General features: G+C 45.1%; 1 protein-coding gene across 1 annotated transcript; it reads right to left on the bottom strand.

Moving 5' to 3' along the window:
* Nucleotides 1-32,794: 32,794 nt before the first annotated feature.
* LOC138521596 (keratin, type I cytoskeletal 17-like) lies at nucleotides 32,795-62,657 on the bottom strand. The gene is made up of 8 exons (XM_069634544.1): nucleotides 61,993-62,657; nucleotides 58,684-58,766; nucleotides 52,335-52,491; nucleotides 51,181-51,339; nucleotides 50,429-50,554; nucleotides 40,498-40,715; nucleotides 38,137-38,168; nucleotides 32,795-33,049 (listed from the first exon to the last, which is right to left on the bottom strand). Exons 1-8 carry the CDS (start codon nucleotides 62,581-62,583, stop codon nucleotides 32,952-32,954), a joined length of 1,464 nt encoding a protein of 487 aa, XP_069490645.1. The 5' UTR covers nucleotides 62,584-62,657; the 3' UTR covers nucleotides 32,795-32,951.
* Between the last annotated feature and the right edge of the window lie 9,432 nt (nucleotides 62,658-72,089).

Below are 72,089 nucleotides of genomic sequence, written 5' to 3'. Positions count from 1 at the left end.
CGACTGCCAGGAACCCCCAGAACTGTATTGGCAGTAGCAAACATTAACCTCTGAAGGATGACAAGCAGAGTCTGCGCATGGCTGCTTGTTATTGAGGCTGCCACAGAATTACTAAGGTGCATGGCTACCCTAAGCTCATGCAATTACCCAATTCAACTGTACCTTTCGTTCTCAACTTCAGAAGGATGACGTCAGAGTTGTCCCTCCCCATATTTAAACCTTCGGCCAGCAGGTTACAAACTTAGGTCTGCAGCAGGTGAATTATCATCGTAAGGTGACTTACTGAAACATGTATTATGCTTAGAATGTGAATAGCGTTCTCAGATGGCAAACACCCGGGTTCATCTTGCAACAGCCTTACCTAGCCTCACTGCACCCCTCAGATATATGCACACATTCCGGCTGAATCCAGCCAAAGCAGCCAATGCTTCTGAATTTCCCAGGCAAATGCACCACTCTCGAGGAGATTCTTGTAGATGTAGACACAAAAACAAGTTTACAGGAACACAAAAACAACCTGAATCTCACATGGACACTTCTCTGAGCATACAAATTACAGTTCGATAGGTTTGCCCAGGCCTATTGCTGGCACCAGTATATAAAAACAGACATGTAAGTCAAATTGTAAAATATATTTTGCAAAACAAATGGTTATGTATATTTTTAAATAGCCTCTGTCCCAATATATGTTGTTGTGTCTTTGCACTATGCTGTTAAATAAGCCTACTCATCTTCCATCCATACAATTCAGCATTGTAATGAAAAAGTTTGTCAAACCCCCTTGCTTGACCTGAGACTAAGTCATTAATGTTTTAGTGCACACAGGAGATTAAGGGGTACCGTTGGACTCAACTCACTCAGTTGTGGCTGGAGATTGTTTTAATTGGAGGGGAGCCAATATTCCCCAAAAATATGGCAGAGGGGGTGAGCATAGCCAGGAAGGCCAAAACAACCAATGGATGTTGTGAGGGTTACCACTTAAACACGATATTGAATAATGGGTTAAATTGGTGTACTATGAGGCACAATCTCTGTGAAAAATGGGGTAAAAGGCCTAAGCATTTGCAATGGTTTTAGAGGATAACTCCAATCCAAAAATACTATAAGTGCAAGTCACCAACGGTGCACATGAGCATTTCCAAACTTATTTTAATGATGCCTTTGCCCACAAATGACAGTACAAAACATGTTCATGCTGCTTATGGCCATACATTTCCATGCTGGCTGCACCAATATATGCCCACATGCCAGTATCACTATAGAAGAACATACTATTGTGTGCTATGCACTTAATGGCAGTAATAAGAAAACATGTCCATGCTGGCTCTGCCAATAATTGGCAGTATCCCCACGAAAGAACATACTCATGTTGGCTTTGCCTTTAAAAATGCCATGCCACAATAAGAAACATGTCAAAACTGGCTGCACAATGTAGGCCAATCTACGGCATGTAATAATACTTATTGTAATGATATTTCCCTTGATGCCCAGTAAGAAATGAAATGCCACAATAAGGAATGGCTGCATCAAAATGCCAGTCTAGCCATGTAATAACACAAATCATGCTTGTTTTTATCATAGAGGTCAGAATAAAATACCATGCCACAGTAAGAAATAGCTAAACTGGCTTGACTAACATGCCCATCTAGCCAAATAATAACAAATACTATGTCTGCTTGATCAAAGATGCACTGGAAATAATGGCATGCCAAAGTACAAAATGGTTTGTCTGGCTGTCTCAAAATGCTGGTCTAGCCACAAAATAACATGCTTGCTTTATCATAGATTCCCAGACACATATTGCATGCCACAGTAAGGAAAAGCTAGACTGGCTGCCCCAAAATGCTCAGTAAATCGATAGATGCCCAGTAAAAAATGCTGATGTTTCTGTGCCTCCCAGCACCCCGTCCGTCACCCACAAAAGTCATCTACTCTACTCAGCACAAAAGACACATGCACACACATTCACACACCATTTACTTTCTCATTTTCACACATTCACTCACTCACTCACTCACTCACTCACTCACTCACTCACTCACTCACTCACTCACTGACTCACTCACTCACTCACTCACTCACTCACATGTACACCCATACATCATGCACTCACTCATGCACACACACACATTACATTACATTATCACAATACATTAACAGAAAACAATCTTAACTGCATGCAGCTCTGGGCCAGGCTCAGGTCTGCTGCAACCTCCAGAAAACCCTTCGCATCCAGTGCAGCATGAACAGGAACCAGGGAGCAAAGTCCTTCCTGGCTCCTGCATGCAGGAGCCATAGCCCTTCTGACCCATCACCCCAATCGGTTTGCATGTGTGGGTAGGTGCAGCAAATCACCCTCATACATACAAATGTGCAGTTAACCATCCTCATCCGCAATGTGCCATGCAAGGCAAGGGAAGCAAAATGCCCCAGTCTTGCATGGCCCATTGCCAATGCACAATGGAGAACTTAACTGTGAAAGGGAAACCATATTTCCCTTTAACAGTTTACACCAGCCCAGGAGCACTCATTCAGCTGCAACAAGAGTTGGCGTGGCTTGTCCATGATGGGTAAGGGTTCAGGTGGGTCAGTGCCCCCTCATACATTATGGACTGGTCGCCCCTCATCTTACATTTCTCAATGAGATTGCCAGTGTCCAACAATGCACCAAGGCTTTTTTGGTAGTCATAGCATTTACGATCATGCAGTAGGTCTTCACATCATGATGACCATGACCTCAAGCAAAAACCACTGAACTTTGTCAAGGAAAGTGTGAGGTAGTTGTACTTACATTTTCCTTTTTTCTTCAAATGGGCCATAAAATATGGCATTGCCTTGTGAAAGAAGATATTCGATAACCATGCAGGTAAGCCTGCAGGTGTGCCTGCAGGGCTGTAACCCCATGAATAGTATGAAGGTAGAGGTTTTTGTGAGGAAACATGAAGTTCCTGTCAATGTAGAGATGAATGGATTTGGTGTCGGGTACACGAGGCGGGGTGTTACTTTCTGGCACCATCTTCGAGAGCAAGGTTTGTACTGACATGACTGATGCTCTTAGTGATGAGAATTAATTCTGTTTTGATGGGGTCCGATTTGAGGTGAGTGATACACATCCGAGACTTTATAGGGGCGAATGAAGATCTTATTCTTATTCTATTCTTTAAGTTAGAGTTGAGTTTTATCTGCATACCAGCGGTTCTTGTTAACTTGGTTAGATAGGTTAATCCACATGCCAGGGAAGCAGGGAGGAGGTTTAGAGTCTTGAGGGTTTCAACTAATCCAGAATCCTATGTGATGACTACTGCTCCGCGGGAATACAGGGATGAACAAACATAAAACTCCTACTTAGCCCCACACTACTACTAAAACAGCAGTGATCTCAAGCATAACAAGGACATTTGCACAGCCCGCCAGGTATACCTTCTTTGCAACTTTAAAGTAGCAGTGCACCGGGGGCAGGCCATAATCTTCAGACATGATCCGAGCTAGCAAAAAGCCTGGCCGAACAACAATCGTACTGTGGTACCAAAATGTAAGAATGTCCAACCAAGCTTCTATGAAAACAGAATAGTTTTGTTAAATTTGCAATGAAAACATGGTAATCAAAAACACTATTACCCACACTTGTAAAGGAAAACTCAGAGAATGCAGATTTAGGAACAAAAGGGGCCCTCTGGGATTGAAGACAGCAGGATATAGGCAATCACTTCAGAAGTAGTGCCAATTTACTACAATTTACTAAAGACTGCTTTAGAAAAGCTAAAGAGTGTGGGCTTACAAGACACTCTGATCCTTGAGGACATGCCAGGGGACAGGACCACGTCAAATACCTCTAAATGCTGGTTTTGGGCTTCAATAGTGTCGAGACATGTTTCTAGGCATTTTAGCTTGGACAACATTTTTTGACTTGATGATTCCCACTTGATTGCGGATTTTAGATGGACGAGTAGGCTTGAGATGCTTCAAAGATGTGGTGCGGTCCTGTGGCAGTGGTCGCCTTATATCGGGTGAAGAAACCAGGTGTTGATGGATCGAGTTGGTGTCTCTAAGTGGTCAAGTAAACTTGAAAAGGGTACACAATGCGATGCAGTTGTTCAATAGTGATTGGCTCGAAAACAGTGGAGTGCAGCCAGGTGATGGCCCTGCCAGCAGCTCAACAGGTTCACAACAGATTGGAAAAGCATCAACTGTCAAAAGCAACTTCGATGTTTTCAGAGGCAAGAAAAGCATGTCAAAGCACTTGACGCTGGATTGAAATCTGATGAAAACTGTAAAACAGCACTCGTTGTTGGTACTTGCCTTTTGGGTGCTCGGGTACCATGTCTGCAGTCTCTATGGACAAGTTAAGAGCTTTCCTCTACATCTCCTAACCAGAAACATTTGCACTTGTAGAGTTCTGCCTCATCCAGTGAGTAGGTTCTCGGGAACCTGTGGTTTCAGCTGCAGTAGGCCTTTTCCAGCCAGCAGGTCACTGCAAATATTCCCTTGGGGTGGTTATGGGGAAGAGCTAGACTGCTTTTCTGACATCTTAGTCTTCACCTCTGTTTAAGAGCAGACTTTTCTCAAAATCAGGTTCCAGATGATTTCTTCTTCTTCATATGTCCAAAGATCAATCAACTAAGGGGTTGTGCTTACCCCCTTAAATAGGCACTTCTGTATAATGGATTGGTTCCTTTCTAGTCTGCTGTAAGTCAATCCTGACTGGTAGTTTAGAATCGTCTGCTTAGTGATGTCCTACCACAAGCGCTTTGTCTGCAGGAAGTAGAGCAGGGGTACAGGAAGTTTGGGATGGCAGCACCCTTCTCTTACTGGAAAGTTCTCTTCTGAGCTACTCTACTTTGCACTGTCCTCTGTCTGCCTACATCAAAGAGTCTCTAATAATTACCAATCAGTTGTGATTTCCTTTGGTGTTGCATAGCCTGCCCTTTGAAGCACTGACCCTCTCCCTGTTCCTTGGGGGAGTTCCTTTCTTCCTAAGAGTTGACAACCCTTTCCCAGGGAAGATAATGACTTCTGCTGGGGCACAGTCCAAATGGTCTGTTGTGGATAAAACAGGCAGTGAATACACAGGGGGCCTTGATGACAGGAAAGTCACATTATACCAAATTGACAATAAAACGACACAAAAAATGTTTTGGGCAATATATTTGTGGAGTCAAAGAGACCACCATGTCATAACCAGATCTTGAGGCCCACAATTGTGCATTGCAATTTATATGAAATATTGTCCATGGTTAAAGCCAGATATTGGCTGCTGGAGATTTGGCCCAAAAAGCTGCTAGCAGAATTGTACATGGCGCCACATGACTGCCATGTTTCTAAGCCACAAAGATGCTGGTGAGGGTGTCAGTAGATAGACACAGCAGATGCACACTAGGCTTTTTGCATGAAAGGGATGGGGGAAGATTAGCAGACCTCAATTTCTAAGAGAGTTACCTGAATCATTCCATTACTACATATCAGAAAAACACAGACTGTTCCACCCACACAAATGGCTTTGTGTCACAATCTCCCAGAACATGCTTGAAGAAAGTATTCAGAAAAATGCTTGGGAATTGTTTTGAAACATACTAATTTACATAGCTCAAGAAAGTGGCAGATATCAATGCCATACAACATTCTGAATGCAGCATTGTCCACTTGGATGGAGGCTTTGTCCACTTGGATGGAGGCTGTTCATATTTTACATATTGTTTAAGCGTTGGATCATGTCTGCTCTATCAAGTACTTTCAAATGAGTTGGGAGTGAATGATGCACGTGTAGTTGCTTAATTTATCGTTGTTAACAAAGCAACATGTTTGACTGTTTATTGAGGAAGGACAGGGGCTTTGGAGAAGGTGTCAATGAGATCAAGGGTGGGCTTCAAGGCTTCATTGTAGATAATCTGATTATAGGTGTTTGGAATATGCTGTCCATGTTGTACCAAGACTGAATTCAGCATGTCCACCAATTAAATACAGAACTACCATAATGACTTCTAAAGGTAAGGATCTGAGAGAGCCATCCATGTCTAATCTCCTATGCATCTTTTGCAGATCTAATCACTTTTTCATATGTCTAATAATTATTTTTTTGGAGCCGCAAATAATGCTTATCTGACTGTGACACACACAAGTCCACACCCAGTGATTACATGAGGACTGGCCCACTTCCAAGAACATTCAAATCACGGATTCAGGGCGTGTTGTACCTTCTGGGTAATTAACTTGTCAGAATGTTTTTTGGTGGCACTGCCCAGTTTAAGTGTTTATAAAAGTGTGCCTGCCTGTCTTAATAAATCATTGGTGGTGTGAAATGAGATCCTGTCTGACAAATTACAATATCACAGCCCACGCACAGATGCTATTCTCTGGTGTCATGTTTGCTACCTGATCTTACCGGTACGGGTCTAGGCTAGACTCCAAAGTGAACAATACATTTCCTAATAGAATCTGCTTTCTATAAAACTCTATCCCCTCCTCCTTTCATATCTCAACGTACCAGATCTATGGTCTGATCCTCTTTCTATAGATGATCCTACAAGTGTCTTCCACCGCTCCGATATCCATATCTTAGCATATTTGTAACCCCTCATTACTCATCAATGCCATATCCTGCTGATGGTCTCCCACTGCTTACACACAAAGGCCTCCTCCTGTTAGAAGCATTCATTCCTCACCTAGCAGTACCTCATTATAATGACAGCCCATCATAACCCCCACATCTATACCTCTTGCCACTGAAAGACTCCCATTGATATCCCATTTCAATCACATTCTTCTGGCAGCCTCTCACAGACCCTCTGTTGATATATTATAATTTTTCTTACAGACCTCCATGCTCCACCCTCCAAATTCCGTGCTATTGATAGCCTCCTGCACTCCTTCAAAGATATTTCATCCTACTGGTGGGCACTCACTGTTCCTCCTTTGCTACCTCATCCTATTAGGATCTTCCCTCTGGTCTTCAAGACACTACTGGGAGCCTACTACCACTTCGTCGTCAATTCCTCCTTCTGGGAGGCTGAAACGACATATACATGCTGGCTGTGCTATACAAATGCCAATAACTTAACATAACAGCATGAGCCTGTATGTGCCATTAAAACAAACTCCCGTACCTTCCTTTTGGACAGTGCCCTACAGTATCACTGAAAGCCTTCATCCAATGTTTGTAGATTTGAAGTTTTTGTTGGTTTAACCTTAACTCTTTTGTAAAAAATGTTTCATTCATATATATATATATATATATATATATATATATATATTGCAAAGTTTTGTAAGGATTCGTCCAGGGGGAGCAAAGTTATAAGCCACCCAAAAAGTGCTTTTCCTATGGGTTGAGAAAATGAACCATAACTACAGGGCCTCTACTGCAGGCCCTGTAATGTATATATATGTATATTACAGTGTCTGCCGTAATGGCTATGTAGTTATGGTTAAGTTGTTCAACTCATAGAAAGAGCACTTTTTGGGCGGCTTATAATTTTGCCCCTCCTGGACGAATCCTCACCAGCCTATGCAAAAAAGTATAAGATCCCCTGGAATGATTTTGTGAAGTTCGGTGTGGTTTCGTCGAGGGGGCCAAAGTTATGGGAGGCCTCCCAACATTTATGAAAACCTCATAGATGAAATGTAAAAATAAATTTTCTCGCGCCTACAGCCCAAACCGATGGACAGATTTTCACCAAACTTGTGCCAGGAGTGGCGGTTTGGTCCCGAAAGCATGCTTTTGTAAATTTGGTGTAAATTCGTCCAGTGGTTTTTGAAGAAATTGGCAAAATGTAGGTAAACAAAAATGTGTGATATCTGAGCCCGGTCCATGGTCTTATTACCTGATTTCTAGTCCGCAGACGCCTCTGGACCAATCAGAGAGCAGTGGGACATTCACAGACATCGTGCACACTCGCTGATTGGTCAATTAAAATTGTGAGGTGCGTCAAAACCAGGACTGACCCTGCTTAGCTTCAAAGTGGGACTGACCCTGCTTAGCTTCAAAGCAAGGAAAGGGCTGGGCCAATTCTCTAAGTGGTCTTGTAACTTTGGCTCATTTATCGGGCAGCAGGCCAGAGGAAACTTGCTCCTTCCTCACTTTGAAGCTATGCATGGTCTGTCCTGTTTACTGCATGGATGGGAGACCTGGGTGGGATTCGTGTCACTGGTATTGGCCAGAGGTTTTCACTCCTGACATCACTGAACTACTCATACCCATGGCTATCCGTAGTCCTTTATAGCCTTAAATAAAGCTGTGAATATCGTAAAAACAGCAGAAAGAAAATGTTTTCTCACCAAGTGCCCCCCTGATCTGTTTAGTAACTACTGCATGGAGAAACCCCAAACCAAGCATGGATTGCCAGTTAACACTTTGTGGCCAAGTTGTTTTGGACCTGGTTCAAATCCATCCAGCGGTTTGGTCTGTGCGGTTTGGCAAAATTTGACCTTCTTTATCTATGGGAAAATGATGAATGGGCAGTAGGCCGCAACTTTGGAAAAATAATGATTTTATCTTCTTAATAACTATATATATATATATATATATATATATATATATATATATATATATATATATATATATATATATATATTTACATGCAAAACATGTGCAATACCAATCTTAAAATATTCAAATAAATTAGGTAACTTGGTACATCATATTTATATGTTGATCTCTGTGGCACCATGTAGAGGTATGCCTATCACCACAGTCAATCCATTCCTCCACACAAGCTCAAAATCATATTGCAAAGTGCAGAGAAATGCGTGGAAAATCTTACCATCTCATATAGAGAACCGGAGAATAATGGAGCTTTTTCTTCCTTGCATCTGAATGATTTGACGATTCCCAATAAGGTTCTGATGTGTGTGACCCTTCTGCTGTGTCACATTTTTGACGGCCCTTTCATTTCATTTCCTTTTTGCCTGGCAGCAGCATTGACCTTTCTACACGATTACGATATGAGAGGGGCATTCTTAGCACTTTCCTAGTACTGTACCACCTTTTTGGTAAGTTTTAGTTTGCTCTATGATTGTTTTCCCATTAGAATTCATTCATGTGACATGACTAGTTTATTACATTTTTTTTAATAAAAAGCCAAAAGGTAGATACAAATAAATTACTAATATCTGTTTCCGGTCTGCAGACTCACTTCCCGATTTGGTCCGTGGACAACCCCCTTGACCAATCAGGGTCCAGCGTGATGTCCGCGAACATCCGATGCACCCGTTGACTGGATGGTGAAAAGTGTGAGGTGCGTCATATTTTTCTGAACGGTCGCCATGTTGGATCTGCAGACAGCGGCCGTCGTCTGCGGAAAGTACAGTGGGGAAAAATCTGGAAAACACATTTGGGATTATTTGGTGGTCAAAAGAGGGGCTGGAAATGGTGGGGGCGTGGAATAAAGATGATTTGGACCTGTTTTTTAGGTGAAAAATGTTGTAATGAAGATGATATGTAGTTGAGTTTTGTTATTTGAAGGTGTATTGTACGTGCCCTCAAATACCCTTAAACATCTGGCCACTGGCAACACATGGGGCCTCATTACGGGTTTTGGCGGTGGCAATGCCGCTATTGGCGGCATGGCTGCCTCCAAATCCTGGTCCGGGTTCCCTGAATGGGGAATTACCGGGCCATTCTGAGTTCCGAGGGCCCGGTAATTCCTCTCTCAGGGAACCCGGGCCCGGACCTTCCCCATTCCCATTCGAGCCCCCATAGGATGCAATGGGATGGGTGAGGGAGATAACAATGGGCCGATTACGACCAGCTCATTGTTAGCTCCCTGGTCCCCTCGCGGGACCCGGTAAAGAGGCCTGGTTTTACCAGGAGTCCTTCCTGGGTCCCGCGAGGGGACCTTGTAATCAGGCAGAATGGGAATAACGGGTCTGCACCCATTAGCGGACCCCGTTAACCCATTCCGCCTGACTTGTAATGAGGCCATAGTATAGTAATATGTGTATTACTATACTTTTATACTTTTACTGTTCCTTACTTTTCCCCAGAATCTCAACGTCTCTAGAGCCCTGGTCCTCTGTAGGCTGAACTACTTCAACAGCCTCTTCCTTAACCTGCCTCTTTGTTGTATATGCCCCCTTAGGCTAATCTAGAATAGTGCTGCAAAAATTATCCTTGGCCTCAAGCCCAGGGATGGTATCACTGCAGCCCTAAAATGTGTACATCGGCTCCTTCTAATTGCAAGGACTACAATATGTCCAACTTTGTTTCCCTAAATACTGCCCTGCTACAGCCCTCCGCTGCTGCAACTCCAATACTACAACAGAGAGTTGGAAGCATGTCTCCGTCTTGGTCCAGTGCCTCTCTTTGGAACAACTTTCCTGCTCCTTCTGTACTTGAGCTGGACTAGTTTAAATTCTGAAAACCTCTGAAAACTCTGCTTTTGTGTTACTGTTTTACTTAATCCCTTCCCTACTAACTGATACCACTGCCACTGAGACTGGTGGCCTGGTCCCACATAAACCTCACAGGTTTCAGGCCCTATAGATAGTCAACACCAGTACACCACTGCACCCTTCAGCACTACCCTTGCAGGTGTACCGCCTGGCAGCCGTGCACTACAACCTTCGGACTCCTTCGCCCAAGCAGGTAGTTTGTGGCCTTCCACTTAGGCATGTCTTGGCACTTTCCTTCTGAGCTTCTATGAGCACTTGCTAATCCCTACTCCTCTTTGCATTCATGCTCTTCTTTTACTGCACAATGCATATGTGCATTTATAGCAGGAGTGTGTAAACATTTTTTGGATAAGCAAGGGAAGTGCATATGGAAACCATCTGTACAACATTTTTAAGTGGCAGCTGTATGGAAGTTTAATGTGTTAATAGGGTGATCTGTAGAGTTTTTTTTAACTGAGTGGTGGATATTTGTGTGACTGTTTCAAATCAGGCAATCAGGGAGTGCTACAAACAGACCAGTAAAACAGGTAGAAGGGCTGTCGTGTGCAATGGTGTGCAGGTGCAATCTGGGTTTTTTCATAAAGCATGGCCTAGGAAGTGGTCTGCCGAGACCGCGGATAGTCATGAAGGGCCATGGATTATGGACAGAATTTTTTTCTGTGCTTTTTTCTTTTTTTTTCTAATATACAATTGTCTATTATTTCCATTAGCATAGTAGAAAATGCGAATGGTAATGTGGGAGATTCTAATGGAGTCTAACTACTTTACAGAAAAATGTAAAGCAGTTGGAGTCTATAAGGTTAATTTTTGTACTTCTATATTGTAACTGTGAAAGGTGGATCCGAAAGGAACGTTTTTTGTAGGAGAGGCCAGGTAGTAAAGTGGGGAGGGAATTAAGGGAAGGGGCAGCAAGCACAGATGCGGAGGGGCAGGTGAATAGGCGAAGAGGTTGTGCGTCCATGCAATCTAAGGTAGGGGGCAGTGTTTCTCATGCTCTTTGATTGCAGCCTTGAAAGCACTTCAAAACTGCTCCCCCTGCAGAGTGTCGTGTTGCAGTATATACAGAGTACAGATGTCTTTTTAAAAATATGGATCAATAGCCTCTTGTGGTGACAGTATTGGTTGAAGAAGATGAGGTGGAGGAAGACAGCTTACTACTTCCTGAGAAAGGAACAGCCTTTCTCAGAGTATCCCATGGTTGGATTTGGTGAGGTGGCGCATGGAGGTGGTTCAGTAGATGAACTGTCCAGGTTGTCTGCGACTGTGTAAAATGTTGCACTCAGTGCATTATACTTTGGTACATCCCCAATGGTGGTAAAGAACTGCCACACCCATGATTCTCTATGGATGCTAGAGGTAGGCATTTCCTCTACCTCAACATCCTGATCCTCTTGATTGTTTTCAGAATGATTGCGCTTGATCCGTTGTCTCGCCCCTGCAGCTGGTGGTGGTGGTGGCTCCTAGGGAGGAGGGATGGCACTAGCTGATGCCTTTTCTGAAGATAGTTTTGACAATATGCTTCCAAGCATGTGCTGTGTCCTAGATTGTAAAAGGATTATCAGTAACAATAGGTGTAGGAGCTGTGTTTGGCTACATTTTCAGCTTAAAACTTCCGAGATCAGCTGAACCTGCAGTTTTAAACTGTTCGCAAAGCACAGACCCATTTGCGAGGTGCAGACGCTTTCGTGAACACGTCATCATGCCGCACACGCAAGGTCACGTGACACAGTCCAAAAAGTCTTCTGTGACATCAGATGTTCGCGAACATCGGCGAACACAAAAACTGTGGAAAAAGTTGCAAAAAGTGTATAGAAGTCTCACAATATGTTGCTAGGAGGTGGGGAATGGCACAGTTTTAATTAAAAACATTCTACATCAGTCGAAAATGCAGCTATATTGGGGGTATGATATTAGGAAGATCTAGCAAATTAGTGTGCACTGGGAAAAACCCACTCATAAAAACCTATGCAATTCAGTGAAAAAATCTTTGTTAAAGGAACATTATGTTAAGTTGCACTAATAAAAACCTAGAAAATTCAGTGAAAAAACGTTGTTAAAGGGACGTTATGGTTACATGTAAAACCGAACAACCCCAGAATTCGGCAGTTATGGTAAGATACGCAACCATAACTAGCACCACCACGGTGCACTGCTAAGCCTAACACCCAGGACATCAACGATGACAGCACAAATGTTATTGATGACATCCCTGATGACATCACAAATTTAGGCCACTTGTTTTTGTTCACTGACATATCTATACCTGATTTTTATTTCCTTGACAGTCAGAATATGTCAATTCAAAAGGTACTATATATCTAGACATTAACCTTTTCATATGTTCTTAAATTAGCTTGCTTAGCATTTCGTCTTAGCTGATGGTGTACACGGAGCAATGAGCAGGCCTCACACACACAATTTGTTTGAATACTTGAAGATCAACTTTAATGTTATTGACATTTTCTGATGATGTTGTTTGTTTCTTCCTTACTTTAGTTTCCCTGTATGTCCCTCTGATGTGTAAGCATTGTGAGTCTTTATATGTATTGTTTGTAGTAACACATGTGTGTAGTAAGTCTTGAATTATTAGCAATTTATTCCATGTTTAACAATACTCATAACTCTAAGGTAGCATTCATTATTTTACTAGACAAATTTACCATATTAAAAATATTGTACTTCTATGGTGCATGCTGCAGCCCTTGCCCATGTGCATGTATGATGATGTTTCGGTATTAATAACAACACTTCAATATAATACTTTCTTTAGATGAGTTCATTCTTTAATAGATAAAATACTTTATGATAGGTCTTCTAATCACCTCTGACATCAGTGAGTTTTGTGATGTCATCTATCTTTGATGTCCTTGGTGTTAGTGTTAGCAGTGCACGTGGGTGGCGGGAGTTATGGTTGCTTAGCTTACCATAACTGGCACAGTCCCTTTAACAACGTTTTTTCACAGAATTTCCTGTTTTCTTTTTAGTGCAACTTAACAATAACGTTCATTTAACAACGTTTTTTCATTGAATTTCATAGGTTTATATTAGTGCAACTTAACCATAACGTCTCTTTTATAAAGTTTTTTCAGTGAATATACACATATATTCAAGGTGCAGTTGAGTTGTGCCGATATAATGCAAAACAAACCTTAAAATTCAACAGTTTTTTTTTAGTAAAATGTGCACAACTTAACTGCACCTTAACTAAGGATTTTCTTCAGTGAATTGCAAGGGTTTTGTTACACCATAGTTGTGTAAAGGCCACTAGCCATGGCCTTCGGGAAACCTATTGGAGCAATATGTAGAGCAGCCACGACTGAAGGCCTAGGCTAGAGAGACTGGAAAGAAAACTATTGGAGCAAACTGTAAAGGGGCCACAGCTGAAGACCGGGGCCACTGGTCTTGGGTGAAGGCCATGGCTAGTGAGCAGGAAAGAAAGGTCATGTTTTCAAAGATACAGTGGGCATGGGCCACAGGCCTTGACTACTGAGCCCGAAAGACATGTATAGTAGCCACGGCCTTTGGCTGTGGCCACCTAGTGGGCCCAAAAGATCCATATTGAGGGAACGTATACAGTGGACAAGGTCGAAGGCCATGGCCAGTCATGGCGAGTGGCCCGTAAAAAAAAAACGATGGTATAACAAAACCCTTGGAATTCACTGAAAAGAACTTTAGTTAAGGTGCAGTTAAGTTGCATAGATTTAATGCCACAAAACCCTTAAAATTCAGCGGATGTGGGAAGTCATGAACAGCTTAACTCAGAACGTTCCTGTTGCAAAGACCATGAGCACATCCATATTTTAAGAGAAGGGATTCACAATGACAGACAAAATGGCAGTATGGGGGACATAGCATTATGGGGGACATCAACGGGAGGGCGCCTAGTTAATCTGCGCAACTTAACTGCACCTTAAATAAGTTTCTTTCAGTGAATATATATATATATATATATATATATATATATATGCATGCCTTGTTGTCATAGCAAGCAGTGTTCGATAGCCAAACTTACCATTTTCAATGTTGGCTATTCTGAAGGCCAGAACTGCGTGGTTATCATCCCGCACACCTAGGCGCAGTCACATTATTAGCTGAAATATGATTGCTGTAATAAATCCAGAAATTAGATACCAACCACTATACAAATTAAAAATGAGGATATCAACAAATAAAATGTTAAGGACACTCATCATACTATCCAGTTCCAAAGTTATTATACACTGTGTTGTAAGAATGGATGCATATTATTCTTGGGGAATTTCGAAATGATATAAGACATTTAAGAAACGACCAATAGAGTGTATATTGGCCCTTAAGAAACGCACAAGGCATGCTAACAAAGGAATCTATCATCTTTATTTAAATTAACCAATAGCTCATGAGTATTAAGAAGAATTGTGTGAAGATGATTGTGGTGTTTTCTGATTCTACTTTTAAATGTGTGTAGTTGAAACCAGGGCATACTGTAGGCTGACTTTACTTTCTATGTTGGTGCTTGTAGTCGACAATACAGTAACATATGCTTTTCATGCATATTTATATATTTGTTAGTTTGATTTATAATGTGCTATTTGTACTTTTGAAGTCATAACAATAAAACACAATAATGTTAAAGCTATAGGGCCTCATTACATCCCTGGCGTTAAGGGGTTAACGGCGCCGTAAAAGGCTGTTGCGCCGTTAAACCCTTAACGCCAGATTCCCACTTTAACGCTTGCTTTTTGCAGGCGTTAAAGTCCAAGGCGCTAAGCGACCTTGGTGCTAATGACGGCACCGTAATTTACGGTGCCGTAATTAGCGCCTTCCCCATCCCCATTGAACCCTATGGGGCAAAAATGGGAATGGGGAAGGGGCCATGGTGAATGGGGATTTACCGCCCTGCCAACCTTGGAATGGGGCGGTAAATCCGCCATCCACCATGGCGGAATCCGGCATGGACCATGGTGCTAATAGCACCATGGTCTTACGCCAGGGTTGTAATGAGGCCCATAGAGTAACATCAGATAGAGCACAGACGATCTGTGGTCAAGTGAAACTTGGACTCAGATCTTAGCTTCGCCTCTTATGAAGAGTTTATGATCCTGGGCAAATCATTATGAGGCAAAACTCCAGGGTATGCAGTGATATTATCGAATTATGAAACAAAGAACGCATTTTGAACGAAACCCAAAACATCTATAAAAAAAATTATGATTTTAAAAAATTAGATTTATGTGGTTGGGAATGGGAATAGTAGTTTTTGGGGTGGTGGTGAGAATTAACAAAGAAGAAAGCAGGGCATGGGGGAACCCCCCAAAAACATTGGATTACAAATGTGTTATTTTTTTATATATGTTTTGGGATCATTCAAAATGGATTCTTTGTTTCATAATTCGATACAATCACATGTGACCACACACCAGGTATGAGTTTGCTGTTATGGGGTGAGTGGTGCAGAGTCAGTATGGTTGGTATAGGTCTTGTGTGGCAAAGGGTAGGGTGGCAGAATAGCAGGTATGGGATTTGCGTTCTAGGGGCTGGAGACACATATGCCAGGATTGTTTTTTGTGTTGGCAGGACACCAAATATGAGACCTGTGTTGTGGGGGGTTGGGAGAGAGGTCAGCGAGTATGGTTCTTTTTTATAATGTATTCATTTATTAATATGCTACATTTTCACAGTGTGCACAGCCCATGGGGATCTTTTGCTGTATCGCCTCGTTTTTGTTTCTTATAGCCAGGCCACACCCACTGGCTATCTCTGGCTCGGCTCTAACCCCGGGTGAGTTGGCTCGCATGCCTCTTGATTGGCTTGGAAGAGCACATGTATCAATTCGATTGTGTTATTCATGTTCAGCAGAGGGAGAGCTTGTCTCATTAGATGGAGCTGGGAGTGAGCAGTGCGAGTAAAGCTGTTCATAGTGGGTGTATGTAGGGCTGGCTTTTATAAATGATCCCCATGTATTTCTCTGTCGGTGATGGGCTGGGGGCCTTTCTAGGTGGGTAGACTCACAGAAGGATCACATTGTAAAGGAGGGGTGCTTACATAATAACAATAATAACAATAATATTAATAATAATAATAATAATAATAATAATAATAATAATAATAATAATAATAATAATAATAATCAGTTATTTATATAGAGCTTTCACCAAAATGCTTCACATAGGAGATGTGTATATACAAATATGAATTCCCAACCAAAATTGCTACACCTAGTTATTGACAGCGGAAGGATGAACGGCTAGGTCGGCCTTGTTGGAATTCAAGCCATAATTAAAAATTAAGATCTCAGTCTTATCGCTATTAAAACAAAAGCTGTTATTTGCCATCACACTCAGATGTCTAAAAGTCAGCAGGCACCTCTTTGTAAGTTCAAGGTTGCATGTTTGAGTCCAAAATAGTGTTTTAAGTCTCTCATTCTTCTGAAGTGAGAAGAGTGGGTAGTGTTGTCAGCTAGCAGTTGTACCTCTCATTGTGGTGCTGGGATCCAGCCTCCTGTGGGTCCCGCCCACCTCTTTCATCCATGACAAAGTATTGCTAAATATACCCACAACACATGCCAATATGTGGTCTTCTCACTCAAGTTACTCCAGCTCACCCCACTTATCCTGAAAGGGGTCTAGCCAGTCTCACTGCTGAAATATCCATCTATGCAGCACATGTATTCCATGCACCGGGAACTGACTAGAAAGAAAAGTCCTATAGGCTTTGTCAGAGATAACGGACCCGAGAGTCTCCGAAATTGTGAAGCCCGAGTCTTTTTTTCTCACATATTCTTCAAATGAATGACCATCAGTGCTCTCCACACCAGTACTTTTTAATAAAAGCCCTTATTGCTTATCCATTTGCCAAGTATTTTATCAAACAGCGTCAAGCTCCTAGATCACATTTCTTTCCATTTAGCCTCTGGGTCCACCCCACACTTCTACTGTGAACTGCAGGGACAGACATACTGACAGAGTTCCATTCCGCAGCACCCTTTGCAAAGCAACAATGTCAATGAAAGTTCCTTCAATTCAGAACTGGCCCACTTGTTCGAGTCCTGCCTCGAACCATGCTTGAAACCGGAAGACATGTGGTAGCTTTGCTACAAAGAGGGGAGCCCAAATACAGCTTAAAGGAAGAAAGAAATCTTCCTTTACAGCTACTTGGTGGGTGACTGCATGTTCCAGATCCACCCTTCGCCTTCCTGTCCTATTTCTCACATGGTCTGAAAGTGCTCTCAACTAAGCCATGGTGAAGTTTTCCTCCACATCAAGAAAACCCACTCCTCCCTTTGAAAACAATGAACTGAGAGGACATCAGTACCTAGTACCCCTGCACAGAGACAGGGATCCTGAGAAGCACCCATTCACCATAATTTAGGCTTTCAGGTCAGTCTATATAGCACGTACACAAATTAAGCAATCCCCACTAAACACAAATGCCTGGCGTATACCCTCGAGAAATCCACCAGCTCACCTGATCACATGCCTTTTCTCCACCCAGCAAAAAGAGGATCAGTTTAGTTTGAAATCACCTTTGTGTGTTAATAAGATCTGTGATCTTGCAGCGATTAATGGACTCATGGCCCTCCCTTACAAACCCAACCACCTGTTCTGAGTGATATAATACCCAGTGACATTGAAATAATCTAGATGCCAAGACTTTAGACAGGATTTGAACATCGATATTTAATAGGGACATTGGCCTATAAAGGCACATTTCTAAAAGTCTTTGCCACAATTGTTTGCAATTAAAATTGAAGCTTCCAGGAAGGGAGGAATGTCTGCTCCCCTAGAATTCTGTTGAAAACGTTCTCAGTTTAGGGGCTAGTATGCTTTCAAATCTCTTATAGCCTTCTTTGTCAGGAATTGACCTAATGTCATTGCTCTAATCACCAATTTAACTTCCCTTATTAGAAGGAGAACACTTATTCGCTGTTAGAGGATCTTATAATGCAAGCATATGTCTGTAGAGTTTATATATTAAATGGTATTGTGAGAAAATATTTCCTTATTCAAAGCTAAATTCAGACAACAGTTACTTCCCTTTCCAACATGGAGAAGGAGTAGCTGCTGGTGATGTCATGGAACTCCCATAACGTCCCTAACCGCCTTTCATCTACTAATCTGGACAGTTCATTTCACGTAAAGGGATCCTCAGTCATTAGGCCTCTGTTACAACATCTACCCAAAGAAGAAGTTGACTGCACCTTCTCTTTTGGGAACAGGTTCCAGAGTCCTTTCACGAGGCACCTGGAAGCTTAGATGTAGCTTTTACAGGATGACCCACCTGCTTGCTGCACTCTGACACTCAAATGCCTTTCACAGCACATTGCCATATCTGCATCTGCTTTTGTTAGTGATCGTCTGCGGAGGTAGAGTCTCTCTTTCATAGTGGTGTGAAATCACTGGCACACTTGTTTCCGGACCGGCAAACTACATGTATGCCTGGCATGGCCGCTGCCTGACAGGTTTGACCCTGCTGGGCGATGTGGGCATGGTAGGCAGACCGTTCACAGAAGCACTGGCACCGTTTGCAATGGTGCCAGTGTTTCCGAGTCCCTTCTCCCCTCTAAGGGAATGGGGACTTACATTTTACTGGTCCTGACTTCTCGGGCTATCGGACTCGTTATAGCCCGGTGGCACTGGGAAGTCAGGCGTCGGTAAAACATTACGAGTCTAGCGGAAACCCGCGGTAGCACTGGTAGGGTTACCGCCGGACTCACATTGAGGCCCAAATGATGGTCAATGAAAAGATCATGGGTCATGTACGTTTTGTTGCACAGAGAGTGTGCAATTGAAACAGAAACTGAGACCGAAGCGGAGAGAGAACTAGAAATAGGTGGACACAGAGGATTAGGTTCCGAAAGCCAGAGGAAGACAATGAAGGACAGAAGGAAAGGGATGAATTGGAATGCAGGGAGTCAAGATATGCAAAGCACTGAATGGAATGAAAAGAACATGGGAACACAATTGAAAACTGCGACATGTCGACTGATAATACACATGTTTGCTCAAGGATTCAATGCAAAGGCACATGTATTCGGGTTTACTAACAGAGAGCCAGGACAAAACAAACATTTTTTTTAAAAAAAAGACCTTGGGGCTAATAACTGTGGAGAAGAGACTTTGGATAAGCAGATATCATGTAAAAAAAAAGGTCTTAAAAATTAAACCTTTGCAAGTGCCGAAGACAAGTCCAGTCCAAGTCCCAGCTCTAGGACACCTGGCCAGAGGAGTCATATGAGAGACAGCAGTATCCAGGGTTATATGTGATTTTACCAACCACAATTACAGAGTGCTACATTTCATCACGGGCAAAACACTGCTGTTTTTTTACCCTTACAACACCACCCTAACCCCATTCTGACCAATTTTAAGCCCTTTACCCCACTACCTTTTTATTTATTTAATTAATGTTTGCAGCGTTTTACTGTGTTATTGTCTGCACTGTTATGTACCACTCTGTAATGTTTGCGATACAATGACTGGCTACTGGTATCCAGATGTGAAAAAAGCAAGGGGAACTGGACTTTGGCCAGAGATATGACTAGGATAATGCAGGGTTGGCCTTAGCGGTGGCAGCATCCCGGGCAGCAAAACAAAAATGGTAATGCAAGAGGGAGGTGGGGCACCGAAAATTTCAATAGGTGCTGATGAAAAAGCATCAGCTCCCTATTGAGCGTGGTGCATTTTATTTCAATAAGGTGCCTGCAACGCCTTCTCCCACCATGCCAGCTCAGGCGCGACCTTGTAAGACCGGCCCTGGGGTAACGGGGAGCTGAGAAGGGAGATGCCAACAAAACGCCAATGCATCCAGGACCGGTGGGGATGGTCATGGTCCAGGAGCCTGAGACTGGTGATAAGAAGCCATCAAAAAAGAGTGATGGGCCAGAGGCAGAATATCAGCTCCCAAAGGCCTGAAGATAGAGAGTGGGGTAGCGTGCAAATGCTGCAAGGAAGAGGCACTTTGGTGCTGCACTCACTCGTGCGTTGTGTTCTCTTTCAGCTGCTTCTGCTCAGCCGCTCCACACAGCGTCAAGCATTTTGCTGGTGGAAGCCACCAAACCTACAGTACAGCAGTTCAATAATGTGGTGCTATCGCGTCGGGAACGGAATCACCACCTCATTGCGGCTGTATTTTTCTGCACCGCCGTACTCGTAATGAGGCCTAAGGTAGTCCGATTTGAAACGTTAACATATCAGTATGGTGTAGTCGCAGAAATAGCCACATGTTTCCTACTAAACACACGTCACCTACTATAAATTCTGTGAAGGATCTCTGCATGTGGCGGATGAGAACAACGGCCGCTAGTGGGCATGTAGCCACACTGCACACCCGGCTCCATGCATTGCCCCTGGCTTTGCGGTTTTCCTGCACTTTCCCCAGTGATGGAAGAAGATGAAACAACTGTCATGGGATGTTCAAAGCCAGGGTGGGAAAGGAGGTTGTAAAGAAAATGGATGAGGTCCCTGCAGGAAATTGCCATCGGCGCTGTACTAACGACAAGTTTAGACAAAACTGCTCGGATAGTAACAAGTTATTGCTAATTGTTTTGGGATTATGCGATTCCTGTTCTGTTTTAATTGTAATTGCAAGAGCCTGTCTTCATTTTTGGCGTTTGATCTTGCCCCGGATTCCAGGAATTGCAGGACGTCCTCCAACAAAACGTTCAGAGTCTATTCATTTTAACGGATGAGTGATTGTGAGAAACTGGATGTGGCGATAACAATTTCTAGAACTGCAGATTCATTTTTCAAATATTTATTATGCAATTGTGCGCAGCCAGGCAGATGATTATTTCTGAGATGTACCCAAATGAAAACAAAAAACACCATCATTTTAAATGGAGCAGAGCGGGCAATTGGGACGTGAATGCGAGGCGTAATTTATTTATGCCGCCATTGGCAAGGTTTCGTGCTGACGCAAGGAGGAGAGATAAAAGGCCTGATTTATGGAATGTTTTCCAATGGGATTGCGCCATTATAAAAAAACGTCCATGATTCAGGCCCGAAATCTCTGCTGTGTACGCATTAAGAGAATGGATAGCTTTGGAAGCCGCCTTGGTTTTCCATCTGGTAAAAATCAGGTGGATTGCACTGGGATCCATTAGTAATGCCTGTGCCAAGCATATTTGCAGGAAGTGTTTACTTTTTCACGAGACAAAGGCGAAAATAAAACGAGTAAAAGCTAAGTTTGGTAGTCGCTTGCATGCAATTTACATTTTGTACACAATGATGCTGAATGTGGCCTGACAGCAGGGGCGGCACTTTTGACCTCCCTGCCACCCTGTACAGCTGTGCCCCTCCTCTCTTCCCCTCTGTATCCTACCAGACACTGTGTATCTGTTCTGTTGTTACCTCTGGAAAGTGCTCTGTTATGCATCTGCACCGTTGTATACCTCTGTAAAGCGCTGTGTTGCTTCTCGGAGCTAGGTCCGAACTTAATAAATATAATAATAATAATAATAATAACAATAATAATAATAATAATAATAATAATAATAATAATACTATTGACCTGCTACTACTGGTTATCTGCACCTCGTACCCTTGTGTCCTGGGCATCAGGCAAGTTTACAGATGGTGAGACCCACGGTTGTTAAGCTTCCCCGGCTGGTGGAAATAAGGAAACTCGTAAGGCTGGCCTTCAAGATGTTGGTGATAACCTTCGGCACATCCACCACTGCAAAACCTCCCTTAGTACAGATGTTAGAACTGATATAATATTGTTTCGTCCTCATCGTATATGTTGGCCTATGCCCAGTCGCTTTGCAAGGAAATCCGTATTACAAGGTCGTGACCTCAAGTGAATCAAGCCTCCATTTTAGGTTAGAACCGCCATTTTGGGGTTTTGTACAAAGTCACCCTGTAATCTAAAATGGCTGTCTCGTGTGCTCTTGTTCTTGCCCTAACCTCTTCAACCTCTGTAGGAGCGTTAATGTCCAACCTGCCTTCAGGCTACATGTTAAGGTCATGTAGACCTTGTCCTTTGTTGACCTCGGGAGCAGGGGATTACTTGAATCAGCAATGTTAAACTACAAGCATACAAGAACAGTAATGCTATCCAAATACGATATGCAAAACATTTGTTTGGTCTGTATTAAAACAGTATGTAAAGAGTGTAACGTTAAATTAAAGAATAATAGAGTGTCGCTGGAGAAATTCCTGCACATTACGTATCACAGTTTGTCCACGTCCCGTTTTCAAGACAGGAACACCATAAAACAATCTGTTCCCGATATAAGAAAGAATCCGACCGGATTCTATAAAGAAATAGAGTCGGTATTACAGTCGTCGGTATTCACCTTAAGTGATATTGACCTATTATTTCCTGTACTCCTACCAGTCGATTTGTGGAAACAGATTAGGACTATAGATGACATACCTGGGTTGGGAGATACATGGGATAGCATGGTCATGCTAGATAGAGAAAGACCAGCTGGCGAACGACCGCCTCAAGTGATATTAACCTTGCCTGATAGAATTATTGTAAAATTGAAAACTATGGTTCCTGAAAAAAGAATCATTTGGGACAAACTTACGGCCTGTGTCCAAGGAAAGTCTGAGGGTGCTACCGATTTCTTCAATCGGTTTGAGCAGGTCTTCTCAGATTTCAGTGGACAAGACTTAGGCACAGAGTCAGGGAAAAGGTTGTTTGTTGACTAATTTGTACGTGGATTGCTGCCTGACATCCAGTTACAGATTATGTCTTCTGAAAGCGCTTTGCAGGCGAAGTCTCAATCAGAAGTCCTGCATATGTCTCAGTACTATGAAAATCATGTAAATACTGAAAAGGAAAAACTTGAGAAAAAAAAGGGTGACCTGAAAACAAAAGTTTTATTACAACAGATTGTTAGAAGCCCTAGAGGGGGTAATCAATTTAGAGGTCAGTACATTCCACAGGGAAGTGTGCCCTTGGCTCCGGTAACCATTAACGAGTGTGCCTATTGCCGGCAGGAAGGCCACTGGCGTGCACAATGTCCGTCCTTGCAGCAAAGGTCATTTGGGAACATGGGTAGACGATCCAGAGGTTGCCCAGGTGCAGGGGGCCCTGGTAGAGGTCAGTTTGTGCCAGAATCACAGCAACCTCCTTCACAAGATAAGCAAGTTTCGAATGTGGATAATAGAAACATTTTTGATCATCCTTCTGCCGTGTACCTCTCTGAAGAGCTTCCTTTTGATAATATTCTGTTTCGCTAGGATTGCCCGAAGCAGGATTTGGAACCTACGCCTATTCCCGTTCATCAGAACGGCCCCACGTTGAGATGGCGGTGGAAAATAGGAAGCATCTATTTTTAGTAGATACGGGAGCACAGACATGTTCCATTGATCATTCACGGGTTCCAAGTATTCCCCCGTCAGGGCAGTCCAACATTTCCGTAGGGTTTTCAGGCACACCTGTAGTTTGTCCGGTCTCTTTGCCGTCCAGTATCAATAACACTGGTTCCCTCCATGGAACAGTGTCCATTTCTACTTACCGCAAACTGTGGGGAGAACTTGCTGGGGCTAAATTTGTTGAAGGCATTGCATGCAGTAATACATTGTTCTCCGGACGGAGTTCGGTTAACAATTTCACCTCAGCAATCACTCGCCTCTCATTTTTTGACTCGACCTTTACCGCCAGAATTCAGTAATGTCCCAGAATGCTTATGGACAATTGATGATAATGATGTCGGCATTCTTCAAATTGAACCTGTTAAAATTATTTTGAAACATGTAGTAAAATTGCCTCTCATCCCACAATATAGGATCTCAGTTGAAGGCGAACAGGCTTTGAAATGTATAGTTTCTGATTTTGTACATCGTGGAGTAATTGAGGAGATTACGGGTAGCATATGTAACAGCCCCATTTTGCCAGTATACAAAAAAGGTAATAATGCGATTCCCTTTCTTTTTATAATCGATTTACGTGCTATTAACAAAATTGTGGCGCCTCAATTTCCTATTGTACCTGATGTTACAACGATACTATGTAACGATTTCGGCTTCTGCCACTCATTTTAGCGTTGTTAATAATAATAATAATAATAATTAGGCTTTTATATAGCGCTACGAATCCTCAAGTATCTGAGCGCTGCTTATTATTACCCACGGTGTGTGGTGCTCATTTATCGACCTCGGAAGGATGAAAGGCTAAGTTTGGCCCTGCCGGGATTCGAACCTGCGTTAACAGGCTCTGCACGGATATCAAAGCGAGCGCTCTACTCGCTGTGCCACTTGACCAGCTTAAAAACACGTTTTTCAGTATTCCCATGCACAAGGATAGCAGGTATTTGTTTGCGTTTACCCTAGGTGGACGCTCGTTTACATTCACTCGTGCACCACAAGGGTACACTGAGAGTCCAAGTATTTATAGTACGGCATTGAAAGAGCAGCTCGATGCTCTCGAGTTGCCTACAACTTGCACATTACTACAGTATGTAGTTGACCTCCTCTTGGCTGCTGATTATGAGAGCGCCTGTAAAGAAGGCACCGTGTTGTTGCTTTATCATCTAGCGAAACATGGCCCCAAAGCTTTAATTAAAAAATTCCAATATGGTTGTCAGGAGGTCGCCTATTTAGGCTACCTCCTGTCAAAGGAGAGAAGACGGTTGACACCTGAACGAATAAAGACTATTTCTGGCATGTCTGTCCCAAATACGCAAAAGGAAGTTAGAGCCCTGATTGGTATGGCTTCTTATTGTAGTTTGTGGATCTCTAACTTTTCGTTAACGATTAAACCAATGCTGGCTTTGACAATGAAGGGCATTTCTTTGCCATTGCCATGGACTTTGGAACACCAGACAGCATTTGATTTGCTCAAATCCGTGCTATGTTCAGCGCCGGTTTTAGGAACTCCGAATTTGACAAGGCCTTTGTATTGTTTGTGCATGAACGTGATGGATGTGCTTTGGCTGTATTAATGCAGGAGCATGGAGGGAAGAGTAGGCCGTGCGGTTACTATTCCTCCACCCTTGATCCTGTAGCATGCGCTTTGCCAAGATGTTTGCACGCTGTTGCTGCTGCTGCTGCTTCTGTAAAACAGGGTGAGGAAATGGTCCTGGGTCATGCGTTAACCCTAATGGCACCTCACTCTGTAGATATTTTATTGAATAGAACTCAAACGCAACACCTCACTTCTGCAGGATTGACAAGATATGAACTAATCTTGTTTGCCCCCACATTCAAATTCAGAGGTGTTGTGTATTAAATCCGGCTGAACTTTAACCTGTCTCACAAAATACTGTTGATGATGACGATACGCCACACGATTGCCTTTATATGACAGAACAGGAGACTAAAGGCAGAATCGATCTGAAAGACACGCCTTTGAATAGCCCACAAGGAGAGCTATTTTGTGATGGCTCTTGTTTTAAACTTCCAGACGGTACATCCACGGCTGCTTATGCCGTCACTACTTTAAGCACGATTGTGGAAACTAAAAGAATTATGCATAATTCCGCGCAGGCCGCAGAAATTATAGCGTTAACTCGAGCTTGTGAACTTTCTGAAGGGCTTACAGTAAATATATATACTGATAGTCAGTATGCTTTTGGGGTGTCCCACAATTTCGGTAGAGTTTGGAAAGAACAAGTTTTCTTGACCTCGCACGGAACGAAAATCCAGCACGGCACTTTAATAGTGCGATTACTTTCAGCACTCGCACTCCCTGTTCAGTTAGCTATCATAAAATGCTCATAAAATGCTCAGCACATCAAAAGGTTACAGATGAAGTAGGAAAAGGGAATGCTTTCGCTGATCAGATAGCTAAACAAACTGCCACTGATTTGAGTTCACAAATGTATGCTGTAAAAGAAATTATAAACGTTTGCACTTTTGGTGAAAGTATCGAGGCTGTAAAAGATATTCAAGCAGATGCTACCATAAAGGAAACTAAGAGATGGATCGAGGGTGCAGGGAGATTGGATGACTATGGGTGTTGGGTAGACAATATTGAAGGGAAATGGTTACACCCTGACGCCTACATTACAATGATGGTTATTATGGCTCATGGTCCGACACATGTTTGTGCGCTTAAATTGACAAAAATGCTACACTGTGTATGGGCCAATGATAAGATTTTCAAAACTGTGGAGCGTTTTGTCCAAAGATGCATGGTCTGCTTGCAGCACAATATAGGAAAATGTACCTCGACTCCTAGAGGAAGTTTCGCTCCATCTGCTGTGCCGTTTGAGGTTATTCACTTTGATTTTATTGAAATGGAACATTGTAACAATCTTAAATATGTGTTAGTTGTCATTTGTGCCTTTAGTAAGTGGGTTGAGGCCTTTCCGGTTAGAGATGCAATGGCCATAACCACGGCAAAAACTCTGTTGAACATTTTTTTCCTAGGTTCGGGCTGCTGAGAGTCATCTGGTCAGATAATGGGCCACACTTTACCGCTACTGTAATCCTACAAATTTGCAAAGGATTGCAGATTGACAAACGGTTCCATTCAGCTAGACATGCCCAAAGTGCCAGATTAGTGGAAAGGCACAACGGCATTATAAAGAACAAACTCGCTAAGACGTGTGCTGGCACCAAGCTAAAATGGCCGGACACCTTACCGATCGTGTTACTGTTGATGAGAACAACCCCTCAAACTAAGACTGAGCTCTCTCCCTTTGAGGTGGTAATGGGGAGACCTGCTAATATTTGGGGTTTGAAAAAAAAAACGTTCACTACGGGACATAGAAAATGTGCTTCTTTCAGATTACTGTAACCAGTTGACTAAAAATCTGTTTTCAATTTATCACCAGGTGCGAGAGGCATTACCTGTACACTACGAGGGTCCCAGTCACAGTCTACGACCGGGGGACTGGATCCTCACGAAGGTTTTTGAGAGGTCGTCTTGCCTTGCACCTCGGTGGAGGGGTCCCTACCAAGTCCTGCTAGTCACCCAGACTGCTGTGTGGGTAGCGGGTCGTAAGAACTGGATTCATGCGACGGACATCAAACGGATACCACATCCCGTGCCATACGATACAGAAGACACAGAATCCCTTCCCACTGTTGTAACTAGTGTACCTGAAACAGCAACAACCAACAAGGGAGAATCGGAGACCGCTTCAGAATCCGCAAGGCCGGACAAAACGGCCATCTTGTCTCCGCACTCCCCAACAGTGGAACTTCCGGATCAATCCTTTTCTGATCCCATTTCCGCTCATTCGCTACTTCCAGGAGGAAGTGACGACACTTTGACTTCACCAGAAACTGCAAAATATAATTTGCGCCCAAGGAAGTAAACATACAGCATAGTCTGACTGTGCGATTGATAAAATCATTTGAGGGCTTGCCTTTTGGCCCGACTGTACGGGAAGATTCTGTTGGCTAAGGGTTGTGGGAAAGACATTAAGAAGACGCGCGACTGGAGTCGCCAGCAAACGAACAATTTTTCGGTTGAAGACGACAATGCCTGCACCCGCTACCGCTCGTACCGAACTTTTAGATAAACATTTGACTAGCTGAGACAATGGTCAAGCATGTAAGGGGACCCCACAAGTGTATTGTTGCCTTTTTGTGATAATTACTGGATTTTTAGTAACTGTTGGTTTTGGGTTATGGTATCTAGAGGAAGCATATCCGTTAGAGGATTTTTTACCTATTGAAAATGTATCTGTCATCCCCACTCCTTCCGTGCAATTGCATACTTTGTCACCTAGAGATTCTTTGCATAGACGGAACTATCAGAATAATACCCTTTTCTTAATCATGGATGCCACTCATACAATTTTTAATAAGACCAATTGTTGGTTCTGTTTGCATTTACCGCGACATGGGGATAAGGGGCTAGGTTGGTATATTCATCCTTTACCTTTGATAACTGCCTGTTACGCTTCTCTTAGAGCACTATTTTCTGGCCGATGGAATGATAGCATATCAGGGAACTTTGATGGTACAAATTTAAATAGTTTTGAAAATAATGTTTTGATGCCCCTGGGATGCTCGCTTTTTGCAAATAGAAGTAAGCTAAACGTTGCTTCTGTTAGGCCTTCTGATAGATTGTCTCGTCCTTTTCAGTCTTTAATCTCTTTCAAAATGGCTCCTATAGGCAATAAGGATGCCACGCCTCCATCTTATTCTGTTAATCATAGCCCCGATTCAGTATCCATACAGAGGAATGGAACACGGTCAATGGGTAATTGTAGAAAGTGCGCCAACGTTGCGAATTTGACTAGTGAAAACAGACCTCTGTACGTAGGCGCACCTGTCTATTTTGTTTGCGGTAATGTGCCATTTCCATGGTTGCCCAGGGATTGGCAAGGAACCTGCTATTTAGGGATTCTACTACCTGGGGTATTTACTGCCAGTACTGCAGATGTTTCGAAGACTCGTCCACGACGAGGTGTGAAAGGGGATACTCCAGCGCAAACTCTAGGAGATATCATGAAATCCTTTGTGCCATATTTTTTGGCAAATTACGAATTCAGAAGATATCAGGGGACTAGCGAGAGTATTGGAGAGAACCATCAATCGGACCACTGACATACTCTATAATATGACGTTAGAACAGAAAGCGATAAATGTATTCAAAAGTAAACCGCATGCACGAGATTAGGAAAGTGAACCTAGCGCGACTCTAGCCCAATGTATTATTAACTTGTAAGAGGCTGGACATCAATATAACAAATTGTATAAATACGTCGATGACCAGCTAGCAAATCCTGCTCACTGCTCACATTGAACCCTGCTGGTGGTCTCTGTGATGTATTGACGGCCAAATAGCTATTTGTGTACTCTGTTGACTACTGTTCAGTTTTGTAATAAAGATTCTGGGAATCTTTACAAGCCCGTGTCGGTGTATTTTCCTTTGCTTGGTGTAACAGCCGTAATATTGTATTTTTTTTCTGATTCCACACAGAGTCTCTCCTGTCTGTTTCTTTCTAGCACTGCTTTTTCGCATTCTGTCGGTTTTCTGCCCTCTGTTCGTTCTTCAGATTCTCTCATCCCCCTCTTCTCTCTGCCTTCTTTTTTACTTAGCTGCTCATCCTTGCAGCTGTACCACGTGCTTTCTCGTTCCTCTCCATCTATTCGCCTCCTCTTCCTTAGACCTTCCCCTTTCCATTGCTGCCACCCTCTCCTCCCCATCTCCTCTGCTTCTCTTTGTTCTACAGCCTCAGCTCTTCTCCTCCTCTCTTCTTCTTCAGCTTTGCTCTACCTTATATCTTCCTCCTCCTCTCTACACAGCTCTCCTCGCCCTCCTATCGGGTCTCTCCTCTCACTAAGCTCTGCTCTCTCTTCTCTCCTTCCCGCCCCCTCCCCTCCTGTGATCTACACCTGCTTTTTTGTGCTTTGACACCTAGCATCCAGGCTTTTCCCTTGTTATAGAACATAGGGTTGCGTTCTGGAATGCGATTTTCTGACTGTGCTCAGCGGTGTGGTGTGAATGTGGCTTGTGACTGGGTATGGTCAGCATCAAATAGACATTCCTCAACTGCCCTCTGTTGACTAGAAGACCAGCCAGGAGTCCACTAGCCAACATCACGAAGTCTGTGCCTACGAGCTTGAAATCCTTTGGACAGTACCTTATGCAGTGCGGGTTGATCTTACTGTGTGTCACCTTGCGCTGAATACAATTTGGCGTGTCTTGCTTCTCACTGTGGTGACCCTCACACTCACATTTCCAAACTCCTCATCCACTGCTTCTCTCCCCTGCTTCCTCCTGTGTTCTGTGCACTATCTTTGTTACCTCTGTGCTGACCCTCACAGGACTTCCCAAGCAGGAATAAAATGAGTCCACAGATATCCCGGGAGCAGCACTCGAGATCCTTTGTCTCGTTAAAAAAAACAGTCCTGTCCTTTCCTTTCCTTTCCTTTCCTTTCCTTTCCTTTCCTTTCCTTCCCTTCACTTCCCTCTCCTCCCTTCCTTTCCTTTCCCTCACCTCCATTCCTTTCCCTTTCCTTTTCCTCTCCTCCATTCCTTTCCTTTCCTTTCCTTTCCTTTCCTTTCCTTTCCCCTTTCCTTTCCTTTCCTTGACTTTCCTTTCCTTTCTCCCATATTTCATTACATTGACACTGATATTCAGAGGTCTCTTGGAAATGTGTGCCCTCCCCGGCCCCCCAGTCTCAACAATTCTACACTCGGCACCAAATGTTGCTATCAAGGCAGTAAATGGTGTCAGGTATCAGGAGAGAGGGTACAGAGCATTGAAGTCAGCAGGGAATTGGTCATGAGAAGCTCACGCTCTCATGGGTGTGTCCTCAATGTCACCAGCTATACATCCAAGCACTTGGAAGGGATTGGGGACCCTCGTCCCCTCGGGTTTCAGTGTAAAGACTTTTGTGCACTGTTGTATATACCCTACGAGGGCTAATTTGTAACAGGTGGAGTGTAGGTTTGAAAGCACTCCTTGCTGTATAGTTTAAATATGTTTTGCAGCCACAGTCGGGGAAGGGAGGGAATTACCTTTCCTCTTTGTACTTCCCATTGCTCCTGCAAACCTCTCACTTTTTTATGGCAGATTGAGGTTTTCATGCTGGCGTAAAATTAATGGGGAGTCATCTTACATGAACAATTAATTGCATGCACGGGATCCCCAAAATTTGCACTTGTATGCTGTTGGGGCCCGGGTGCACGTTTCAACATGTACACAACGTAATGTAAAAGTGAAGAGTGAAACCAGGGGAAATTGTATTTCCTGTTAGAGTTCTCTCTCCAACGGGTAACACATGTGCATTGCTCTTTGCAGATCCCATTCACAAGTGATTCCTATGGAATCTGCCTGCTATTATCAGCTACTAAGATTGAATGTAATCTAGTTTCCCCCTGCATAAAAAGGCCATCTTGCGCTTGACATGCCAAATGAAAACTGCGAGTGACATCAGCAGAGCCCTCCCATTGCGAGCCTGGAAGTCAGTCTCGGATTGGTGGGGAAGGTTGATCCTCCCTCATCAGAGAGCAGTGCCCAGGGCAGCCAGCGGCTTAACCCACCAACGCGCCTCGGATTACCTCACTACGGAAGAAATGTTGCATCGTCTTTTGGTTTTCCCAGAACAGGGTTCCTGGGAGACCATTTCTCCAGGATCCGAGTTCCGGAGAAATGTGACCCAATTCCATAACTAGATGAATGCAGATGCTTCTCAAAGGGGCCTTATGCTGGTGCGAGACTCAACAGGGTAACACAAATTGCAAAATGTTGCTTTTAGCGCATGGAGGCTTGCAGGGAGAAAAGATTCAGGGCACTGAACTCAGTGGGGAGCTCACAAAGTCTTCCTGTGTCCTCGAGGTCACCGAGCTAGCCCTCCTATCAGACTAGGCTTTAATGGTGATTGCATGTTTTAGAAATCCATCTTTGCTCACCTGCTACACCAGGACGGACTCTTTGATGAGCAGGTATGCAAGATGCATGGACCTCATTTGATGACCTTGCTTTGCTTGGGAATTGCAGCATGAACTCATTTTCGCTGAACACTCCGAAGTAGATAAAATAGCTTCAAGGCACTATATAAAAGACCTAAAAATCAAGCATATTGCAGAGATCTTAGCAGGAGGTGCGGGATTTATCCCCTCTGTCAGGTGAGTGCGTAGGCGGGAGGGCACAAGTCAAGGTACATGTGAGGACGCTGTCCCCTCTGTTTGTTTTTGAGGAATTATAAAAAAAGTCTGATGCCTTCTATTAAACTAGTGGTGTTGTGTGTCTGGCCGAAGCCAGTGTTCGAACCCGCTTAGTCACACTCGCTGGATAAAGCCTAATCCCCTAAATGCGTGATCTTCTGTGCACGGTGAGTGTACAATTTCTCATGGTGGAATTCTGCTGCCAGGGAACTATTTTGATACAGAGTCTAAAGTTTAAAAGGTGCACACCTTTAATACTTTGCCCTCAAGCTTATAAGGAAATCTCTTTCCTTGGATATTTTTCGGCTGTTTGTGATTCATCTTCTGAAAGGCAAATGCCTAACTTTCGTGTGCACTTTAATCAATTTCAAAATACCAATTCAAAGGCGCGTGAGTACTTCACTTTAGGGTTTGCTCACTTCCTGTGACATCACTTCCCATTGCGTAAATGAAAGAGTACCCTTATATGCTTTAAGGACTTGGGGCATGTCTGGTTTGCTTTCAGTATCTTATTCTTATTCCACACTCTTAACAAACATTTTATCCTTTTTTTTTTATTGTTGCTATATTTAATTACTTTATAATTCCTCTATAATGTGCTTTACAATTCAGCATTTGGACCCATTTCCTTAACATTTCTTGGGCAGAGAACCCCTCCACACCATCTATTCGCTCACACAGTGTACCTACTATAGGGCCAATTTGAGAAACATTTCCAGGGCTTCTTTTGGTTCTCAGTCCATCTCTGAGCTCACCAATCGGATTGCCTGCAGCGAGGCATGGATGTGCCGCTCCACGCAGACATCTTAGGCCAGAGTTCGCGTATGCAGGGATGGCACGCTGCAATGCCCAGAGGAGTGTCAATAATGGAAACCGAATCAAAAAATGCTGGGCAGACTCTGACTTGACATTGCAGGAAGCAGAACTTTTATTTATTCATTACATGTTTTTTCTTCTTGTCCAAATTAAAGCAATGACAAGAAGATGCACTTTCAGCATCTTTCCAAAAGCTTAAACTGACGCATGCGCACTCTTGTGACAGCATCCTCTTCAGGTGGGCACTACATCTTGTCCTCGATCGTCTTCTTTTGGGTGGCGATCACCTTTCCATCGACCATCTCTTGAACGATTGTGGTCACCTGGCGGGACCTGTTCACCTCTGAAAAGCAAAGCAAAACACAACAGGGTTATGTATTATATGGACTTTCGGGGCTATCCTGTCTCATAAACGTGTTGATTTTAATTTTATTTTGTACATTTATAAGCCGCATACCCCATGGGGACCTGGCAGAAGCCGGATGTATACTCATTGACCTTTTCACAATTGACCTTGGGAGAATTGACCTAATTTAAAAGGTCAATTAGGACAAATATGCAACTCCCCACTCAATCCAAAAAAAAAACACAACCCCGCACCCAATCTCCTTATATTATTTATAATCCAAAAACAACCCAATACATATATAAAAATAACTAAAATAATATAAAGGTCAATTGTGCAGAAGGTCATTTAGGACCACTATAAATATGTCAATTAGGACAAAAGATCAATTGTAAGAGGTCAATTTGGGTAATACCCAGAAACCTACATCTGGGCATACGTTTACACCATTATGGATGGCGGATTTACCGCCCCATTCCAAGGTGTGTGGGGCGGTAAATCCCCATTTACCATTTTCCCTTCTCCATTCCCATTTTTGCCCCATAGGGCATAATGGGAGTGGGGAAGGCGCTAATTACGCCACCGTAAATTACGGTGGCGTAATTAGCAGCATGGCAGGTTAGCGCCATGGATTTTAACGGCTGCTAAGAGCAGCCGTTAAAATCAGAATAGGCGTTAAGGGTTAACGACGGCGTTAACCCTTAACGCCTGGGTCGTAATGAGGCCCTAAGTCTTTGACAAAACATTAAACTTTGTAGCACATACTCCCAATAAATCCCCACCTTTGGCCACCGCCTTCATACTGGATGGCTCTCCATGCAGCAGCATTCTCACTTCAAGTTCCTCCTCCTTATATTCTATACAACACCTATGCCATTAGAATGCAGCTATCTCCCACGACAAATGTTCGATCTAGCTGCGCACGTGATGATTCTCCTGCTCTCGCATAATCTCCAGACTACCTCACTGCACCCATCCACATGTCAGCTGTAGATGGGCCGCTAGCAGGGAATGGGCCAATCCTACCTACCTCGTATTGGCTAAAATGCACACACGCATTCTAAACTCCTCAGAGGAATTTCCCATACCTGGACTTCTTTCCCCCGAGGGCATTCCCCTACAGCGCTTTGCGACCATACGACAAATCTATTACATTACATTACAATTCTAGGTACTGTCAATCTGTGATGTGTTATTGTGGATGTTTAATTGTGTATCTTCCCTCTCCACCACCCGGATGCATTCTGATCGCTAATCTCAATCTATTACTGCAATGCACATGTCTCCGTTCCCTATCGTTTCACTCATGTAAGGCATTTTGCTTACATTAATGCAAATATAAATTCTAGAGAGTGAGCACCCCTTGAGTTGGAGTTGATGCCAGTCGCAGGAGTACGGTCGACTGGTGGAGCGTTGGCAACTGAGAGCCAATGCGTGACAGGGATCTCAGCAGTACAGGTTGACTGGATTAACCCATTAAGTGCTAAGGGCAAGTGTGTTCTTCTGGAATTCCCACAGGAATCATTGTAGGCTCCACCCACTCGAACAGTTAATCTACACCAGTGCAATAAACAACTGAGGCGGGGTATGTCGTCAGAACACTCTGATGTCTCAGGAAGTCTTCCAGCCTTCTTTGTGGCAATAGGAATTTCCAGAGCTTGCAGAGAGTTGTTCCGCCACGTCTTGGGTTTTTGGATTTAATTGTAAACAGGTTTGGGGATACTAGAAGGAGAGGCAGCCTGACCAGAGGCAATAAACACTCTTGTGGACTATATCGAGGGCAATCAACTGTTTCTTTACTTTGATCAACAGCCATTATAGAGCCTCATGGCAGCTTCAATATGTTCAAAGCACATAGTATGAAGATGGGTCTGGTGCATCGTTATGGACACACTAAGGTTCTAGGATCCATGAGTCGAACCCCCCGCTGTGATGTTGCAGTCACTGTTTTACTAATGCTGGGCATCCAGAGAGCATTGCAGTCTTGTGTATGAACAATCATTAAGTGCAAGCCCCACTTCATTGGGTGTCTACTTCTCATTTATATACAGAAGCGACCAACTCAACAGAGCCCTAAACTCTAGATGGACCCACCTCCAGCTAATTCCAAAAACAGCATGCAAGACCTGAGGGTGCTGGCCATTCATTCCAACTGCTCCCCACCTTTGGAATAAGCACCTAGTAGACCTCAAACTCCTCCCCAGCCTGATGTCTTGCAGGGAAAATCTTTACACCCATCTGTTCTAACAGGACACATGGGAGGAGCAATCGCTGGTATCTGCCCAAGTGCCAAGAAACAAGTTAACCATAAGCACTTCACAGCAAAAATGCGTAAGTATTTTAGCAATAATCAAGCGTTCTGTGGTCTACACGGGCTTGTAATGGCCCAGGGACCAAGTTGCAGGCCCGAGCGAAGCAAGGGCCTTAGCGCCAGGCCCTGGTGCCTTTCCCAGGCTGGTGTAGACTGCAGAACACAGGGATTATTGCCATTAGAACCCTGAGGAAAACCCTCGAGGTGCTAATAGAAATAGAAAAGGAAAAATAACCTAGCCACACTGTTTTGTTCGCAGCAGCAGCCGGGAAGAGTCAGGGCTGCCATGGAAGTGAAAGGCATGTGGCCAGGGCGGTAGGAGACCCTGAGTTAATGCAAGTATATGTCTGAAAGGGATTTGAAAATTAATGTGACAAAATCAAAAATAATGAGTATTGGCATCACAAAAAGGGTCATTGAAACCATCGAGGCCGAAGGATCTAGTTTGCAATTGGTTAATACATGTTCCTATCTGGGTGTCAGAGTGTTACGGTGGCACACAAACATTAATACCTCTAGCGGGTACATGGGCTCAAATAAATGGCTCTATATTGCATTAAGGACCTAGTTTGGGTGGGCTTCCAGTGGATCACACTTGACGAATGTATAAAGCAAAGTCTGTACCAGTGGTCACATATGGGGCAACTGTCTGGGGAAATCAACGGTCAGATTCTATCCAAAGGAAAGAGAATCACCCCCTTAGAAGAATCATGTTTGTGAACCAGGGTTTCCCAGGCTAATCAATTCATCAGGAATGGAGCTTGATGTTCGTCTCAGACCTTCTCCAACCCTATCATGTGTTATACTGGCTGCGTCTATGGGGTAATCCAGTTTATCCAACTCTATCCTGTGTTATACTGACTGCGTCTATGGGGTAATCCAGTTTATCCAACTCCAACCTGTGTTATACTGGCTGCGTCTATGGGGTAATCCAGTTTATCCAACTCCATCCTGTGTTATACTGGCTGCGTCTATTGGGTAATCCAGTTTATCCAACTCCATCTTGTATTATACTGGCTGCGTCTATGGGGTGATCCAGTTTATCCAACTCCATCCTGTGTTATACTGGCTGCGTCTATGGGGTGATCCAGTTTATCCAACTCTATCCTGTGTTATACTGGCTGCGTCTATGGGCTAATCCAGCTTCAATCCTGATGAGGCCGTTAGTCAGTGACATTTGGGTTCAGGTGTACACCACAGGCCGAAGTGGTTCAATTATATGCGTACTACTCTGGATCAGCTCGGCCTGGTGGAATATTTTCATCTTCCATCAGGTGGGGGCAAAGAAGAAATAGCGATTGTAACTAAGGATTTTTTTTTAACTTAAAGCAAACCGAAAGAGAGACTTGTGAATGCCACGAAAAGAGCATCCAGGGCTAGCTTAGCAGGAAGCAAGTGGTGGGCACGCCAAGTTATGTGCATTGGTTTAAAGAGCCAAGGCAAAGGGCATTTTTTTTGCGCTTAAGATGTAACTTACTTTTTCCGAGAGGTACCTTCTTGGATAAAACAATATGAAAGGTGTGAAAAGCTGTTGTTGCAAATGGCACGATGTGGGCGATCTGCTGCATTTTGTAGTATGCCCCGTAACTGCGGAGTTGGGGTACACGTATCTTTACGCTCTGATTAATGGCTCGGGGATTAGAAATTCACAGGTAGCTAATAATATGATTTTATCACCTCCAAGTATAAATTGTGCGTCAAAAAATTATATTTTTTTTTTAGCGTGCTTTGGACCAGCATTAATATTATCCGTTTTAAGTGGTATTTTAATATACATTTATTCGTAGTTCAATGTATTACGTTATGTTTACATTTTGCATGTATTGTGATTTTATTGCTCTTTTGTGTGATTTTCTCTCTCTCTCCCTGAGCTAAGAAGTGTTGGATTTGGGGGGGAGGTGTGGTGTTGAGGGGCTGGACAGGTGGCGGGAGGCAGGGGATGAGGGAAAACGGCAGCTCCATTCCGTGTGTGGAGTCCGTTCGAGTTGCTCCGAATCCGGTCTTGCATCGGAAGATCCGGCAGGGGTTTGGAGAAACCTGATTGGCTGCCGTTCCCGCTGAGGGTACTAATGGACGTTAGATAAGAGCCTGATACAGTTCAGTGGTTTAACCTGGAATGTTTCCTGGTGAATGTAGAATCAATTTTCTCTTTCCTTCAAAAATCAGGAAGAACTTCAACAAAAAAAAAGCACCCGCAAAGCCAAGAGTGTTATCTACGCGGTCGGCATTAATATCCACACACTGATATAATGGAACTAACTGCCATGTGATGGCAATAGCTGGCGAATAGTGCTGGTGACTTGGCATTCTATAGCAGTGTCTGGCAAATGACTATGCAATGCCTATAGAAGCACCTGCAATCACTGTAAGGAACATACACAAGGATACAAACATTGCTGATAAAGCAAGTAGTCTAAGGCACACTTGGTTACGACACTTTTATTACAGCAGGATCTGTTTTGCAGTTGAAATAAAGCCATTCCAGGCATCCCCATAGGACACAAAGGCAGCTCAAAGAGATCCAAGCGTGCGTGTTTTGGGGAGGGCAGGGTGTAGTGGGTGTGAAGGGCTGTTGGGTCTAGCATGGCCATAGGTAGTCAATGGCTGGGTAAAAATCCAAACAGCCGCAGACTGTGTGTCCCTCCTCACATCACATCTCCCTCCTATATGCACTTCCCATGCCAATCGTTTCCGCTTATATGCAGTGCGCACTTAGTAGCGGAAACTAGAAAAACAACATGCTTGAAAAGTCAAAGAAAATGACGTGGATTACCTTTGGTCTTTTCGACAGGTTTGCTCCAGTTCCTGGGAGAACATAAAATAAAATGCAAATAAACAGTGTTGTTATCGTCACAGTGCCACAATCATATTTGCAAAGTGAGCGCGCACGAGAAGGATGCAACTGCATCTTGAGACACAATACTGCAATGCTGTCTCGTCTCATCTGCACGCCTCTTAAGCCTTGCCACATCGCAAAGGTTATCCAAAGTATTTGCCCAGTATTGCCCTTTATTTCATATCACACAATGGCAAGCACGCGCAGATCACACAGCGCCTTCAGAGCCTCCACTGGCCTCTGCTGAATTATCATTGAGCTCATGTTGCACATGTATTTATCTGTGATGGCTAATGTCGGCCATGTCAATAATCTGTCTGACCCCCATATTTATTTATTTATTTAATTTATTTCTAAAGCACTGGGACAAGCGCCCTGAGGCATACGAGCGCCGAGACTGACAAACAACAAAAAACAGGAATCAGAAAGAAATGTCAGGATTCAGAATGAACGAAGGCATTCTCTGAATTATTCAAAAAGAATAGTTTTCAATTTCTGTTTAAGTGTGGAGAGCATGGGCCACCTCCTGAAGTCAGGGGGGGGGGGGAGGGCATTCCACATTCGGGGTCTTAAAAGTGGAAAGCATCCATCTTTTACCAGCGTCAGTCTTGACTTGGGGATTTGTAAAAGACCCGAATTGTTAAATCTTCAGCTGTGTCTACCAGGGAGCCACGTTAACTTCTCCAACCTAGACTTAGGCTATAGATCCCTGGGAACAAACCCTTCAGGAAGAACCTTACCCTGACCTTCCGTGTCCACCCGATCCTGCCCAACTCAGGTCACCCGCTGTTTCGCCCCTGGGACAGGCAGACATGTTCCCAATGCTCGGATATTTGTAACAATGCAACTTTTCCATATCACAATTTTCTTACAATTATCCAAATACAATGAATAACTTGTCACCAGTGGTTTGTCCCCTCTCTTTACCAATCAAAACATTAAGAACATGTCACTGCTGGCAGTTCTACACAAAAGAAAGCAACAATGAGCTACATCTTTGCTTCTTCTGTCCCTACCCTCTTAGCGTAAAGTGCATGTGCTTTTCATCCTAAGTGCCATTGTATTATAGACTGGTGGTCAAGGTGGCGCTGAGATGAGGACCAACAAGGCCATTGCAAAGTCAAAGCAGAGCTGGGCACAGGACGAGCAGAGCTCTGATATTAAGTAGAGCTGCGATGGGACAGGGCTGTACTGATATCACAGGTTTCCACCTGGACAGGTGCCATTGACTATCAAAAGCCCTTGTTCTATACTGATGTTGTTCAACGCTTTGTTAACATGTAAGCACTCTCTCCTGTTGTCCTCAGAATGTAACCTCAGCTGATTCTGGATGTGCCTCTCTAAGAATAGCCGCGCCTAGATGGCTCAGGGTTTGGTGCGCTCTACCAATGCCAACGTAAATACATACATGAATAAAGGCTGGGCTGTTCCTCCCATACAGACTGGAAGTGGCTTAAGGGTTTACAGTGAGTCCGTTTCGATTGGTTAATGCTTTCGTGTGTTAAAACATAGACTAGAGGGCCACATAAGGGCCCCAAGTCCCCGCCTGTCTCCTCATTAGCAGTTTCACTCAGGTGACGCTTCCCTTGCTTCCCTATTTACCCATGATTAACTACTTCCATACATGCAACTCGTGCAGTCTCATTCCGAGTTTCTCAGTAACTCCATGTCATGTTTTGTTTGCTACAGAATTACCTACTACTAAACCCGATTCCCTTTACGTCCACTCGGTCGGGAGAATTTACTGCCAGGTTCTGACTGGCCATATGGCAGCAGCAATCTGCGTTTTTGCAACGTAAAGGACTCTGTGCAAATATTGACACAATTACCGCAGGAGGTAATACTGCCGGTCTGGTTTTTGGCTTTAAGTGGAAGATTTACCGTCAGCACTTTTTTGGAGGTAACACCTCCACTTAAAAGTCATACTCGGAATCTCAGGTGAGGCATATTTGGCAGTAATTCTGTTGCTGTCATAAAATTGCAGGCACAAAGGTCCCACCAGTTTTACCACACAAACTCACAATGAGCCCAAAGGCCTATGCCATTAGGACTAGCAACATACATTGCCAACAATGGAGACCAGAATACTAATAATGGCATCACCACTTGAGCAAATTGTGTGCTCCTCGGCAAATTGCTTAATTTCGTAATGCTGTCCCTCATCTTTCATAATTGGAAACTTGCAGAAACATAACAACAGCCCTCCCCCACCCCCGCATTAATAGGCATATGAATGAACACTGGACGTGTACGCCATTTGCAGGGCACTGGGGTGGAATGGACCCCCAGCAGTCTTACCCATCCTCTCCGGCCAGCAGGCGCCGGTAGGTCTCGATCTCGGCCTCCAGCCGGGTCTTGATGTCCAGGAGCACCCTGTACTCCATGCTCTGGTGCTCCATGTCTCCCCTCAGCTCATTCAGCTGGGCTTCCAGGCCGCTAATGATGCCCTGGATCTGCCCCAGCTGGACACAGTAGCGGCCCTCGGTCTCTGCCAGCGTGCTCTCAAGCGCAGATTTCTGTTTTGGAAGGAAGTGGAGAGGACAGTTATGGATGGCGAATAACACACAAGCTCAGGTAAAGCGCTGAACTGTCTTCTCAGGACTGCATCTTACCTGTTCTTCCAATTTTACTCCCTGCTGAAAGACTACACCCTTGAAATAGTCTCCAAACCTGTCTTTGCTCTGGCATATAGATTAATCCCCGAAACTAACACAAGACCCTTTTTTATCAAAATATATGACCAATTTGCCGGCTACTCCACTTTCTGGGAGGGTGTTGCAAACATGTATTAATGTTCCTGTATTGAAGAAGTGCTGTTACACCTGAGACTCTCGCTGACAGGACCCCTTACCCCTTGTTCTACAGCAGCGGTCTGCAACCATTGGCTCTCCAGATGTTTTAGACTACAACTCCCTTTAGCCTTAGCCAGTACAGTCAAAGACAGGGTATCATGGGAGTAGTAGTCCATGCCATCAAATAAGTGCGGTTGCAGTTCCCTTGTTCTACAATGAACCTGTGCTTAAATATGCTCACACCTGCACTCTAAGTGTGTGCTGCAGTCCCCTGTGTGTGCCTGTCATATCTCACATCTCCTGCCTGATCATGCAAAGTGGGGAATCTCGCCTAACACCAAAGGGGAACACCCCTCAGGACCTTGCAGCAATGCTACCTTTATGAGGCGAACTCTAGATTGTGTCTGATAGCTTTCAAGACCACATGGGTCTCTTCCTCTGTGTCTGTGCCTGTGGCCGAGAGCCCTGTGGGCTTGAAAGCTAGCAGAAGATAATGTGGAGTTGGCTCAAGAAAGGAGGTCTTATCGCTACACGATCCTGCGTTTTTTGTTTGACCTTTTTCTTAAAGAAAACAATGTGCACTCATATTTCTGACACAGAACATGGCAGTTTAACACTGCACTGTCTCTGTCCCGACTCAATATTTGGGCCTGTACATCTAATGAGGCCACTGGATGTCGGCACATTAACAAACTCACTGAAAACATGTGCGTGATCTTTATTTGGTAATACTCCCTCTTGGCCTCTAGATGGCAGCTGTGCACGGTCATCCTCTCAGATGGTGTTTTGATGAGGCTCAAGTACTAAAGGCCCTTCACATAATGGGCCAGATTCTCAAAACCCTTTTTGACACAGGTCACACATCTCATCACTTGTGCCAAAAAAGGAGCCAGCCGGAAGGTTATCAGGGAGCATCTGTACAAGCATATCTTGGATGCGTTCATTCAAATTCCCTTTTCACCCCTTTGCACATTTGCATACATCAGGGGGCATTTGGGCGCATTTAAAAGTGCATGGTGAATTCACAAACGGGATACGCTTTTAAATGTGCAGAAATGAGGGATGCGCTCCTGCGCCTGTTGGAAACATGCGCAGATAGAGGTGCAGATCATGACAGGTTCATTTCTGACACTCTCAGAAATGTGTCTTTAGGTATGACAGCTGTGGGTTAAACATGGCTGTAACACTTGCATTTCCATCCCCCAAACGGGCATGTACATGTTTTCTCCCCAACGCACCTCCCCCCCAAGGGTTTCAGGGCCCGTCTCTTAGAAATGTGCTCCCATCACCCACGTGGTTGCTGGGCGACACTTATACATTATTGTCGGATGTATGCTGCGAACACTAATGTATGCAAGGGGGCTGGACACCGCATCTGGGCACTACTGTCCAGCCGCTCCTGACAGACTCCGTTTGCACTTGGGAAACAAGTGCCCTGTGCATTTCTAAAAGTAGCCCCCACGAATTGAGCGCTTCCCATTCTCTGCGCTCCTTTCCTTTGTGCTACTTTTCTCGAGTGTGGCTCAAGGACTTCTATCTTGCAGCGTGCCCAGGAATGCAGCGGCCTGTAAATGAATGCAAAGGGTGAGCGCAACACAGGAGAGCTGCATAAGTGCTCAAGAAATGCTGCCGCCTTCATGGGCATAATTTAAGGGGGTGGGGGTAAAAGTGTTTTCCCTCCCTCCCCAACTTTTGTGGCACCCCATTTTGTCCCACTCATTTGGCAGGGGCCCCTTTCATTTAGTTGTCATGCCACCCCCACCCACCCAACTCCCTATTTTCAGCAAAGTTCCTCCACTGGGTGCCTTACCCCTCTGTTTAACTACAGTGGATTTCATCAGAAAACGGATGGGTATGTTCTGTGCTTTTGCAGCACACACCATCACGCCAGGCACCCGCGCCTCTCTGCAAGCCGCGTGCTGCGCATCCTTGACCCAGCACGTAATGCCCATATGTTCTGCCTGAACCAGTGAGACCTTAGCCGGGCTCTTATTTCCCATACAGGCCCCGAGCACTGAAGGCCCTTGGCCTGTGAGTAGCAATCACCACGTGCAAGAGGTCAAGAACACACCTGGCAGTGGGTCCTTTGTGAGGAGTGAAGAGCGGATGGTGACCATAAGCGAAAAACTCTGCAACACACACCACAAAGCACGCCAGTGCTACTGTCTGCCGGCATTTAAGGGTCGTATAACCTTTTCTATTCATGTTGCATAATGTTAAAATTCGATAAACCATGTAAATACAATCTTCCACCAGAAGGGGCGGTAGACCAACAACTCCCATGTTAGGAGTCTGCTTGTGGATACTGAATTGATAAGTCACACCTTGAAAGAGTCCACAAGGCCTGTTTTCCCTTAAGCAGCTGGACATCCTATCTACCCCTTCTAATCAGGCCTTGGGATTTGGTCTATTTTCACCATTCACTTTTTTAACAACTCTTTAAACCTTTCAGCCAACAAGCAACCTGTGTTTATTAGTATTAATATCTGCTTTTTTTTTTTATGGCGTGTCATGCCCGATTCCAAAGATTGAAAGCGCCGTAATCATTGCTGCCCTTAGCGCCCAACACAATTTTACTCACCTTACTGACTTGGAAAGAGTGACGATTGTAAAGTCGACGACAGGTTCTCTCTGTAGATGGCGCCGTAGGAGTGGACCCCCACCCCCTTTGCTCAACGAGCTGGGGGTAGATCTCTCTCCGCAGCAGGGGCCTCCCTCTGGAACAGCCTTCCCGCCTCCCTGAAACTTGAGGAGAACCATCTCCGGTTCCGGAAGCACCTCAAAACCTTCCTCTTCGCTTCTGCCTTCTCTCTCCCTCTCCCCTGCTAAACCTGCTAAACTCCCCACTGAAGTTTGCACTAAACCTGCATCTGGGCCACTCTGTGACCTCGGTCCAGGGCCCAGCCACTCTCCACTTGCACTGCCTCCCTGGCTCCCCCTGCACTGTGGGACTGTCACTGCATCCCTACAGCCCCCTTCCCAGCACTTGCTCTGCACTTACCTCGCACTTGCCACCAGCTGGCCCTTTTATTATTATTTATTATTTTATTACGCTACTTACCTTGTACTGCACTTTCCCCCCCACCTCCTCCCCCTGCACTTTCTCCTTTTCCCCTTACCTCTGCACTTGCGCGATCTGAATGACACCTGGCCTAGTAGGATCGTTTGTCTGTCTTCCCCTTGTTTCCCCCCCTCCCTGCCTCGTCGCGCCTTGAAACACTTGTGTATAGGCGCGTTACAAATACCATATCATATCATATCATATCAAGGGGGTTGAGTTGGGCGACTAGCAGCAGCACTCACTTTAAGTGCTTAACTCCCCGCTCCCGTGCTCCCGTGCAGCATGAGGTAGCCTTTCAAAGGCTGCCATAATCGGGTTTAGCATCAACGCCCTATTGAAGTGCTTAACTCCCTGCTCCCGTGAGTGAGTGGGGGGTTAATCACTTCAATAGGCCACCGATGTTAAAGCAGCATGAGGCAGCCTTTCAAAGGCTGCCACGTGCGGATTTAGCATCAGCGCCCTATTGAAGTGCTTAACTCCCTGCTCCCGTGAGTGAGTGGGGAGTTAATCACTTCAATAGGCCACCGATGTTAAAGCAGCATGAGGCAGCTAGGCTGCCATAATCGGGTTTAGCATCAGCACCCTATTGAAGTGCTTAACTCCCTGCTCCCGTGAGTGAGTGGGGAGTTAATCACTTCAATAGGCCACCGATGTTAAAGCAGCATGAGGCAGCCTTTCAAAGGCTGCCACGTGCGGGTTTAGCATCAGCGCCCTATTGAAGTGATTAACTCCCTGCTCCCATGCTGGAGCCGGGAGTAGGGCAATAGGGCGCTGATATAGGGTGCTGATGCTGGTTTAGCATCAGCGCCCTATTGAAGTGATTAACTCCCTGCTCCCGTGCTGGAGCCGGGAGTAGGGCAATAGGGCGCTGATATAGGGTGCTGATGCTGGTTTAGCATCAGCGCCCTATTGAAAGGAAATGCGCCCCACTCTCGTGCTGGTGCTGGCGAGAGCCTTTACCCACAATGCCAGCTCGTGTGGAGCCCTTGAAAGACTCCCCTGAGCTGGCGGGGCAGGGGGCTAATGTGGTACCCTGGGCGACTGGGTACCTGGGCCTAAAGCTGCCCCTGATTGGAGCTGTCTTGTGCCTGTGTCAATGTTCTTTTGTTTTCAAAGAATAATTTGAAAGTATTACTTCCAAAAATGAAAGTAAGTAAACCAAAGAGATCGCCATGGACGGCCTCAGGGCTTTTCAAACCTATTCAGGTGGAAGGGGCCTCTGGCCTCTTGGAGGCCCTCGGCAACTTCCCCGATGTTGGCAGTCTAATCTGACGGCAATCTACTCCTTTCACTCAGCACTTTAAATGTGCCCTTTAAGGCGCGCACATTACAAGCTGCCTTTGTTGGAGCCCCTCAGGGCGTAGCCTCAAGTCTCTGAGGTACCTTTTCTCTACATTAGCCCCTTGCTGACAAAGAAGCACCGATCACGAGATGGCAAGCGAGCAGTGAGCTGAACAGCTCATCATCCTTTCCAGGCGAGGTGTAATGTTTCAGCTCCCTGCTTGCTGGCAGCCTCGTGATAATCTACGGCTATGTGTCTGTTATAATGTATGCACCCCACGGGAGGCTCAGACTTTTGTGCTGCTCGCTAAGCAACGGGGGTAGTTTTGAAATGGGCCCCCCAGTCCTCCCAGAGCCTCCTCAGCCGGTCGTGGAGATCCTGGAAAAAACACGTGATTTTACAAGCATGCTCTCTTTTCATGCACATTTATTAAAGCATTGTATCCATTCTTTTACCTTTTGCCCACTAGATGTCGCAGTTACCCTTCCGTTGACTACCTTTGAAGGCACTGGAGTTGCGGCTGCCAGCATAACCGGCTGTGCTTCTTCTTTGGGGTGAAGCGCGACACGCCCTCCGAAGCAGTCGCACGCAGTCCTATTTTAAACACACCACAGATGCCAGCAGTCATTATGTGATTTTGAAGCCGGACTTGGAGATCCGTTTTTGGGTCGTGCAAGTTGTGGGCTCCCTTTGTAGCAGTGGTCCTGAGGAATTTCATGTTTGTCACATAGCGCATAGAAACGTGGGATTTGACACCAGCTAATCCTGGCTTGTCTAGTCCACCTAGTTTCTGCCTTCTCTATATGGCGAGGACCTGCGCGTTCACAAGATGTACCCTTGTTTGCTCATTACTGTTGGTTTAGGTTTAATGCTGGTCCATTTTCTATAATACTGTCAATTTGAAAGACAAGATAAGGCTCATGTAGCATTGTAAAGTCCATTGATTTTCGTATGCAGGGCTCTCGCATTTCCGATGACCATGGATGAGAAGGTCATACAGCCCTATTTTTCATGGAATTCTGCGACTTGTAGTTTTCCGAGATTTAAAATAGTTGAGCAAAAACTACAAGTCCCAGAATTCAAGGGACTAAACTAGAACTAGATGGCAAGGAGAAGCTTGAGAGCTCTGCCGGGTATTGCCTTGTTTTCAGCATCACGTGCTTCCTTTTAAACCCTGGCATCAATCCTTCTGTGCGGTTCTTTTCACTCTTTCCCTTTCCCCGCTTAGTTCGTGTCTTAACTGGGCTGCTGTGATTGAGTCCATGCCCGGATGAAAGCTCAGCGAGCCTCATGCTCACCTCTGACACAGAACCAGTCTGCACTTCCGTCAGCTAGCTAGTTAAATGCTCACCTCACATATGTGTCCATCCAGTGTGAAAGCCCCATTGAAAAACGCTTTGTAAATCAGGCCCATAATGTCCTCAGTCCGAGCTCAGTACATTGAGTACCTTTCTAACTGTAATTGGTTATTTATAATGTGCTTCATTCCCAGAGGTTTCTAAGCGCGGACCCGGGTATCGAACCTGTGTTGCTCTGCATCGTCTTGCTTCCAAGGCGAGCGCGTTGCACGCGAGCTTTCCTCCTGTTTAGACTCATAACAGCACCCTCTATTGCAGTGCTTAGAAGCAGAAGGAGTCCGAAATTAAGCTCTATAGAAAAACGTGATATGATTTAATCATTGCAGCCAGTGTCTTCGGAAAGAAAGAGCATACTTTCTGTCTCAGTCTGCCGTGGAGTCGTTCATTTTCTTCAGGCTGAATGGGGCACGGCAATCCTCCTGGGGTGGGTTGCCCGTCTGGTCTCTGTCCTACCTTGACCTCACCGCTGTGACGCGCCCTTCGCGGGTGTGATGACATCAGACAGATTTGATTGTCTTTGCATTGCCTTGCTCTGCGCTTCCTTATGTTTTTCAGGATTTGCTATATCACCTTGAAGGTGCTTGTCGCGGAGCAGCCATCTAATTAGGTAACACTGCTAGTTTCCGGTGGCCTAAGGCACTGCTCACAACCCTGATGTCTTGAGACTACCTGTTGGAAAATGCTGGATCTGAAAGCTCTTATTCAAAGCCCTTTCCACGGTAGCCCCGAGAGTTGTAGGCCCGCTGCTGCAAACATTATTTGTCTCACCTGTATTCGTTTTCCAAAGGCTCTGAGCCTAATCTGTTTGTTCTACTCATTGTTTCAGTTCTCCGACTTTTACCTGCTTGTTTTTACCTGTATTGTGTATTGTTATATTTTCTTCTGCTTTGTTAACTAGTGCTCATTTGCTCTGGATGCAGTGTGATAATACTCTCTCTATTCTATGTCTGTATTTTTTAGTTTTTTTCTGCAGAGTGTCCCGCCACCTTGTTCTGCCAACTTGCATGTTGTGACTTAACGGCCTGTGTTTTTTTCTGTACTGATGACCGCGTGCAGAAGGACGCGTGTTGCTATTTAATGTACTGTTGTAAGCTTTGATGTTTTCAAATAACGCAGGCATAGAAGTCTCTGCCGCCTATCAGTTTAGCTACATATCGAGCCAGGGATGTCGCCTGGGCCTTTCAACTTTTTCAGTTGAAACGTCCCAGATTCCCAGGTGGGGTGGAGGACCAATCTGCTGCCCCCATGTTGGAGATCATATCACGAAGCAAAATACTTTTTGAATTCAGAACATTAAATGTGCACTTTGCAGCGTGTATGCCACAGGCTGGCCTTGCTGACACCCTCAGGCCATCACTACCCTTTGTCCTTGCAGTATCCACTGACGTTCTTATCACCTCATGGCCTTTTTAGACTACCTTAGCACTTTGCTGACATGGAAAGTTTAATAGAGTCTCAGTGTAGATCTAGTGTTGCAGTTCCCCACTGACTTCCTTTCTTTGAAGCTCGCTCTTACTAAATACTCTCCCTCTAGACCTTTACGTTCCTCCGATACCAACTCTCTGTGTGTCAAGCGCTTCGCTAAACAGAGGGCTGCCAATCGATCTCTTTCCTCAAGTGGCTCCCTCCTCTGGAACATTGTTCCCCTTCCACTTGAGCCGTAGCTCCTCAAATTCCAGAAGCTCCAAAAGACTTTCCTTTTCTCCCCCTCCTTGCCTTCCTCCCTCCTCTGCTAATCCCACAGTTGCTGACATTGGCGACCAGGGCCCTTATGCGACTTTCTGGGCCCTGTCCTTCCCCAGCCAATCACCTTCAGCCTCTGCCCGCTCCCAGCACTTGCCTTGGCACCCACCGACCTATGTCACTGTAGGCCTGCACTTACCTATTTATTGGCTGATGACCTCTCCCTAGAACTTCCTCCCCTGGGCACTTACATCCACTGCTCACCTACAAGCACGGGTACTCCTAGCACTTACCCCACACTTCCCTCTGCACCCTCTGCACTTGCACATTCGGAATGCTCACAAGGCCTAGTAGGTCTGTCTTTATCCTTCAGTGTTTTGTTTTTGCACCCTCCCTGTTGCCCTGTGGGTGCTTTGAAATGCAATTTACTTTCTGTATAAGCACCTTACAAATGCACGATAAATAAAAAATAAAAAAGAATTGTGCTCGCTGTAGAGGACAATGAACCTGCGCCATGGTAATCTGCAGGTGTACACTCCCTCCCTCCCTTCAACTTTCTATTATAATATGTGCATTCCACATGTGTCTCAGTCTTGTTTTCCCAGTTGTACGCAAGGGTTCCCCTGAACATAATTTTGAAAGGGGCCCCCACGACCCTGAACACATTTTCAGCTGGCCCTGTGGCAAGGCTGTTGTGATTGGTTTCCAGCTCTTTTTGCGGGTGCATAATTTCTTGTAATCTGTAACGGGAATGACAACACTACTTCTTACCGCATTGCTAAAGTTTTTTTTTTTTTTTTTTTTAAATAAATATAATGCAATGGTTCATTAACCCCCGTTTTTAATGAATGCAACAGGCCCACTATAGGTGTCATTTTCAAAGTTAACAGTTTGTGTGGATGCCTCATATACATGTACCATCACTTGGGCATACCATCATTTGCGTGTGTGTTTGTTTGTTTATTTTATTTATAACGCGCACCTGACCCGACGGTAATTGGGCACTGTGTCCTTGAGTCACTGACTCCTAAACCCAGAAAGATAGCTCAGTGGGTAAATGCGTCTGCTACTGACTCATATGGTTGCTATTTTACTGGTCCTTCTGACATGAGGCCGGCCTGCTCATCCCAAGACCCATCCCCTCAACCCTCCAGGGATGATACATTGAGTATCGCAAACATGGAAAACAGTAACTCTTATTATTACAGTGATGGAGGATAGGGGGAGGAATCCGGAACGAGGAACGGTCTAAAAAGCCTGTCACTAGTATTATGAAATCTTCGAGAAGCTTGCACGTTAAATGCTGAAATATCCTTTAAGTGAATTCACCCTTTATTCTTTTTGCTTTAATAAAGTGAGTGCCTGTGACTTAGCTAATAAAGATTATTTCACGGTACCACGAAGAGATACGACTATTTAAATCAATCTGTCTGTAATTGTTCTGAATGCCTATTTTCACATCATGACAAAGAGAATTTTCTAGAGAAAGGCATGCTTTTGAGCCAATGTGCATGCCTGCAATGTATTGGCCAGTGATTTTGAATCGGAGGTGAAATTCCAGAGATTGCCAGTGGGTGGTGCTGCAGCATATGTAGCTTGGCAGCTGAAATGGGCTTTTCTTCTCTACTTTCTCATGCATTTATTTATTTATTTATTTATTTATTTATTTATTTATTTGTTGAACATGTGTATGGCGACTTTACAGTAAAAAGTGTTTCCAGGCGCCACATAGCAGCTTTAGGCTTCACAAACCTGACCTCTTTTCTGCACCCACAGTTTGTTGCCTTAAAAGATGCTCTCCTGCTCTTTGATTCCCCTTATGTAGTCCTCTAATCCTTGACCCCTATTGGCTCACATACTGGCAAGCATATGCCCCAATTGTCCACCATTGGTAAGTTCCAGCCCCAATTTGCTGCAGGAAGGACAATTGGTCCTCCTCTCCTTTCAGTCTTCCCTTTCCTTACCTACCCCCAGGTGCAGAGTGGCTGGCCAAATCAGCTATGGCATGTCTGCCCATCATCGCCCCCTCCTGGAAGTGGTGCAGAGTTCTTACCATGGCCAGCTGAGCTTGCAGATCAATCTCCAAGGTCTGGAAGCTCCTCTTCAGCTCGGTGATCTCGCTTCTGCTCGACTCAATCAGGTCAGTGTTGGTGGAGATTTCCTGCTTCAGCTCACTGCTCTGTAGTCAGAAAAATGCAAGTAACAGTTCTGCAATCAACAAACATTAGCACCCTAGTGGGGGGAGCCAGCCAATCAGGTGGCTAGGAATGGAGGCTTGAACCGCCGGTGAAAGCTTGCGTTCCTTCCCACCTGATGGCCGGCTCCCCCCAGGGCCATATTCGCCCTAACCACCCACCCTCCGTCACTTTGTATTTTTAATTTTTACCCCTTCTGACCTCCCACTTACCTGCTTATTGTGGCAGCGCAGGCCGCCGTTGCTACTTCCCTGCTTCCCTGACCACCATGGAAAGGGAAAAGGGGCTCCGAAGAGCCCCGACGTCCCTTTTCATGGTGGCCATCTTGGAAAAGGATTTCATTCATTAAATGGGAAGCCTTGTGCATCACGTTCAATGAATGAAATCCCGTTCTTTTTTTTTGCACCCCTGGTTACTGCTTTGGTAACCCGAGGTGCTAATGGCCTAAGACCCTCTCCAATATGCCGGATCAGATTTTATCGGCCCGCGGACCCTCTTTAAAGGCCCTCGCTCCACTCAGGAGTCTAACTCGAGTCCCAGGCCGATTACACACAATACGAATATCACATTAAAAAACACACACAAATAATGTTTGGGTGGATGCCCTTACCCTGTGGAAAAATTGCTCCTCAGCCTCCCGGCGATACTTCTCAGCCATTCCTTCGTACTGCTCCCTCATCTCGTTCAGGACCTTGAGCAGATCGATGCCTGGTGCGGCGTTCATTTGCACGCTGACGTCGCCGGTGTTGCCCTGGTAAGACTTCATCTCCTATCAAAGGAAGTAGCCATGATTAGTTGACAATTGGAAACACAATAAATGATCATGACATCCTTTTGGGAAAATATGCCTGAGGTTTTAGGGTCATCACTTTGCACTTAAAAGCACTGTGGCACAACAATTGGACTTTTTCTGCTGAAATGTTCTCTTTGGTGAAGATATAAGGCCTCATTATGAGTTTGGTAGAAATTTGGTGGCAAATCCGCTGAATTACTACAGACTCAATTAATGCTACCACCACTTGGTCCTGCTGATTTACTGTGGGATTACAAGGGGTGTTAATCCCCATTGTGGGAGTTTGTGGCACTCCAAAGGTACTTTGGCATAATTTCCGCCAGCAATAATTTTTACGATTTTTGGTGGTACAGTGCATACTTTTTCTAGAGGCAGATCTTGCACCTTGCCACCAAACCTGCAGTATAATGGTGCAGTAATAAGGGAAGTAATGTGGCAGCGATTCTTTGACCGCCATGCTAACGCCATTTTGTACTCACACCGCCACACTAGTAATGATGCCCACAAACAATCCTGCCTGCTGTTCACATCTCACCCGCTCTCCTTTTATGATATCAATAAGAGTAAGGGCCCTTTCCAGCCTTTGAACTGCATGTGATACTAACAGTGGGTGAGGGGGGCGAGGGTGAGATTTCCTTTTCAGATTTAAAAACATCACATATGTGAGTCGATGACGTATTTCGTTTTTCCTGAATCATTTTTTTGATGCCAATGAACCTCCCAATTTCAATAGGGTGGGAATGAGGGGTAGTGAAAAATCCAGACTCTCACTCCATGCAAAACACCCTCTCATGGCAGGGTGCATATGGTTCGAGATACTCTTTTTTAAAAAAAATTATAATATCTCCTAAAAGCTTTTTTAAAGTGCTAGGAGGCCCTCGATTACAGCTAAGCATGCCATTGTAAAGCCAGCAACTGCTGGATCCATCAAAGCGGGGCACGTAGAGTTGCACGTGGCCTCTAGATCTCACCTCCTCATGGTTCTTCTTCAGGCACATCAGCTCCTCAGTCAGTCTTTCGATCTGCGACTCCAGGTCGGCACGCGCCAACGTCAGCTCATCCAAGATTCTGCGCAGACCAGCAATGTCACACTCCACATTCTGGCGTAAGAGGAGCTCATTCTCGTACCTGGTAAGAGGGGACAGTTAACATTGATGGCGCAAAATGATTTGCATTAAGACACTCTAATCTTTCTTTGGAGCCACCTGGGTGAAATATTCATCAGGGGAGATCCAGAGGCGGATAGCCTATACAGAAATTGAATTACCTGCAATAATCCCTGAACATCTGGGAGAGCTACTGCACTGTCAGGCTAGCCTGATACGTGCGAAGACTCCCCAAGTCCTGCTGGCCTTTTAAAGGCATTTGGTTTCAATTAAAGCTATTGATCCCCGCAGGCTGGTGCACCTGCGGGCACCTTGAGCAATAAATGTTGTTATTTTTGCAGCACATCATAGCAGATTTCTCTGCAGCCCATTAAAATGGCTGATGCCTGCGGAGTATGGCACGCAACAAATAAATAAATAAGTAAATAAATAAATAAATAAAGGGCTCCTTTTATGATGGTTAGGTATGACAAAATCATTGCAATTTTGAGGGTATCTACATGAGGACAGTCAGACCAATTGAATAAGTGTCCTATCCCATTGTCGGTGCAAGAAGCCGAAGCAGAGAGTGAAAAGAAGGAGCAGTCCAAAACAGCAGACTGACCATCAAGGGACGGCCTTTAAAATGATTACTAGATTTGGTACAAATGCATTTTAGGGTACTTCTTAGAAATATCCCAGATGTGAGTGGGAACCATGGGCACAGATGGAACATGTAAAACACCCTTTGCCCACAATTTCCCCTTCGATGCGTTGGAGGCACCCCGTCAGAAGGAGAGCCATGCGTGTGCCACGTCCCTTGGCCCCACACTGCAGGCTCGCCCTATGGGAAAACTAGTTTTGGATCTAGGGGACTGAGTAGAATGAAGGAGCAAACGATGGGACTGTCAGTGTTGCCACCGCATTGCCCCAGGGTGAGGACCCCGAAGAGGAGGATTCTGGAAGTGTGAAGACTGTGACTTGGAGTGCGACTTGGAGGGCGTCTAGAGGAGATGAGAGGGAGCCCGGGTTAGTCAGAGTCGGACTGGAGAAAAACATGGGCATGAGGACCCAACAAAAAGATGCCCACGTTGCCCAATTCTCATTGGTTACTGTGTGCAAGAGACTGCCCGAGTTATCCTGGGTGGCACGCTGTTGGAAATGTTTGAGACAAACGATGCACTTTCAAATACGTTAAGGCAAATGGGCGAGTAGAGTTGTTAACGAGTGCGCTAAGTCATCCAATGGCCCACGCTGGCTCTCAAAACCAGCCTCCGCTGATCTGTTGTCCCAGCCCTTTGGGCCCTAATACCCCAAACAGCCTATCAAAGCAGACTCACTAGCAAGCTACTCGGGAACGTTTCCAGAAAAACCTAGCTGGCCCGATCTCCCTCCTGTGGATTTCAGGGCCTGCAGTACTCTCCATCTTCCGTCCACTAGCACAACAACTAGCAATGCCATGCAGGGCTTTTTTTGGTATTTGTTATGGTTTAAGCGCCATAGAACTGGCGATATGTGCATGGTCAGCATGGGCAATAGCTGACCATTATCACCTTACCACATTTGGGGACGTAATTTCACCAAAATGCCAGGGGTAGCGGAAGTGACATCACATGACCCTTGAACTCTGATGACATCACAAGAAGTGATGTCATTGGACCTCGCCCCACGTGACATCATGGGAAGTGATGACACACAACCTTTCACACCTTCTCAAAACAGGAAGTGCCATCAGATAGCATTGTTCCTCAGTACAATAACAAATATATGGTTACAATATCACTGTAAGATGCTATACATTTCATGCAAGAATGGATCTCCATATGTAGCATTAATATCAGTGTGTATAGGACGATATTACCAAATTACTGTGAATGTCAGCAGACGTCCAACACAACAACCTGAACTTTTGTACATCACTCGGGCAAAACTGTAAACAGACAGAGCATCTCGAAGAGGCCTAAACCCCAAAGCACAGACATCCAGTGCCTGCCAAGTGTCTGGCCACAGACTAGAAACAGCAACTGACCAACACAAGTCCAACCAGAAAAACAATGGTCTGGAGGGTTGCCCAGAGTAGTGGCAGTGGTTATGGATGATTTGAAACTTTCCACCCATCACCTTTCTGTTTTGCTTATTTGGTAAGTTACTCACATTTGGTTTTGTGAGATGGGAAATCGAGGCAAAGGATGTGCTGTAGGTCGCAATAATTGCAAAAGTTTTATTTTATAATGTAAACAACAGCACCAACTCCACAACATCAACCCTAGAAAAGCCTGCTGGACGGTGGTCAGTCATAATTTCAAAAACATTTTTTCGAAAGACAATAATGTCGAAACAATAATATCGAAGAAAAAAAATATTGATTTTTTTTATTATATATTTATTTTGGGGTCCGGGAATAAAAAAAAAATGGGTAAAACAAACAAAATAAATTAAAAAAGGGGGGTTGGGGGAACCACCCATTTCGAATAAAAAACGTAATAAAAAAAAGGAGGCTGAAACATGTCTGCGGATGCCTGTGGTCCTGTGCAGAAGGAATGTGACCTAGCAGTTTTTAGCTGCACTGCTCCTTTTGGGGTGGGTTCACACCTGATTTGAATATGGTCTTTCCCCTCCTGTAGTGGCTTGACATGTTGACAAATGATGGTCTGGAGGGTTGTCCAGAGCTGTGCTAGGGTTATAAACGATTTGAACCCTTCCAGCCATCACCTTTCTTTTTTGCGTATTCGGTAAGTAACCCACATTTCTTTTTGTTAGAGGTGGATACAGAGGGGACATGTTGGAGGATGTGTTGCAGGTCACAGTAATTGCAAGGTTTTTTATTTTAAAATGTAAGCAGCAGCTCAATGACATCTCCCCTAGAAAAACCTCATTTTATTATTTTCTTTGGTCCTTTATATCTTGCTTAATGCCATCCTCCTTCAGCTTCTAAGCACTGGAACAGGAACTGAACCCATGTCACACTGCATCCCTGTGTTTCCAAAGCAAATGTGTTGTCCCTTAGCTATCCTTACAAATATATATATATATTTTGCTTGAGGAAGCAACAGGAGGGGTGGACTTGGAGCCAAAAAGAGGCCCTGAAAATAATGTTCATAGTGGCCCCATATTGCATGTTTAGCAAGTCCAACCATTTTCCTATGGGGACATTTGGAAATACCAGACAAAAGAGGCCCAGGCTGCAGAGGCCTACAGGGTGACCTCCAGAGTTCCCTATAGGCCAGGCCACCCCTGTGCAACAGATGGTTTACTTCAAAGGCAGAGGGCAACTTCACGTAAATTATCTCACCAGGCGTCTATCTACAGTGTGCCTGTGATGCAGGTCTGGCAGATGTGGGTCAGGTCACACAGTGCCCAGGCAGGATTGGTGTCAGAAGCCACTGGGGCACACCCCTCTCATCACAGACCTAGTGGCTCACTGGATGTGCAAAGCAGACAACGAGAAACACTGATGAGATTTGCGTTCATGCTGTGTTGTCACTGAATACTACAGGCTGCTGTTACCCATTCCCAGCAAGTTAGACCTAGCCCCCATGCCCTTCCTGTTGCGACTATATTGGATATGAGCTGCACAGACAGGTCCACCTCTGAACTCCACCATTCAGACATTCTTCACTAATGGAGTGCCAACCTATTAGTAATGGCCGCTTCATGGTTTTTCCTGCATCCCTGTTATTTCTCCAGCTAACGAGATCTAGATTCCAGGAGAAAAAAAGCTGTGGCACGTTCAGCTGCTTTTTCCTGGTGTAACACAGAGATCTGCTCTTGGCACTGTCTCTTTGTCCAGTGGCCCAGGGGTCGCAAAAGCAGATCTAAGGGCAGCAGATGAGGAGCCAGGAGTAGCAGCTGCTACCCCTGGCAACCCCCAAATGATGTCCTGACCCCATCGCACTGTTCACCTCACACGTCTAGGTGATGCCGGAGCACTCAGCATTAAAACAGACACATTTGAGAGTAAGCTTGAAGAGGGTTCAAACTGGGGACCATGACAAGTGACCAACAGGGGCAGAAACAGCCTCAGAATGTGCAGGGTTTGATAGCAATTTTGAAAGCTTGTAGTGAGAGGGGCCATTAAACCCATCGTGTTGCCCCCCCCCCCCCCACCACCAGGAAGCTGAATAGCTAGTTCAACTTTCTTTGGGCCATGAGATGCATCTTTCACCCCACGTCGGAGCCTATTTAGTCTCTCAATGCAATACTAATCGTTGGAGGCGTGGGGTACCCAAATGCTGATCCCGGCAGATATGCCTTTGGCTTCATCATAGGGGGTCTATTGATGTTTCCTGGGCAGGCTGTTGACCTCGGCCACTGCACCTTTGCTGCTGCCGTCACGGCTCTCCCAGGTGACACATTTGACAGGCACTTGCAATCACATTTGTTGCTGTCAGAGACGGGCTGGGCGTGACAGCAAGATGGATGCCTTCTGCCTTAAAGTGTGAGGGCTTGTGCCCTGCCATGCAGGAGGTGGCACGGCCAGGTGGCACTAGCCGCCCATTGGGGATAAGGTGTGGACCTACCAGGGTCTCCAGGCACCACCATTTGAAATGACCTGGGCGGGCTTGGGACATTGTATGTGGAGTCTATTTCCCTTTCCCCGTTGTATGTCTGTGAGCAGCCAGATGTTAACCCCTTAAGTGCCAAGGACGAGTATGCTCATCCTTTTTGCATAGACTTGCATTAAGACACTTTAGGAGTATCTTCAGCCTTGGTACACTGCTCTCAATGTGTCCTTCCAGAATCCTACGCTGTTGACGCTTGAGTACAACATTTGCACCCTAGAAAGGGATGTACAGTGACGTCACTGGCACTCATTAGAACACTAGGAGTGTACACACTTTGCCAGTTTCCCCTTTCTGGCCGGCATGCTTGGTGCCAGCCCCCTTCCTACAGGTGCACGGAGGCGGGTGATGCCACTCTTGGTGCTTCCTGTCTGGTGTCACTATGTCACATTCAAAGCTTTTGGCTCAAACCTGGTTAAATGCAACACCCCCACTGTGGGTCCTCTGAAACAGCAAATGCATTATGGGTCAAACTAGCTGACAGGGGAATGGTAAGAAAACCTGTCTACGGTGGCGAGGGAACCTGATTGCTGATTATGGATCTGTGTTCAGCTGAGCTAACATTCTTCTAGTGTCCACAAAGCTCCTGGAAACAGCATGCCCATAGCCACAGATTCTTTATGTTATGTTAAGATATATGTATACTGCGCTTATCCCCACTGCAGAAGCCTTTTGATTCCTAGCCTTGTCTTGGGGTAAGCGTATTTTGACCCCCCAGGGTCACAATAGCTCATAGATGGAGGTGAATCCTCCAATGATCTGACCAACGCATAGTTGAGCGGTGAGGTAATGCGGCGGCAACGGTATTCCCGCCACATTTTTACTGCACCACCCTGAATCATAATGAGGCCTAATCAAACTCTCAATCCCAAACTCCATGGCTGCAGGAAGAAGTACACAGGGAATTCAGCCCTGAATGGACCTTTTCTCTCAGCATCATATCATATTTTCAATTAGTCTATTAAAATTGATCAAAACTTGGATTTTGTTTGATTGTAAAATTGGACGAAGACGGACCACACCTTTTTATCTGACTGAGCATGCAAACGTAACACAATGGGCCTCATTACATTAGTGGCAGGAACAGTATGAACGGTGCCGGTAAGGCACCGGCACCGTTCATACCGTCCCGCCGCATTACGAGTTCTGCTTGCGGGTTCTTGACAGCCCACCAGGTCTTACCTGGCGGGCTGTGCGGCACCTGCGAGCAGAACTCGTGATTGCACCAGCACCCTTATCAACGGTGCCGGTGCAACCATGCTCCCCACCTCCATTCTGCTCTATGGGACAGAATGGGGATCGGGAGCCCGGCATTACCGTCACCCACGAATGGGCAATTACCAGCCCATTCATCTCGTAATGGGCCTGTTATTGCCCAATCGCAGAAGGCGGTGCCGGTAGCGAGCATGGCGGTAGCCCTGCCTGCCATACAGGCACGGTTACCGCCATGCTCGTAATGAGGCCCATTATCTACCAAGGATAGTTACCAGGGTAAGGTGGGATATGGCCCAAGAGGGGAAATGCTCCCAACACAGTAGCCGCAACACTTGTTCATGAGTTCGTTTTAAGGAAGGTCCAGGCTTGCAACACGCAATTACCCATGCCAACTCCTGCGCCCTCTGCTGGAAGTGCAGATACACCTGCCACTTTGTCATTGGCATTGCAAGACTTACTTCATCTTGAAGTCATCAGCGGCCAGCCTGGCGTTTTCGATCTGCAGGACGATCTTCGCGTTGTCAATGGTGGCGGCGATGATCTGTAAGAAAAAGGACATACTGGTAGACGTATCCAACGCCAGGGACACTCAGAGATAACCAGGAGACATCCTAGGAATCTTTGCTCTTCCTGCAATTTCCATTTTTAACAGGGCTGTGCCATACACTCCTATTCAATACATGCTCACCATTTCTGCAGAAAAAAGTTTCCCCAACACAAGTTTTTTCAGATACTGGATATTCCCTTTTTTAAATTTGTATTTTCCCTATTTTATTTTTTTAAGTTGCATATTGATCCTCATTTGATATAATTTGATAAATAAAGTTTGTACTTCTTTCTTTCTTTCTTTCTTTCTTTCTTTCTTTCTTTCTTTCTTTCTTTCTTTCTTTCTTTCTTTCTTTCTTTCTTTCTTTCTTTCTTTCTTTCTTTCTTTCTTTCTTTCTTCCTTCCTTCCTTTCTTTCTTTTTCTTCCTCGTTCTACCTCTTTTCCTTCTGTCGTTCTTCCTTCAGATGCTAAATCCTGTGACCTCATGCACCCAGCTATGTTCTTTTGAATTACAATAAGGGAGGTTTTGGTTTTGCTCTGAGCGTCCACATCTATCAAGTTGATATAAAATAACTTTATGTTCCATATTAAACTGTATGCTTAGGTAACACGTGATTTGATAAAAGCTCAATGAAAACAAGTCCATAAATTGACCAAAAAATGTGGAAATCATTTTTGTAGCAGTACCACCTGTTTTGCCTATAGTGTTTGACGAACATAATGTTTCATTGTGTTTTTCTTAGAAACCTTTTTGACAGGTGGGATAGCTCACATGCAAAAATGGAGTACGATGTGTTATGATACATTGAGACACACGTTGAGTGACACGCACATTGAGACACATGTCATAGGCCACCAGAGCAGTCCCATTTCTATTGCCATTGTGAATTGCAAAACGGTGTCGATGAGACCAACCTTCTTGCATCTCATCATCACAGGGCAGCCCGCCTTTTTACGATACATGACTACATTGCCTCCTAAGGTTATTTTGATTCTTGACTTCTCAATTTGGGGGAAAAAACGGCACCGATGGGGAAGTCAGTGTGTTATGCCCTTCCTGTTTTGGAAACAGTTCTTTTCCACTCACGTGGCTAGACGAGGATACACTCAGTTGTCCACATTTTTAGTTATGGCTATCAGGTATCGCAAACACACCATCTATTAGCCAAAATGATTGCATTGGAATACAGATAGGAGGGAAATCAACATATTAGGACGGACTAAAGCTTCGGAGAGTTGTTTGGCTATTTACCCACCCATTGCCCTGCTAATCCCTATGGCCATTCCCACCCATTTCCTGCCTCCTCTTGCCAAAACACACCCTCCCTGGATCTCTTTGAGCTAACTTCATCCAGCCATGACATCATAATCTGTGCTGGAAGCACTTGACAGTATAATTATTTAAAAGCTGTCTTCTGAGAGTTAATGACGTGAATTGGAGCTGTAAATCCGCTACTGGCGTAATTAAAATGGCTTAAGCAAGTCTGCCTTCAGCCCCTTGGTCTAAAGAGTGCGCCCTTCACTGAAGTCCTTTCAAAAACAAGTATTGCATTTCGCAGACACTGCATACATGCCCAGGTAGTCACACCATTTTCAGCTGCTACCATTGATGGCCAGATACCATTATGGCAATGTCTAGCAAATGACTTTCTCATGACTAGAGAAAAGGCAAAACTGTTGGCATTGCCAGTGCTTGTTCAGAGTTAGACACTGTCCCTGAGGATCGGATGTAAGAAAAAAATAAGAAAAAATGACTGCTTGCTCAATTTATTGACTAGATCACCGTGTGTTCGTCTTCTCTACCATGTGCCTAAATCTCTTTCGGTTTATTTGTCAGGTGTTGATTATTACATTCTGACAGTCAAAAGTACATTGGCTCAGTGCACATTCTTGAGTTAGAAAAGGCCAATGGAATGGCATTTGCATGTATCACCTAGATGTGTTCAAATCCTACGCACCTCTTCACATTGTACGTAAATGTGCCCCCCCCCAACATTTTTTTCGGTCCTTGTGCTCTGCTTCCACTATTCAGGAGTCAGATTCTCTGGAAACCGCTCTCCTACATGCCCAACACAACTCAAATTGCTGGCGGTTTGCGCATCTCATACAAAATGGCGTCTGAACTGGACTACTAAAAGGCAGGTCCTGCTTTGTGTCGCATGGAAGACACTAGCAAAAAAAAAAAAAAAAATGCCATTCGCCCAAGTAGTCTAATGTCAGCTGGGGATGCAGGGCTGGTTCAGAAGCCCTCTTTCCACACATGCTTAGTCTCCAGCTTTACCCTTGCACTCCTGAGACTAACACCATGCATGCTGGATGTTGTTTGGCTTCCCATGAACAGGGCAGATCCTCGTGTCTTACCAGCAAGGCCTACAATATGCCAAACGCAACCCTGCAGCTGACCTTTTACATTTTAGTACAACTATTAAATTATACTCCCAGGTATATTGATCTCAGGTGATCCGGCCAGGTAATAACCACACTGTACTATAGCTGCCTTTGTCTTGTGGAGAAGGTAGGTTCACAGCGCCCATAGAGAATTCCACTCAAAGACCAATGTGCACTGCATGGGAGAGGATTCTTTTAATGAAATCATATTTTCTAGGAAGGACTTGCATCTCTCCCCCCTGCCCACTAGCAGGGGTGGACTGGGAACCGAAAGAGGCCCTTGAAATAATTTTCAAAGGGGCCCCAGATTACACATTTTCAGCAAGCCCAACACATTTCCTATGAGAATATGTGGAAATGAAATAGGTTACCACAAAAAAGAGCCCCAGGGTGCAGAGGCCTACCAGGAAATCTCCAGAGTTCCATATAGTCCAGTCCAGCCCTGCCCAGGGTGCAGAGGCCTACCAGGAAATCTCCAGAGTTCCATATAGTCCAGTCCAGCCCTGCCCACTAGTATTCATGGCTTAGGAAGGCATCTCAGACACGAAACCAGTTGCTATTGTGGACACGCCCTCTTATTTGTGTATTTTCAGTAACAAATAGCACTGTTTGTGAAAACCATGACATTTACAAAGTGGTTAAGGAAGCCTTAAGGAGGGCTCTCTATGATTGCAAAATATTTTGGAATAGAAAAAGGCTGCCTTTTATCCTGACAATCCCCTATCGATAAAAGTGACATTACCAGAGAAGCTTCCATTTCAAGCACAATGGACTGTCAAGATCACACAAGCTTTCGAGGTGGTAAAGTCCCACAGAGAAGGAGGTTTCTTACCTTGCACTTCAGCTCCTCGATGACCTGGTAGTATTTACTGAAATCCTGGGACTTTGGACCGTAAATTCCTCCTGGAAGGTGTTTCTCATACCAGTCCTTGATCTTGCACTCAATCTCAGAGTTGGCTTCTTCCAAGGAGCGCACCTTTTCCAGGTAGGAAGACAGCCGGTCGTTGAGGTTCTGCATGGTGGCTTTCTCACTACCTGCAAGCAGCCCATCTCCACAACCATAGCCTCCGCCAAAGACACCCCCAGAGCTGCCACCAAAGACCCCACCACTCCCACCAAAGACAGTGCCCGAGCTGCTGCTGAAGCCGCCACCTTGGTGGCCACCAGAAAAGCCAGAGCTCAACCCCCCGCCAGACCCGCCTTGGAAGGTTACACTGTGGCTTCCTCCTCCATGGCCGCTAAGAGAGCTGCTTCCAAGACTACCATGACTGCCCCCATAGAACGAGCCACCACCTAGACCAGCCCCTCCGCTATGCATGCCCCCGGTAGAGCCCCTGCTGCTGGAATGCACAGTGGTCTTCTTGATAGATAAGGTTCCACTGCTGTGCGCGCTGTCTTGCCTGGCGGTAGCAGGAGAGTACATGGCTCAAACAAGAAGGGGCCTTGGCTAAGTGTAGGTAGGAACCCAGAGAGACGAATGCACAAGTGAGAGTGCTTCGTGCCATTATATACCAAACCAGGATGTCTCGTGGCTGCCTTCCACCCCGCTTTCATCAGAAGGGGGGGTTTGCCAACGTAGCATTTTTTTTGCCCATAATTGTATACTGTTAGGGTTTTACTTAATAACTAACTCCACTGGGCCCATTTTATTGGAGCAGCAGAGTTAAGTCCACCAGGGCGAGTTCAAAGCTGAGGAATAGAGAGACAGGCGGAGTACTCATGGAGTTTTATTGCAATAATCCTATTAATTGAGTTGAGTAATTCTTTTTTCATTTATATTTTTTGCAGTTTTTTGAAGTGACGTAAGCCGGTGAGCAGTGGAGTATTCACCAAGCGAAACATATAAAGATTACCTTTCCCATAAACCCTAATTGCTTCTTAGCTGTCCTCCCAACTGTACCCAATGTGTAATAATGCCACGCCTTTCTACAGCCGCGCCCACTCAACTTGCCCCATCACGGCGCGGATCATGAGGAGCAGGGATACACATGGGCAGTGGTAGGATCCTGGCTAATTCCACAGAAAGACATCTCCATCTGGCTTACTGGCTTTGACTGAGAAATAGGCCTTTTATGAGAAGGCATGAATGACTTCCCTTGTAAAATCACGTGTATCCACGCCAGACACTACTTTTAGCCTGCTTTTTAGAGTCAAATGAATGTTCTTACTAAAGTTGATGTTTCATTTCTCCACCCTTAGGTTTGATTAAACTGAAGTGTGGGATATTTCTGTAGGTGCCTAATACATTCCAAAGCAGACAGTTATATCATTAAAGTTTCTGTAGTTTAGCCAGAGATAGGCTGCTTGTACTATTAAAACATTTTAGTGTGAACATATCAGCCTACTGTCAATGGCCGATAAAATTCAATTTACATGGTTTTGCCCATGTGGCGAGTAGGGCGCATGACCAAAGTACCGGTTACATAATGAGTAAAGTATGAGTTAGGGAAGGGAATATGGCCCGCTAGGTTTATTCATTTTACCCTGTCATTCACAATGACATGCACTTGGGTAGAGGCAACATATCTTGGATAGGTTAGTCTGTGAAAAGGCGGAGTGGCCCGATGGCTGCCGCTCCTGGTGAATGTCCATTGAAGAGTCTGGCACCTTCTAGATGAAATACCAGAAGCAGCCCATCGCGATACCCAGAGAGACCTTCCGGTAGTGGGTTTAGTGCCTGGTTCTATTTCAACAAATCGGTTCTACTGCTTGGACATGCGTGTTCTGTCTTGCCCCAAGCTGCCTTTCTATTTCCTTATTGTTGCATACATTGAATATAAGGCACACATGACATCATCAAATGCTACCTCAGTTCTAGCCATTCACCCGAATGCTTGTAGGACAATCTTCAAACAAGTATCAAAGAAAAACTCTTCCATGTTCCAGATGTACTGCATGTATTATTTATATATTTATACTCTTTTCTTAAAGTACTAAAACTGCCAAAAGAGTCTGCACCGGAGACCTGCCGTACACTGGTGGTGGGAGTGCGGAAGTCAGAAGGGTGCGACGCTGCCCTACACTAAGGGGGACAGGTGCATTTCTGTTTCTGTTCCCATCAGAGTTGAGTCAGAGGTGGGGTGGAGCAACCTCCAGATGGTGTAAACTTGGAGAACAACGGATATCACTCTGCAGCAATGACACCTTGGTAAGCAGGTAATATGCACGGGCCGTGAAGGCGACCTTAGGCATCTTGCCGGTTGGTAGATCGCGCAGAGACTGTTGAGTAAGAGGACCAGCACCAAAATGAATCAGGGTCAAGCCGTCCATCTTGAATTCAATTCACTCCCCTATTGGTGAGCGATTCGAGGTGCAAATGTTTGGAGAAGTTATGTTATGTTTCAAAGTTTGTATACTGTGCAAAATCACCAAGATGGTAGTCTCAGAGCACCTAGGCTTGTCTGAAAAGTGTGTCTTATGCTCCCGCCAGGGCTTCCTAGACTGTAGTCTGAAAGAAGGGTGACAAGGGGAGACAGTGAAGAAAAGAAAAAAACTTAAGAAATAAGGGCTGCTCAGGGAAAGAGTTCAGCTAGCAGATAAATTATGAGGGGTGATGCTTGTGAAGGTGTGGGTGCATGACACTCCAGTAAACCTTGATTCTTAAATAATTATGCAGAAAGGTTTCAAATTCAAAGGTGTCTACATGTACGTGGGAATTGGTAGGTTTATTATAGCATGTTACAACATGTAGTGTGTGGCTGCGTGATGGATTTGAGATGTTCTCAAATGACCTCTTAAAGTGTGCAGGTTTTCTTGACCGGAAAGGCATTTGATGTGTGGTTTGAGTGCTTTAGACTGAAGATGAAGAGTGTGCACGGCTGCTTATGTAAAGTGTAGTCTGGGAGATCACAGTGGCAGGCCATGCATAATGAATGTTCCAGCAGTGCCTCTTCTACACATGACACCACTGCAGTAAGCAGAACATTTCCCTGCCAGTAAAGCAAACAGCGCAAAGCCATACATAACATGACATGATATGATAAGTCATTTATAGCGTGCCTGTACACAAGTGTTTCGAGGCGCAACAAGACAAGGAGGGGGAAAGAGAAGGAGGACAAACAAAGATCTTACTATGCCTTGTGTCACTCAGATCGCGCAAGTGCGGGGAAGAGGTGAGGGGAGAAGTGCCAAAGGGTGTGAGGGGTGAGGAGAAGTGCCGGTGACTCAATAAGTGCAAGGAGAAGGGATTGTAGGTTTACATATACAGACCCTTAAAGCAGTGCAAGGGTAACTGGACATGCAGGAGCCAGGGCCCGAGTTCAGAGGTGGCCAGGCGACCAGTGTGCGGAGCTATCAGGGAGAGGAAGAGAGAAAGCCAAAGTAAAAAGGAAGGTCTTGAGTTACTTCTTGATCCGGAGGTGTTTCTGCTCAAGATTGAGAGAGGCAGGGAGGCTGTTGCAGAGGGAGGTCCCAGTCGAGGAAAGAGATCTGCCCCATTCTCTGCTCGGAAAAGCATCTGACCCTCAGAGAATTGGAGGTGGATGAGTGCAGAGCTCAAGAAGGAAGATGTTTAGAAAAAGAACGTTGGAGGTAGTGCAGTCCCCGGCCCCAGAAAGCCCAAGCTGCAAAGGGTCTTGAATTTGATCCCTGCAGCCACCATATGTCTGCAAGAACAGATGTCCCTCAAGGCCACTATGTGGCGCATGTCACTATCCGATATAATGGCCTGGAGGTGCCCCTGTGCCCAGAGGCACAAGGGTGTGCCATACGTAGCCTAGGCTAAAGATCCAGTAGATTTTGAGCCCCTGCAAATGCAGATGGGTGCATATTGCAGCCTCCGAATTCAAGCTCTCCTAGCCTCCTATGGGAGCAGAAGAGATGGGACACAAGGAGCAAGACTGTGAATCAACTTCCCTCCATGTCCTACTCTCTTAGAGTGAGCCCAGAGCTGCTGGTGCAAGAGAAGGAGAAGAGCTAATGGACCAGGCAGAAATAAAAGTGTTTAAAAACATGTGTTTGTGTGATCTAGTGTGGTGTGCGTGTTTGCATGCACATGTGCATGTGACTGCATGTTTGCATGTGCATGTGGATATGTGATCATCATGGTGCACATGTGGGATGTGTTGGGAAGGGGTCTACCCTGTGTCACCCCCCTAAGCACTTTACAGTAAGGCGAGCTGCATTCAAAACAGTATGATGGGCCACGGGGACATGTAGTAGGACCCTACCCCAATATAATCAACCCACTTATTGTAGCCCACTGCGCTCTGCGTTCTTTATGGCCAACCAGTGTGAACATTTGATTTATAAGGGCAATGCTAGGATATATTGCTGTCTTTTGGGGAAAAGCAACTTGAAAATGTGTTTACACTGGCAATGTTGCCATATGTTGTTGTTTCATGCCTCGTGATCTTCATTTGGCACAAGGAGAATTAAAATATATTTTACACTTACAGTGCTGACATATATTTATGTCACAGGTGTCATAATTTTTTTAGGTAAAATGTGCATGAACATATTTTGCAAAATTCTAATTTTGCAAGAGTCTTGGGAGGACAGCTCAGGGGCAACGTGCTCCCCTTGGAAGCAAAACGACACAGAGCAACACAGGTTCGATCCCCGGGTCAGTGCTTAGAAGCCTCTGGGTATTAAGCACGTTATATATAACCCATCACATCTGCTTCACTGGTGACCTTGCATCTGTTGGATCACTTTATGTGTTACTCTATAAAACCAATACATTTTATTCCACATTTTCTAAACGCTGTTCTGTAAAATGCTTCGTTTCGATCAATTATTTAAAAAAATGTTGTCAGTGTGGGATCTCCCTTGAACACTTGCCTCGGTCTTGCTCACTCAGCTCAATTCGATGAAAGCATGACCTGTACAAAGCACCACTTGAAATAAATCATCAGTTGCCACTGGATTTTATAGCCCATAGCATTTGCAAAGCTTGCACATTGCCACTGTGAAGTTTGGAGCCAGGCGTGGACTGGGAACCAAAAGAGGCCTTGGAAAGAATGTTCAAAGAGGCCCCATATTACACATTTTCAGCAAGCCCAACCCTTTTCCTTTGGGACAATTTGGAAATGACACACAAAAGAAGCCCTGGGTGCACAGGCCTACTGGGACATCTCCAGAGTTCAGTATAGGCCAGTCCACCCCTGTTTGGAGCTATCCTGTGTGAGCACAAGAAGATGTAGGGTGGGGAGATTCCCTGCAGAAGTCTTAGGGGATGTAATGATGATGTTTCTTCGAGGCTTAATCTTCGGCATAGCCCGGGTTGCAGAGGGTTAACTTGGCCATTAAACCAATGAAAGACAGCATGTTACTGGATGGAGAATTACTTGCACTCAGTTGTGTGACAGGCTGTCAGTTCTTTTCTTTGTTATCTAAGTTAATTGGGACCTCTTGCTTGCTTACAGTCAGAAATTATGTGTATGCAGTAGTCCCCCCCCCTTACTGGAGAAGAAGCACAATGCATACAGTGGATGGCCTGGCAGCTGTCGAGGATTTACAGTGATGTTGAATAGGATTATCAATAACGGATAAAATGGGCACACTAAAGTTCAAGGTGATGGCCATGGGTGTGACGGATACACATTTTGCAGCTGTTTGTGGTTAGAGAAGAAATAAAATGACAGAGACACAGGCAGAAATGTGAATGATAGTTGCCCTGAAGGCCACCCAGTAGGAGAGTTGAGTGTTAGCTAAGGTTTCACATGCTCTTGCGGCTCTGGGGCAAATATGAGGAAATATGAGGTTGGTCTGAAATGGACAGTACCCGTGAGCCAGCTGTGGAATATTGAACAGTGGTTTGATGACAATCTGTACCCCCCCCCGGCCCACATGGGCCCTGTTAGCCAGGAGGTTTTGCATATATGAAAGTAGAAACAATCACAGGACACAGGAGCTTTATTAAAGGTCGTTATTAAATGTGTATGTTTTAGTGTTTTCAGTGGGACACACCTGACTGTACCATGTTCCCCACTATAGTGGACAACAGGAACACTGGACTGTGGGACAATGGGCAGGTCTCCCCTGACCACAACAATAGATTTACCTGGAGAATGTTCTGGAGACGAAAACAATTAGAGGTGACAGGAGGGAGTGGAAAGAGATAGACAGACACAGCCAGAAAGAGCACAGAAAGAAAGGAAAAAAAGAAGATTAATTTTGTCTGGGGTTCGCTGCCTCGAGCGCCACCCCCCAGGGCTCTCTGAACTTGGTGAGTCGGGCTGCATCTGTCAGCTGCAGCTCGGCATGGAAAAGAAAACAGCCCCAGGTCACGTGCGTGGAGTGGCCTGGGTGAATGAAAACGCCCATGCCCGGGGCCGCGTGTGCAGGGTGGACTCCGAGCGAGAGCGTGGCCTGGGAGGCAATGGCCTACCTGGCGGCTAACCCAGATGGGCCAGAAGAAGAGAAAATGAGAAATCCCGGCCCACGTGTGCAGTGCAGCCCAGGTGAAAGTAACACCCTGACCCGGGCTGCATGTCCCTGTGACCCGAACCGGAGCGTGGCCTGGTGGCTACAGGCCACCCGGGGGCTAGTATGGGTGGCCTAGAGGTAGGGGGAGTCCCGGCATGTGCACAATTGCTAGCACTACCAGGGATTTTGCAGGCAACCCATTCTCCCTGGGGCCAGAAGGGGAGAATGAAGGACTTAACCGGAACCTGCAACTTTCTATGCGGCTGCGGCTCAGTGCTGATGTGCACAGCTGAGCGATAAGACTTTGCCCAGATAGGCAGGCCTGGGCGGAGTGCAAGAAAGACTCTACCACTTAAAGGATAGTTCCGGGACTTTTTTTTTATTGTTCCTACGGTTCGGCCATGTGTTTTTAAGCATAAATCGGTAGATCGTAGAAAACTTTCCTATGGACCTTACCTGACTTTTCGTCCATTAACGCACTCGAAATCAGCCGCCATTTTGTGATAATCCTATCATTTCCCCCCATCGACCTGGCTCACCTGCGTTTGCGGCACTAAATCAAATCCCCCGCCCCTGAGCCTGACATCAGCAGACGCGTACCGCCCATTTCCCAACGCCAAAGCACGTTTCGTGTCAACAATCGCTGCGCCTCAGCGAATGAAGTGTCGCCATGGAAATGGCAGGACGCCTCTTTCCTCAATAAGTATAAACACACTGTTTCACAACACACAGCAGCAGATTTTCGATTCCATTACTCTCTCTGTGTTACTTTGAGTATTCTGTGACTCGTTTCTGTGCTCTGGTCAGCTACCTTCGCCGCTTCTAGGCCTTGTGAACACCTGTACCATCTCTGTAAATTATTTTACTTTCTTTACCACACAATGGCTACAATAATGCCGTATATGTACGAGCCCGAGTACACCGAGGAGGAACTACTGGAAAGGCAAGCACGTGAAAACGATGGGGATTCGGACGGCAGTTGGGAGGACCAGTCAACGGATGAAGAGCCTGGACCATGTTGCATGGACGGCGTTTCCACCTGGTGCACGTGCAATCGGTGCGAGCTAATGCCAACTGAGGAGGAGAACTGCTGCTACCATGAAAATTCCGGGTGCTTGGCCTACATTTCGGAAGGCGAGCCAAGTCCGCAATGCATCACCGAGCTGCCAGAGTTCAGGGAAGCCTGCCTCTCACGGACCGTGTTGAGGATGATGATGGTGCTTATGCACGAACTTCGCGGCACTGTTCGTCCGCGTAATCCGAGTAACGAGTAAGTATACTCTGGTTGTGATGTCAGTGATGCCACTACTATTTCATGGTCGTCTCCCACATATAAAATTACATCTACATATCATTCGAACACATGTAAATTGGTTCCATATTGTGCATTTTCTAGATAGAATTTTTTTCAAAGCAGAATGACATTTTTTACCTGAATCGACATTGATAAGAAAGTTTTGTCATTTTAATACAGTTTGCATCTTTCTTTTTCACAGGTGGTACAGGCTGGTGGCCTATCGTTGCTTCACTTGGTGGCTTCACGGGAGGCTCGGACACCGCGTTCGGAGAGTAATACCTGCCTGTGCGGTACTTGCCATTAGACAACATTTCCCCAGAGACAGTGGACAATACCGCGGATTTTCCCTGGATGTGCTGCAACCGGAACTTTACAATGTGTAATGTTTCTTATTTATGTTCAATTGAAATTAAGATCTAAAATAAAACCCAACATATATTTTAACAATGGTTGTTTTGATTTTTTAAATGAATCTAGTGTGTCTCCATTGAATAGTCTTCCTGTGCCTTGTCTTGTCACACCACATGTCTCCGGCCAGCATCCTCCCTCACGTTGGCCGCCCACCTTCAATCCACATAACCGTTGAACCCATATGCAGCAGACATAAATATGTTATTTTGCGGGTTGGCATCAAGCCTCCCGGTCTTGCCTCCTCCCCCAAAAATACTTACCACACCACTTTGTTCAAGCGTTGGCAATAAAAGGCTGTTGGATTTTATTGATACAAAACATGGTTATAGGTAAATCATCAATATGGTTGATCATAATAAATCATCCTTTTGGGCACCGGGTACAGAGATGACCCCCTCTGGCCCGTGCCGCCTTGCCACCACAGGCCAGCCTGCTGCTGACTAACTGCCTAGGCATCCAGGGTCTCCAGGGTGAACTGCACCCATATATTCTCCTGGGAGGGTGAGGTATTTATAAACTCACCCCCCTGCCTTCCATGTACTAGATCCTGCAGCCTGCCTCTTACATGCAGTTAGATAGCCTCTCCTTGGTGAGGCCCTGCGCAAACGAGTCTTGTCTGCACGACCACCGCCCCAATCCACCCCCCGCCCTATCAAAGGCAGTTCGCACCGGGGTACTTGCGCTGGCAAGTGGAGCTGTCAGGGAGCGATAAAGGCCAAGAGGTGCCAAAGACCATGTACACTTCAAAGTGGTCTATAGAGCATGGGTTGTTGTTCCCATGTCTACCTCCAGACCCCGTGTCTCCTGCCAAGCATCCCCCCTCACGCTGGACGCCCCCCTGCAATCCACATAAGTGTGTCTCCATTCACGAGTCTTCCTGTGTCTTGTCTGCACGACCCCCGCCCTATCAAAGGCAGTTCGCACCGGGGTACTTGCGCTGGCAAGTGGAGCTGTCAGGGAGCGATAAAGGCCAAGAGGTGCCAAAGACCATGTACACTTCAAAGTGGTCTATAGAGCATGGGTTGTTGTTCCCATGTCTACCTCCAGACCCCGTGTCTCCTGCCAAGCATCCCCCCTCACGCTGGACGCCCCCCTGCAAACCGCATAATGCCACGACATATTCACGTCATTCATTCACAAACACACCCCTGTTTCGAATTCTTTATAACCCACTTCATATTTCTAATGAGAACTTCTTTGCGCTTTGCTAGTCAACCCGTGAAGGTGCTGGTTATCTGCTCTTCGTCTCTGTGAACTTCCGTGACCACTTCGAGCAAACTCGTCAGTTTGCAACCTGTGAACTGCTCCCTGTTCTACGACAAGAAACTACTCTGATCCCTGCATCTAACTGTTTGTTCGTCAAGGTAAGGCCATGTACCATAATCATTTTGCGTCCAATTTTTTAATTTATATCTATTTGCTAGTAGTCATCAAATTGCATCCATGTTTTCTTTTCGTTCAAGACAGTACATGCAAGGAACTAGTCACATGTTCTGATTTTAGTCAAATTATTTTTCTATTTTTTTAGAGTTATTCAAATACTTATCCGCATGTGAATAACGTGTATAGTTCCAAGAACCAAAACGAACCTTGCATTGAACCTTTTATGTGTCATTTAATTTTTTAACACATTGGTATTCATAGAGAATTGTTGATCTTTACTTTTCAGAACTTTCCACAATGCCTGCCTGTTCCATTGGCGGTTGCCCTTCGAAGACCCATAAAAAATCTGAAGGTACTATAATGCATGTTTTCCCTAAGACAATAGATCAGATAAGAGAATGGGTCCGATATTGCGGATATCCACCATCTGAGCTTGAAAGTAGAGTCCTAGAAGTCTTTGCGGACAAGAG

This window comes from Ambystoma mexicanum, chromosome 13 (assembly GCF_040938575.1).
Source record: "Ambystoma mexicanum isolate Mex_15411 chromosome 13, UKY_AmexF1_1, whole genome shotgun sequence".
Taxonomy (NCBI): Eukaryota; Metazoa; Chordata; class Amphibia; order Caudata; family Ambystomatidae; genus Ambystoma; species Ambystoma mexicanum.
The sequence above is the reverse complement of the archived record's forward strand: the minus strand, read 5'-3'. Positions and strand labels throughout refer to the sequence as shown.

Excerpts from the sequence above, each read along its gene's own strand:
- LOC138521596 (XM_069634544.1), bottom strand. The coding sequence starts at position 62,583 with ATGTACTCTCCTGCTACCGCCAGGCAAGACAGCGCGCACAGCAGTGGA. Across the intron at positions 51,340-52,334 it reads TGAAGAAGAACCATGAGGAG|GAGATGAAGTCTTACCAGGG; the intron begins GTGAGATCTAGA and ends TTCCTTTGATAG. Across the intron at positions 50,555-51,180 it reads AGGAGCAATTTTTCCACAGG|AGCAGTGAGCTGAAGCAGGA; the intron begins GTAAGGGCATCC and ends TTCTGACTACAG.